Source organism: Uranotaenia lowii, chromosome 3 (assembly GCF_029784155.1).
Source record: "Uranotaenia lowii strain MFRU-FL chromosome 3, ASM2978415v1, whole genome shotgun sequence".
NCBI classification, from domain to species: domain Eukaryota; kingdom Metazoa; phylum Arthropoda; class Insecta; order Diptera; family Culicidae; genus Uranotaenia; species Uranotaenia lowii.
This window is the reverse complement of record NC_073693.1, coordinates 357,841,615-357,901,724: the sequence shown is the minus strand read 5'-3', so window position 1 is coordinate 357,901,724 and position 60,110 is coordinate 357,841,615. Positions and strand designations below refer to the sequence as shown.

At 31.7% G+C, this 60,110-nt stretch overlaps 1 protein-coding gene across 1 annotated transcript; it reads left to right on the top strand.

Annotated features, from left to right (window-relative positions):
- The first annotated feature begins 28,809 nt into the window (after positions 1–28,809).
- LOC129753999 (collagen alpha-1(I) chain-like) lies at positions 28,810–57,520 on the top strand. The gene is made up of 11 exons (XM_055749854.1): positions 28,810–28,815; positions 29,185–29,301; positions 29,451–29,551; positions 29,615–29,715; positions 29,787–29,885; positions 29,957–32,926; positions 32,996–33,235; positions 33,278–33,691; positions 33,743–33,991; positions 34,136–34,332; positions 56,828–57,520. Exons 1-11 carry the CDS (start codon positions 28,810–28,812, stop codon positions 57,518–57,520), a joined length of 5,187 nt encoding a protein of 1,728 aa, XP_055605829.1.
- Positions 57,521–60,110: the final 2,590 nt, after the last annotated feature.

The following is a 60,110-nucleotide window of genomic DNA, read 5'->3' as shown; positions in this document are numbered from 1 at the left end:
ATGACAAAAATGACAAAAATGACAAAAATGACAAAAATGACAAAAATGACAAAAAATGACAAAAATGACAAAAATGACAAAAATGACAAAAATGACAAAAATGACAAAAATGACAAAAAATGACAAAAATGACAAAAATGACAAAAATGACAAAAATGACAAAAAATGACAAAAAAAAATGACAAAAATGACAAAAATGACAAAAATGACAAAAATGACAAAAATGACAAAAATGACAAAAAATGACAAAAATGACAAAAATGACAAAAATGACAAAAATGACAAAAATGACAAAAATGACAAAAATGACAAAAATGACAAAAATGACAAAAATGACAATAATGACAAAAATGACAAAAATGACAAAAATGACAAAAATGACAAAAATGACAATAATGACAAAAATGACAAAAATGACAAAAATGACAAAAATGACAAAAATGACAAAAATGACAAAATGACAAAAATGACAAAAATGACAAAAATGACAAAAATGACAAAAATGACAAAAATGACAAAAATGACAAAAATGACAAAAATGACAAAAATGACAAAAATGACAAAAATGACAAAAATGACAAAAATGACAAAAATGACAAAAATGACAAAAATGACAAAAATGACAAAAATGACAAAAATGACAAAAAATGACAAAAATGACAAAAATGACAAAAATGACAAAAATGACAAAATGACAAAAATGACAAAAATGACAAAAATGACAAAAATGACAAAAATGACAAAAATGACAAAAATGACAAAATGACAAAAATGACAAAAATGACAAAAATGACAAAAATGACAAAAATGACAAAAATGACAAAAATGACAAAAATGACAAAAATGACAAATGACAAAAATGACAAAAATGACAAAAATGACAAAAATGACAAAAATGACAAAAATGACAAAAATGACAAAAATGACAAAAATGACAAAAATGACAAAAATGACAAAAATGACAAAAATGACAAAAATGACAAAAATGACAAAAATGACAAAAAATGACAAAAATGACAAAAATGACAAAAATGACAAAATGACAAAAATGACAAAATGACAAAAATGACAAAAATGACAAAAATGACAAAAATGACAAAAATGACAAAAATGACAAAAATGACAAAAATGACAAAAATGACAAAAATGACAAAAATGACAAAAATGACAAAAATGACAAAAATGACAAAAATGACAAAATGACAAAAATGACAAAAATGACAAAAATGACAAAAATGACAAAAATGACAAAAATGACAAAAATGACAAAAATGACAAAAATGACAAAATGACAAAAATGACAAAAATGACAAAAATGACAAAAATGACAAAAATGACAAAAATGACAAAAATGACAAAAATGACAAAAATGACAAAAATGACAAAAATGACAAAAATGACAAAAATGACAAAAATGACAAAAATGACAAAAATGACAAAAATGACAAAAATGACAAAAATGACAAAAATGACAAAAATGACAAAAATGACAAAAATGACAAAAATGACAAAAATGACAAAAATGACAAAAATGACAAAAATGACAAAAATGACAAAAATGACAAAAATGACAAAAATGACAAAAATGACAAAAATGACAAAATGACAAAAATGACAAAAATGACAAAAATGACAAAAATGACAAAAATGACAAAAATGACAAAAATGACAAAAATGACAAAAATGACAAAAATGACAAAAATGACAAAAATGACAAAAATGACAAAAAATGACAAAAATGACAAAAAATGACAAAAATGACAAAAATGACAAAAATGACAAAAATGACAAAAATGACAAAAATGACAAAAATGACAAAAATGACAAAATGACAAAAATGACAAAAATGACAAAAATGACAAAAATGACAAAAATGACAAAAATGACAAAAATGACAAAAATGACAAAAATGACAAAAATGACAAAAATGACAAAAATGACAAAAATGACAAAAATGACAAAAATGACAAAAATGACAAAAATGACAAAAATGACAAAAATGACAAAAATGACAAAAATGACAAAAATGACAAAAATGACAAAAATGACAAAAATGACAAAAATGACAAAAATGACAAAAATGACAAAAATGACAAAAATGACAAAAATGACAAAAATGACAAAAATGACAAAAATGACAAAAATGACAAAAAATGACAAAAATGACAAAAATGACAAAAATGACAAAAATGACAAAATGACAAAAATGACAAAAATGACAAAAATGACAAAAATGACAAAAATGACAAAAATGACAAAAATGACAAAAATGACAAAAATGACAAAAATGACAAAAATGACAAAAATGACAAAAATGACAAAAATGACAAAAATGACAAAATGACAAAAATGGCAAAAATGACAAAAATGACAAAAATGACAAAAATGACAAAAATGACAAAAATGACAAAAATGACAAAAATGACAAAAATGACAAAAATGACAAAAATGACAAAAATTACAAAAATTACAAAAATTACAAAAATTACAAAAATTACAAAAATTACAAAAATTACAAAAATTACAAAAATTACAAAAATGACAAAAATGACAAAAATGACAAAAAATGACAAAAATGACAAAAATGACAAAAATGACAAAATTGACAAAAATGACAAAATGACAAAAATGACAAAAATGACAAAAATGACAAAAATGACAAAAATGACAAAAATGACAAAAATGACAAAAATGACAAAAATGACAAAAATGACAAAAATGACAAAAATGACAAAAATGACAAAAATGACAAAAATGACAAAAATGACAAAAATGACAAAAATGACAAAATGACAAAAATGACAAAAATGACAAAAATGACAAAAATGACAAAAATGACAAAAATGACAAAAATGACAAAAATGACAAAAATGACAAAAATGACAAAAATGACAAAAATGACAAAAATGACAAAAATGACAAAAATGACAAAAATGACAAAAATGACAAAAATGACAAAAATGACAAAAATGACAAAAATGACAAAAATGACAAAAATGACAAAAATGACAAAAATGACAAAAATGACAAAAATGACAAAAATGACAAAAATGACAAAATGACAAAAATGACAAAAATGACAAAAATGACAAAAATGACAAAAATGACAAAAATGACAAAAATGACAAAAATGACAAAAATGACAAAATGACAAAAATGACAAAAATGACAAAAATGACAAAAATGACAAAAATGACAAAAATGACAAAAATGACAAAAATGACAAAAATGACAAAAATGACAAAAATGACAAAAATGACAAAAATGACAAAAATGACAAAAATGACAAAAATGACAAAAATGACAAAAATGACAATAATGACAAAAATGACAAAAATGACAAAAATGACAATAATGACAAAAATGACAATAATGACAAAAATGACAAAAATGACAAAAATGACAAAAATGACAAAAATGACAAAAATGACAAAAATTACAAAAATTACAAAAATTACAAAAATTACAAAATTACAAAAATTACAAAAATTACAAAAATTACAAAAATTACAAAAATTACAAAAATTACAAAAATGACAAAAATGACAAAAATGACAAAAATGACAAAAATGACAAAAATGACAAAATTGACAAAAAATGACAAAAATGACAAAAATGACAAAAATGACAAAAATGACAAAAATGACAAAAATGACAAAAATGACAAAAATGACAAAAATGACAAAAATGACAAAAATGACAAAAATGACAAAAATGACAAAAATGACAAAAATGACAAAAATGACAAAAATGACAAAAATGACAAAAATGACAAAAATGACAAAAATGACAAAAATGACAAAAATGACAAAAATGACAAAAATGACAAAAATGACAAAAATGACAAAAATGACAAAAATGACAAAAATGACAAAAATGACAAAAATGGCAAAAATGACAAAAATGACAAAAATGACAAAAATGACAAAAATGACAAAAATGACAAAAATGACAAAAATGACAAAAATGACAAAAATGACAAAAATGACAAAAATGACAAAAATGACAAAAATGACAAAAATGACAAAAATGACAAAAATGACAAAAATGACAAAAATGACAAAAATGACAAAAATGACAAAAATGACAAAAATGACAAAAATGACAAAAATGACAAAATGACAAAAATGACAAAAATGACAAAAATGACAAAAATGACAAAAATGACAAAAATGACAAAAATGACAAAAATGACAAAAATGACAAAAATGACAAAAATGACAAAAATGACAAAAATGACAAAAATGACAAAAATGACAAAAATGACAAAAATGACAAAAATGACAAAAATGACAAAAATGACAAAAATGACAAAAATGACAAAAATGACAAAAATGACAAAAATGACAAAAATGACAAAAATGACAAAAATGACAAAAATGACAAAAATGACAAAAATGACCAAAAATGACAAAAATGACAAAAATGACAAAAATGACAAAAATGACAAAAATGACAAAAATGACAAAAATGACAAAAATGACAAAAATGACAAAAATGACAAAAATGACAAAAATGACAAAAATGACAAAAATGACAAAAATGACAAAAATGACAAAAATGACAAAAATGACAAAAATGACAAAAATGACAAAAATGACAAAAATGACAAAAATGACAAAAATGACAAAAATGACAAAAATGACAAAAATGACAAAAATGACAAAAATGACAAAAATGACAAAAATGACAAAAATGACAAAAATGACAAAAATGACAAAAATGACAAAAATGACAAAAATGACAAAAATGACAAAAATGACAAAAATGACAAAAATGACAAAAATGACAAAAATGACAAAAATGACAAAAATGACAAAAATGACAAAAATGACAAAAATGACAAAAATGACAAAAATGACAAAAATGACAAAAATGACAAAAATGACAAAAATGACAAAAATGACAAAAATGACAAAAATGACAAAAATGACAAAAATGACAAAAATGACAAAAATGACAAAAATGACAAAAATGACAAAAATGACAAAAATGACAAAAATGACAAAAATGACAAAAAATGACAAAAATGACAAAAATGACAAAAATGACAAAAATGACAAAAATGACAAAAATGACAAAAATGACAAAAATGACAAAAATGACAAAATGACAAAAATGACAAAAATGACAAAAATGACAAAATGACAAAAATGACAAAAATGACAAAAATGACAAAAATGACAAAAATGACAAAAATGACAAAAATGACAAAAATGACAAAAATGACAAAAATGACAAAAATGACAAAAATGACCAAAAATGACAAAAATGACAAAAATGACAAAAATGACAAAAATGACAAAAATGACAAAAATGACAAAAATGACAAAAATGACAAAAATGACAAAAATGACAAAAATGACAAAAATGACAAAAATGACAAAAATGACAAAAATGACAAAAATGACAAAAATGACAAAAATGACAAAAATGACAAAAATGACAAAAATGACAAAATGACAAAAATGACAAAAATGACAAAAATGACAAAAATGACAAAAATGACAAAAATGACAAAAATGACAAAAATGACAAAAATGACAAAAATGACAAAAATGACAAAAATGACAAAAATGACAAAATGACAAAAATGACAAAAATGACAAAAATGACAAAAATGACAAAAATGACAAAAATGACAAAAATGACAAAAATGACAAAAATGACAAAAATGACAAAAATGACAATAATGACAAAAATGACAAAAATGACAAAAATGACAATAATGACAAAAATGACAATAATGACAAAAATGACAAAAATGACAAAAATGACAAAAATGACAAAAACGACAAAAATGACAAAAATGACAAAAATGACAAAAATGACAAAAATGACAAAAATGACAAAAATGACAAAAATGACAAAAATGACAAAAATGACAAAAATGACAAAAATGACAAAAATGACAAAAATGACAAAAATGACAAAAATGACAAAAATGACAAAAATGACAAAAATGACAAAAATGACAAAAATGACAAAAATGACAAAAATGACAAAAATGACAAAAATGACAAAAATGACAAAAATGACAAAAATGACAAAAATGACAAAAATGACAAAAATGACAAAAATGACAAAAATGACAAAAATGACAAAAATGACAAAAATGACAAAAATGACAAAAATGACAAAAATGACAAAAATGACAAAAATGACAAAAATGACAAAAATGACAAAAATGACAAAAATGACAAAAATGACAAAAATGACAAAAATGACAAAAATGACAAAAATGACAAAAATGACAAAAATGACAAAAATGACAAAAATGACAAAAATGACAAAAATGACAAAAATGACAAAAATGACAAAAATGACAAAAATGACAAAAATGACAAAAATGACAAAAATGACAAAAATGACAAAAATGACAAAAATGACAAAAATGACAAAAATGACAAAAATGACAAAAATGACAAAAATGACAAAAATGACAAAAATGACAAAAATGACAAAAATGACAAAAATGACAAAAATGACAAAAATGACAAAAATGACAAAAATGACAAAAATGACAAAAATGACAAAAATGACAAAAATGACAAAAATGACAAAAATGACAAAAATGACAAAAATGACAAAAATGACAAAAATGACAAAAATGACAAAAATGACAAAAATGACAAAAATGACAAAAATGACAAAAATGACAAAAATGACAAAAATGACAAAAATGACAAAAATGACAAAAATGACAAAAATGACAAAAATGACAAAAATGACAAAAATGACAAAAATGACAAAAATGACAAAAATGACAAAAATGACAAAAATGACAAAAATGACAAAAATGACAAAAATGACAAAAATGACAAAAATGACAAAAATGACAAAAATGACAAAAATGACAAAAATGACAAAAATGACAAAAATGACAAAAATGACAAAAATGACAAAAATGACAAAAATGACAAAAATGACAAAAATGACAAAAATGACAAAAATGACAAAAATGACAAAAATGACAAAAATGACAAAAATGAAAAAAATGACAAAAATGACAAAAATGACAAAAATGACAAAAATGACAAAAATGACAAAAATGACAAAAATGACAAAAATGACAAAAATGACAAAAATGACAAAAATGACAAAAATGACAAAAATGACAAAAATGACAAAAATGACAAAAATGACAAAAATGACAAAAATGACAAAAATGACAAAAATGACAAAAATGGCAAAAATGACAAAAATGACAAAAATGACAAAAATGACAAAAATGACAAAAATGACAAAAATGACAAAAATGACAAAAATGACAAAAATGACAAAAATGACAAAAATTACAAAAATTACAAAAATTACAAAAATTACAAAAATTACAAAAATTACAAAAATTACAAAAATTACAAAAATGACAAAAATGCCAAATATTACAAAATATGACAAAAAATGACAAAAATTGGAACAATTATAAGAATAAAAAAATAATGGAATGAATAAATAAACCAAATTTAAAAAATTATGTCCCTTTTTTTGTCTGATTTACATTTTTTTTAGCAAGCTGCCTGTAATTTACCAATATTTTTGCTTATTCGTCTATTTTTTTACTTTTCGTTTAATTTTAATTTTTTGACCCTATTGATCACGTTCAGCACAAATGATATTTTTATATGAACTACCGATTAAGATGTTTTCGATTTAAAGTTGTACCGCCTCTAGGCTGTCTCCCAGAATTCGGAAACTCCTCTAGTTCCGAATTGTGCGTAGATTACATTCAGTAGTTGCTCTCTTGAGCGTTGCCTCCATTTTCGCCTGAATCCAACCGAAAACAATTCGCAAACACCCGCAATGGACCGCTTTACGTCAATTGACCCACTGCGAATTGTGTGCCGCCTGTCTACTTGAATAAAACTTTCCCCTTTTTCCATGGCTCTTCGCCCATTTTGGCGTCGCGACGCCACCCGCCATAATCCTTTGGAGAATTGCCCCCACCAATGATGATCATCAGTTGTTTCTATTGTTTCTCCGCCACGCGATGTCCTACCATTTGTGTTTGTTTGTGTTTCGCAACTTCTTGTTGTTGTGGTTCGGGAAAAACAAAATGGTGGTGGATAGGGGAGGGGTGTGATGGAACAAAGCAGATACATCGCTCTGGCCGGGAGGATGTATGAATCGCGCGATGTTTGCTCAAGTCCAGCCAGCCAGCCGTCGTCGACATCCTCTGTTGGTGGTAGACCTGACCCGGCACAAACCATTTGCTGCGCCCCCCGAAAACTGTCAGTTGGAGATATAAATTTTCATTATATATTACCGCATTAGATACATGTCACCGGGGGCTTTTCGCACGGTTTCTGGTGGCTTGCTCAATTCGTTGTTGTTTCCCACCCTAACACAGGACCAACCAACTGACAAACGGTTCTGGTGGCCATCCGGAGTTTTCCCGGGCTGGGGTGGTTCAAGGTTTGTCCAAGCAGTTTTTCAACTGTATCTCTCTAGGCTTTGGGAAATTGGTTCAGGAGCCTACGCTCTGTGTTCGGTAGGGTAACCGAAGGGTTGTTCCCACTTGACTGTTTATAACTTGACAATTACAAACCGCTCGGTAAAAATCTTCTTACAAACATTTGCTATTGGTTTGAAGAACAGCGTGCTAAGATATCTCCCTTGAAACATTCTAGGAATAGGTATTTATTCAGAATGCGTCAAGTGAAATGTGATGTTAAAGAAAAGTTATGTTGCCTCATTGTAAAAGTTGGATAATATTCGCGATTACCTAGTAAGTGTTCCATGCTGCGGTAATATTTGTCGAAATTCTCAGAATTTTTTACAAAAACACAATACCGTCAAATGGAGTGGATCGGGACAGTTTTCGGTGTATTTTCTAAGTATTTTTGTATAATTTTGCCCTCTTAGCCATCGATTTGCTAAGATGTTGTATTCTAAAGGATCTTAACAAAACTGAATCAGAAAAATACAACATAAATCAGTGCGTTATTTTGCTACTTGCAGATATTTTTTTCAATTTTTCTCGTCACCTTTTCATTACTCGCATAAAAAAATTAGTTTGGTGCCGAAATTTAGAGTCAAAAATAGTCCAAGAAATTCAAAATTAATTATAAAAACAGTATCGAAAAGTGCTGTTTATCGACACTGGTTTTGTTGCTTCCAAAGTACAGTTCACGATCTACTTTATCAAATGGTCGGGATTCTACCAGACCAAACTGAGCACCAGGGCACCAAATATTTTCAAAAAAAGATGAAATCAATAAAGATTTTGGTCTAGAATCGGTAGTTTAAAATCCAAGGATTTTTCTTCAGCCAGTCAAATTTGCTATTGCGATCTAGAATATGTGTTCCACGAGATTCAATTTCTGTTGTTTCAAAAAATTCTCATGATGCTCAATTCGGAAGCCCAGCCCAATTATTCCAGAACGTCGGTATGGTCTTCCACATGCGGTTTTCTGGTAGGTTAATTTTCGCAGCAACCGACGTAATGCTTAATTGCTTCTTGCTTACACTAGAAGACCCATATTAATTTTCAACTCATTTTGGTTATTTTGGTTTGGTTTCAACTCATTTGGTTAACTGAAAGATTTGTCGAAATTTATTGAAACATATTTGTAGAATTGTTTAGGGGGAAGGGCTCCTAAATGCGCCTAGACAGATTGACGATATGGCTGGAGATTCAACATATCTAAGCAGTGCATAGAGAATTGGATTCAAATGTTCAAATGTTATATCAAGAAAAAATAGATAAATCTTATACATTTTTGGCTTTCTTACAGAAAGGCATAGCGAACGGTCAGTTGAAGCTATCATTAATTAAGGGTCTAAGACCTCACTTTATGTATACCATTCGCCTCAACTCGACGAGTTACGAAGATGTCCGCGAATTTGTATGTTCCAATTGAAATGGTCTTACCACCATTTCTCCTATTCTGAGCTTTACAATTTTTGATGTATTTAGTTAAAAAAAATAGCATTTTTTTTACTTCAAGAACGAAAAAAAACAAAATTGTTTAAAATTGTACTATTCCATAGTACATATCAAGCTTATATTAGCTCCAAAAAAGGTAGCCATTTGCTCAGTAGCAGTAGCCAGCAGTCGCTAAATTCATTACGAAAGAGATCCTAAATTTGACAAAAAGTTCATCAAACATTAATTAACTTTCAGAATAAAAATCGCAATACATATTAAAATTTTGCCTTTGCATTCAGAATTAAGATTCAGACATCAAATTAAAAATATAGATAAGATGACATCTAGATGTGGTTTGGCAAATCTTAGTGAAGATTTTGAATTTCTGTTTGTTACTTAATAGAAAATTCCAAAAAACAGGCTAAGAATCATTTTGATTGTTTGAAATTTTTTTTTAAAATTCGGTTGTTTTGAAGTATAATTTATGAAAATTAATTCAAATCAGCATTCTTGAACAATCTTTAAAGATTCAGAATTCAGACTCATAACTCAGTTTCAGAATTCATACCTGACATCCAGAGTTTTGAAATTTTTATTGGTTTGTTTGTTCCTTCTTCTGTTCAACGAGTTAAACTTCTGCATTAACGAGAATAAGCTGTGTGTAAAGTATGGAATTCACCATTGATTTTTTTAATGAATGACTTCTTCGGTTGAATTTCTATTTGGAATTACTATTCAATACTAAAAAACTGACTTTATAAAATTGCATACTTTTGGAAGCCTTCGAATTGGCGCCGGACCCTTAGTTATGTTCAAATACAGAGTTCTGTACAGCTTAAGCATTTAGAATTAATATTAAGATTCAAAGAAAATAACTTTAATTCAGAATTTAGATAATGAGTTTAGATTCAGATTTCAGATCCAGGATTCAGATTCAGATGAATGTATCTTTGTAAATTGCAAATGTACAAGAGTACAAATTTAGGATTCACATAAAAAATTCAAATCGAAATCGGAATTTGAATTCTGCATTCGCATTCAGAATTCCGATTCAGCCATCAAATTCAAAATAAAATCTAGATATGACACTCAGAATCGGTTTGGCTAGGCTCGATGAGTTCGAATTTTGAATTACTGTTGTTTTTAAGGTGATTTTTTCGTCTTTCAGTCAGTTCAAATAGCAAAAACGACTATTTATTTAACGTTCCAGAACATTAAATAAATAGTCGTTTTTGCTATTTGAACTGACTGAAAGCCGAAAAAATCACCTTAAATTCAAGTAACAGTCGTTAAAAAACATCGTGAATTACTGTTGGGAATTTATATCAAGTTTTCAAAATCAGATTAAGAATCCAGCTACAGATTGAAAAGTCGTGCTAAGAACAAAGATTCTGATTTAAATCAGAACTGTGTAGTAATATTAACCCTTTAAAGCCAACTTCACCTTTAGACCCTTCTCAAAATCGGCATAAAACAAAACGACAACAAATCGACAAATGTGTCCATAGTTAACTTTTCGCGTGAGTTGAAATATCTCAGTTATTAACATAACAATTCTAACACAATTATATAAAAGTAAACCCATTAAGCAGTTTTAGTATGTGTAATCTAAAAACTGTCAATAAAAAGGGTGCAACCCCTGTGGTTATACAATTTTTGAAAAAAAAAAAATTTCTAAATTAAGCAATAAAGTTTTTTGTAAGACAAAGGTTGGTTGTAATCATAAAATTTGACTTATGTGATTTTTTCAGCATAGAAAAAAATTTGTTCGAGAAATTCAGAACAAGAAATTAATATTCAAATTCAGAACTCAGATTCAGATTTGAGATTTAGAATTCAGTTATCAGGTTCGGAATTCAAGTTCATACGTCAAATTCAGAACGGTGGAAGCAAATCCGAAGCGTCAATAAAGAACCCGATCAGGAGAGCATATTAAAATAATAACTCAAACGTATCTTTTCAAGATATTTACATCTGACTCAGTTATAATTAAGTACTCAAAATTTTCGATTTTTTTCCAACCTGAATTATAACTTATTCTGATTGACAGACTTGTTTTGGGTTGAGCTCATTTTCTATGATAAAGATTTTTTTCGGATTGTCCTAAAATAAAATGATTATATCTTATTTTGATATACGTACAACTTTTTATGAAACACGGACATCGAAGTCAACGGCCAAAACAAACCCAAATTAATGAGTTTTGCTCAAAAAATCCATAAAATTGGATCAATAAAATTGAATCCAATTTTTGGAAACCAAAAATGAAGCATGGTTTTAGCAAATAATGTAGTTTATTGACATTCCACTTTTGATAGGTTTTGTTCCGCCCAATATCAAACTATGCTATTTGAACGAGATATAATCTTGAATGGAGTAAATCTAAAATTGATATAATTTAGCTACGAACGCATAGATTTTTTGATATCTTTTGAGATATTTTAACATCCTACGAGTATTCATTTAGATATGAAAAAAATAATAATGATGATGAAAAAAATCTTGATTTAATTTAGTTTTTCCCTCCTTATCGGGAAAACAAATTCAAATTCTTGAGTAACTTTAATTTTAAGCTTCGAAAATCAGGTTTAGATTCAGATTTTTTTTTCAGAAAATTATTTTTAAATGAGTTCTTCAGCTGAGCTTTCATTTGGACTGAGGATTCAAATTTAATCGATTTTATAAAATTGCAAAATTGTTGGAAGGTTTCGAGCTCAGAGTTAAGTTCAGATATTTTTTTAACTTTATAAAGTAATCATCCTAGGCTGTACCCCATCGCCAGCTATCAATATTGTAGTCGGTTTCTTTTTCTAGCTGTAAAAAACAAGAAAAAATCAAGATTTGGTTCTTTGACCATTAGTGCGAGAGTTCCAAAGTCTACCACAACACCACTTTGATATCTTATCAAAATTTAACTGTTTCAATACCAAACATTCCATACATGAAGAGCACTCTTTATATACCGGTTCGCCTTTCCCCCGAAAAACGTATTGGACATCGTAATTGAATTTAAATTTTTCATTCATCAAATTCAGATATAAGAAATCTATCATTGTGTCATTATGTATCAAAAGATAATTTACATTCTGTAAGAAAGGCTCCAATCCACTGTAAGTGTATTAAATATGGTTTTTACTTTTTATCATTGAAACATTAAATCTACGCTCAAATCAAAATCTTAAAGTGAAAATAGAAGAGGCTTTCCAAAGTTCGACATATTTTGTGTGTGTGACGCTTGGCGATGAACGTATTGAGTAGATATATCATTTTTAGTTGCTTGGGAATTCACCACAAAACATCGGTTTTAATATTCATACAACTTACCTAGAGGAATTTCGGAGCCCACACTTAATCTTAGCAAAAATTTTCATACAGTACCCCCACAATCATTAATCAAACACAATTATTAGTCACCGAGCATTTAAACAGCTGATAGCTGCTGAACTGAATGAAATTAATTCATATAATATTTTTTTAGTTTATCGATAATATCATCAAAATACATTAAAAATATTATGTGTTCGCTTAATAACAGTAAAATTGCTGTTTGAATAGTTTTTGTCATAGGTTAACTGTCATCTGTTGAACTACCGAACAATTTCCAATGTTATAAGGTTGACGTCTTAAACCGTTAAGCCTCTCATGCGGGTATTTCAAATATTCCATCAAAATAAATAGGTCTCATATAAGCACTAGGGACGAGTTTACATTTTCCAAACGAAACTGGGTGAATAAAACGTGAAATTTCAATAATATTAGGAAAATAAAATTGATCCATAATTGTTACAACATCTACCTACTTTCACACAATCATGGGTCATTTTTTTTGTAGCAAAGCAAAACATTTCTTGGTTGCAATAGTTTTTCGATTTTATCATGGTCAAAAAAAAATCACCGTGAAAATGGCGAAACCGTGAATTTGGCGAAACTGGAAATTGAAGTGTAAAAAGTGTTTTTATTGTCTTGAATCAACAATTTATAACATCTACACCCAAAATTCAGCCTCTGTGCCAATGGCGTGTAGTCAATTACATAGCATCATTGGTACAAGAAGATAACGCGAACGGTGCTGATTCGATTTGCTCCCACTGGCATTAATCTCCCAAGTTAACCGAATTGCGTATGTCTGAAAGAAACAAAATAAAAACGTTTGTACGTTCCTCCCTATCGCATCACAAGACGAAGAAGGATGGAAATAAATACCGGCCAACACCAGGCAGCCAGCGAACCGAGCACTGTGCGTGTGAATGTAGCAAAAGCAACAACAAAAATATCCTTCTAATTCAATCCACCGGCACCGGCAAACCACGGCCAAGCTGTGCGTGTGTATGCAGTAAAAGCAACAAAAAAACATTGCTTCAATTCAATCCACCGGCAAACAACCACGGCTAAGCTGTGCGTGTGTATGTAGCAAAAGCAACAACAAAACCATTCCTTCCATTCACCGGCAAACAACCACCGGCCAAGCTGCCCGGCTTTAGCAACTGTGTATATGTAGCGTGTGTATGTAATAGCAGGCAGTAAGCAAACACAGTTCTCATTCAATGGGTTTCCCGTTTCCTTCACTCCCGTTCCCTTTCCCGTTTCCATCACAAAACAAAGGAATACCTTGAAAGAAGGCCAAACGCCGGGAAGCCTCCGACGTGCGTTTTTTTGTGATTGATCGGTGGCAGAAAGCCTATGACAAACAGCCCTCATCCTGCATGAAGCTCAAATAGTTCACTGGTTAAGATGTCGGACTGGCAAGACGATTTGAATGGTGATTTGAGTTCGAATCACCCCACGGCGCGCTGTGGTTATTTTTTTTTCTTGTTTCTGGAATGGATTATCCAATAGGAACGAAATCCCATAAAATGTTTTTCTTGTTTCGCTTGAATGTAGTGGTCATGCATAATTTTGGTTGGAAGCCGAGTCCTTATGCCAGTTACGGTTTTTCAAACATACCGTATTCGGCACAGTGCACATTTCAGAGCATTATCGGCACAGAGATTTGCTAAAAAGGCATTGGATTTCTGTTACCTCTTCTATGGGTGTACATCTAATTAAAATGAATTATTTCGTTTTTATGGAAATTTAACAGTCGTTATCTCTTATGTCGATTTCGAAAAAGAGTTTAAAGAAAAATGCTTCAAAAAATATTTTCTGCAAATTTCAAATTTCAATACTTTTATCTCCACACCGATTAACTAAAAAGCTTGCCTTTTAGAACCATATTTTGAATAAGCTAAACTTAGACTTTTAAAGTGTGTTTCTCGAAATTTGCTTAATAGGCAGATAATTATTGGTTTTGCCTATGTAGAAAAACAGAAATCTTAGTCCTTTTTACATATTTTAAGGCAAGACTAGCAGAATTTCATTTTGATCTTCTAAAACTATCCATTCAGACAATACTAAAGGCTGTCCAATCAGAATTGCGAACACCACCCTTTCAAATAAACAAATTAAACAAAGAAATCAGAGACACTTATCGTTTTTCAAAAACGCTTAAATTCACCCACATCTTTATAGGATTTGCATATCCAAAAAAGTTTACTTTTTTAGAGCGGCTCACCAAGGCTAACATTAGCGTGATGTTAAAATACTTATGTCTATTGTTACAAGTGTTTTTAAAATTCAAATGACGATTTTAAACACTATACAGCAAAAAAAAGCAGTTGAATGTCATTTTCATATTATTTAATACCTATATACCATAACAGTAACCATAAAAAATATCATGAACATAGACACTCTACGCTTTTAAACAAAAATTAAGGTCCTGAAAATGGTTTCGGAATAATTTCTAAAAAAGCGTGCTAAAATCGAAACAATAACTGTGATAAAATCTTGCGTGAATTTGGCGTGTATTGATAAAACCGAACAGTGATAAAATCGACAAACTACTGTACTATCAAAGAATGCCCCTGAATGTTTGTCAGACACATGATGATTTCGATGTTGATATGATATTCGGGTGTTGCCATGGACTTCTATGTAACTAATAATTGTGAGCAATTTGACTTATAATTGTTACAAGCTACAATTTTTACCCATATTTGTTGTTTTGAAATACGTTGATTGTTTCGTTAAATTATTTTATTTTTTAACAAAATTGAATTTAAAGACATATTCAAATTCAAAGAGGAAGCATTCAATGACTGAAACTCTTGCAAAGCTTAATGTTTGGTCTACTAACACTCGAATAAACGAACATTTTGTGGTTTAAGGATACGTTCGGTGACTTATGATTGTGGGGGTACTGTATTTAATTGAAAAATATTCAATTTTACGGTTTCGCATACAATCTTCAACAAAAAAGGTTTTCATTAACTTTTACCTACATTTGGTTTTATTTTTAAACACTGTTTAGCAGTCCAAAAATGCTTCGCAAGATTTGATTACCTTATTTTGTTTATTTTTACTGGTGGACAGCTTTTCTGCCTTCAAGAAATGAAGTCAGGCCTGTTTAGTCAGCTAGATAAACCAGAAAAAAAAAATCAATCATTTTCACTTTAATTCGAATTTCACCTCACTGTTATTTAGATCCTCTAAGACTACTTCAACGATTAACAATTTGAATTTTTTTATCGAATATTTTTTATATAGCTATTTTTGAGCCTTACACAGGGGCTTTCCTGATTTTTTCTCGATCCAGCCCAATTATATCAATAAGTTTCTGTATTGAACGCTATCTCGAAACCCACTTGACAAATAGTCACTAAACTTTCAAATCGTACTAATTACATTACTAGGAAGCATCACTGAAAAAAATCATCAATTTCCATCCATGCATTCAAAAGTTACTTACATAACAAAGTGTTCAAATACACTGATTAAGTGACTGCGGGAGTTTTCTGTTTTTCAAAAAATATATTTATATCTCATGATCTTATCTGCACTTTCAAAACAGAATTTTAAACATATGTTTGACCATTATTGAAAGTTTTACCAATATAAAGATGATCAAAATTTCGAACTTTCGTACTAAATTGATACCTTTTATTAGACATAGATCAAAAATACCAATAAAATATTTTCTGAAAAAAATCCTAAAAGTTTTTGAAAAATTCATATTAAATTTAAGATTGTAAGAATAAGGAGTCTACAGCTTTGTAGCCAATCAAAAAATACTTTTTTTTTTAAATTTTCGTGCAATAGAGATTGTACCTATTGAAGATTGTGGCACCAAAGCTTTTGTCTAATTTGTTCCAATTCATGTAAAGTTTTGATAATTTTTTATTATATCCCCCTCCCCCCCTTCGTGATGTCACAACTTCAAATGACAAAAGAGGGATTTGATATTTGCTCGGGCCTTATTCCATAATTCAAATTTTGTCATCTTAAGGGGGGGGGGGGGGGGGGGGGGGTGTGGTAGGGTCTAACGGGTAAAAAAAAACACCATTTTCACGATTTTTTTTTCGAGAGCTATCGGTCAAACAAATGTACTCAATTTTTTTGCATTATACAAAGCATTATTAAAAGAACATTTAGTATTTTTTTCGTAGAAAAATATTGAAAAATGAGCCGGTGAAGGAGCATGTTCGAGGATGCCTTTTAGAAAACAGGATTCGTGGTGGACACTGTATCTCAGCACAGAATCATCTGAAGTCAAAAAATCAGAGCAAAATATTTTTAATAGATGTTTTTCTGGACCCCAACGTTTTTATTTAACTTAAAAATATTTTTATGAAATTTTTGTGGCTGTTTGAAGTAAAAACTACGATTTTTCTCGAAAAAATCCGCCATTTTTCACCTCTAAAATCTCCCCATATAATTTCTACAGTTTTGCTTCAAGTGACTTGAAAATTTGACACAACATTCTTGAAATGTTTTGCAATAAGAAAACAAAAAAATAAAAAATCGATTTTTTGAAAGTGTTAGACCCTACACCACCACCACCCCCCCCCCCCCCCCCCCCTTAATTGATTGTCTTGATAGTATTGAAACAAAGTTTCTATATGTCGGGTCTAAAATCGGAACATTATGGATGAAACTGTCCTTTTTTAGGACCCTACTCAAGTTTTCTGTGTTTTACAAAGATTTTCTTTAATTTTGAATAAAAAAAACAGGTAGTACAGTTCTTATTTATCACAATGACAACACAAGAGAATCTTGAAAAAAAAAAAATTTTTTTTTTCGCTATTCACGCTTGAAAAATATTTTTGCGCAGTTTTTAATTTTATTTTATTTTTACCTTTAAAATAAATATATCATTAAATTTGTCCTATTCTAAATATTCAACGATTGGATTGATTTGGATTGGCTTATAAAGATATAGAAACGATTGCTTTTTTTTGGAAGTTTTTATATGACTTCTTTATTTTTTGGACTTATGTATTAGTGTGAAAATGGGATTTTGATTATTATTGAATTTTCCCAAAAATATTCATTAGTTTCAAAAGCGAATAGAAGTTAGCATTGCTTGAAAATGAAAAAAGATCAAGTAGGGTTAGTTGCCCTACTTTGGACCTTTTAAGCGGTGGTTTTTGAATAATCATGTTTTTCTCATAAATGGGCAGGGAACTTATATCTTTCAGGAAATTCCTTTATAAGTCATGATCTTATCTGCAAGTTTCAATGAAAATTTTCAACATATGTTTCGCCGCTATTGAGAGATTTGCAAAGATATGGATGATCAAAATATCCAACTTTGAACGTACTGTTCCTATTTTGGTACTGGACCGGTTCCTTTTATTGGACCTAGAACTAAAATTCTCATAAAAAGTATGATTTTTCGAAAATAAATAAACAAATTCATTGAACATGTAATTTTCAATAAATTTTCACCATAAAAAAGTATTACAGCTTTTTAACATAAAAAAAATAAAATTTCTGTCATGAATATCACAAAAAAAAATTACTCCCCGACAGCTCTATCAGCAGAATAGCTGAAACTTTTTTGTGTTTACTTACTTGCAGTTTATTTGCGTAAAGCTGGCAAAAAATGTTAGAAATATTCAATATTGGTTCTGAATTATGTCCCAATTATAAATTCGCAGCTCTGTTGATTTCTTGGTATTGATACAAAGTATTGGTGATGTCAGGTCTAAACATGAAACATCAAAGTCGAAAGTTTCCAATATTTAGACCCTTAGCAATTTTTCCGAGTTTTCCATTGATTTTCATAAATTTTAAGAAAAATAGGTAGTACGGTTCATATTCTTCATAGTGAAGGTAATTTTCCTTTAAACTTTGGCTTGGACAGTAAAAAATCGTGATTTTTCCTTAAACACTCTAATTTCTTAAAATGCGTCCCACTTATTGAGCTGTCTGATTTACCACTGATGAGGAGGTACATTTTTAAAAACGCTGAAAATTTTATCAGAGAGACTTTTAATGGCAAAAAATAGTATTGTAGGATTCAGGAAGAATAAGAGTTCATTGTGTGCATACGAATATCTTTATTCTATGTCAGCAAAATGACTTATTTACAATTTTCGGCACTTTAGGACTAAAGTAGGCTCTAGGTCCAAAGTAGGAGCACTCATCCTAATTGAAATGTATTTTATTTTGTCATAACTCATATCACGGTAGTATGTTTTCACTTAGAACTCCGTGTTTTTTTTTAGATAAGCATATTGATGGTAAATAATTTTTTGGATGAATAAAATATTCTGGTTACCCTGTCACTTTCTGTGAGAAACGGCGAACCCCAACCTGAATCTCTAAATCTTACAACCGATCACCTACAACTGGTACCTATCTGTTGTTCTACCTCGAACGGCAGCACGTTGCGAATAGTCCAGCATCCAGCTTCCAGCTTGCTTCCGGGATCAAACAAACAAACGATTCCCTCTCTCTGGAGCCACCACCACAAATCGACTTTCTACAATGCAAAGGCACGGTTTGTTGGTCTTGATACGGCCCAGGGTGTTGTTTACAAACGAAAGACTCTGGCTTTGGCTTGATGTCATGTTAGTTCACACACCGATCACCCACAACCCACAACACGAGACCTCGAAGAACGGCTTCCGGTAATCCAATTGGGGCCTGAGAGCTGAGCAATGAATTTTATCCAGCCTACGACTCGGCCAACGATTTACTATCACTAGCATTTTCCTTAATTTGAACTGATATCGGGAGTCGCTGTATCTGAAAACGAAAAAGTTTCTACGTTGATGTAATTGTATTTAGTTTTTATGAGTTGGCTGATAGGTCTCTAGGATTAAGTTTAAACGTATGTTGATTGAATCAAATCACTGATATAAAATGAAAATGAATTACTCCCACACCCCACTCAATGAAAAAGCCCCCAAAGGGGGCTGTTTCACTTTATCGAATCAACTCTCACCCCCAAAAATGAAACCCCCAGCATCCCAAAACAAACGCTTCGAAACGGTTCTTGTTTTATTTATCTCAATCTCAATAATCCACAACTCCGAAATTAAATTTCATGAGTTGTCATAATTTTTGAGTTATGTGATACGGGCCTATCCAAAAATGGTCCAACTGTTGTTGCTGATACGTCAAGATTTTCCCTGGAGATTCGATTATGGAGGAGAGGATGGGAGATTTCCACAAACAATCCCCCAATATGAGTGACAAAAAAGGGTTTCCTCCATCATGTGGGTAGGTGGAAAACATGCCGGCCGGCAATTGTGTTTTAATGTGTTGGCTATGACCCATCCCGCTTTTACCGATTTCGATCCAACTTTCGATCCGTCCGTCATGGGTCGAGAACTCCGGGGACATGTCACATTTCGTTCCGCTTACTTTTTTTCGGATTTGGTTTATCCTTCAAGCTACGGGTACGATTGATTTGATCCGGAATGACGTGAAGTGTTGTAAAAATACCAATCGTTAATGGATAAGTTATGAATCGGAAATCTGGAATCGGTATCAATTTCGGGAAGAACAAATTTCCACAAATTGATAAGAGGTGTATCGGTTCAATTTCAAGTTCTACGAATTGTTAACGAACGAATTTTCAAAAGTCTTTAAACGTATCAAGAGAACACATTTTAAATTTCAATCTCTCATTTTTAAACTTGTTCAGTGCATTGTGTACCCAAATGAATGCTTAAATATCATTCCCGAAAAATGTTTGCAATGATAAACAGATAAAAAATCACACATAAAATGTATGCAAATTTGGATTTCCACAATTTCCGCAAATGGAGCATTGCGTTGTTGAATTTTAGTTTTCGTCGTGCGTTGCAAGCAGCATAATTATTGCAGCTGCCGAAGAAGGAGCAAAAAATGCTTCGGATTATCTGAAAACATACTGCACCTGTTAATGAATACTTAATGAGATTGTAGCCGATGATAATCATGCGAAAATTTGGGCTGTCGAAAAGATTGAGTTGTACAAAAAAAACAACCGAGGCATATAAAATATACCAAATATAGCAAAAACTGAACCAAAATAGATCTTTGAAATTAAATTAAATTTTTACAGTCTTCATGTACTATTTGCTTCACTGGCAGTTTTTACTTAGCTTAACTTAAAACTAAAGTGTGTGGGGTGTGTGAGTCTTCAATAGCTCTCAGTCAGGACTTGACAGTTGAGCTGGTTTTAGTGGTTTTAGTGGATATTTAGGCTACAAATTAATCATATGATTTTGAAACATTTTAATACGGAAAGTGAACTTTTTTTACCCTTATCCGTCCCTGATTTTTACCCGTTACAGTCCCTGGAGTGTCAATTTGAAACTTCTGACTAAAACCAATATATCTCTCTTGTTTCTCAACCAATTTTGATAAAATTTATAGTTTTGGAAACCTTGAAACAAAACTCAAATATGTTTATTAAACATTATGCACATACAACACATCAGTTCTCTGTGATTCAAAGTCTAAGAAATCTACGGAATGCTAAAAAAATTTCTTTGTGTCCAAGAAAGCTTAAGTTAGAAACCATACGTTGGACATAAGTTTATATTTTTAGGGAATTTTTATAGACCATGGCCACAAAAAATGTAAAAAAAATGGTTTAAAATACTTTTCATCAATGAACCGTGGAAACTGTTCAAGCCACAGCAGATAAAAATTGAAGATAGGATTGAAAAGGAGACGTATTTTGGCACATTTTTTTTACATTTTAAAATTGTCAACATACGAAACACAGGATTTTTGACGAAATTTCAAAGGTTGATGTATTTTGGTATAACCCCTTGTTACTAATTTGACTTTGATAAAAATGACAAAAATGGCAAAATTTATAACTATTCATAACTTAAATGTCAAAACTGACAAATTTAAACAAAAGAAAAATTGACGAAAATGCTACAAACTACAAAATATACAAAATAAGCGTTAATAACAAAACTGACTAAATTCTATTTTGCTAATTTAAATAATTTTGTCAAATTAATTAATATGGTCAATTCTGTCAGTTTTGTTATTTTTGTCAATTTTCTTTTTTTTCGATTAAAGTCGTTTTAATAAACATCTTTATGTCATTCACGATTTATATTAACGATGCAGTTGGCGGACAGTCATTGAAAAACTTATCCGGTACATATGTGATCGATATTTATTCTTGGGCTCAAACTCACGGACATCGGCTCAGAAAGCAACTGACTTGCCAACCGATCTATATCACAAGCCTTCAAACTTAGAGCACAATAAACAGAATAATAATGATTTTAAACAACGTTGGAGAAATTTGGAAAACTAGGAAGAATTAAAATAATTCAAAACAAAATCGAGAAATAAATTGGAGGCTGATAAAGACTATGTATATAAAAACTTTCATTTTACGCTTCCGAACCAAAAATATTTTTATGAAAAGATAAACCACCGTAATGTTTGTATGTAACTTTAATTTGTCAGCCTTAGCGGTGAAAAGTGATGTCCTTTTTTTAGTAGGGACATCTAAAGATTATGAAATTTTTATTAAGATGAATAGAAGGTTAGATGAAATGAAAGATGGTGAAAATGAGTGGGTAGAATTTATTTAGAAGAATTATCATCACATATAAATTTTTTTTTCACCATCTTTCATTTCATCTAACCTTTTATCCACCTTCAAAATGTCATAATCTTTAGATGTCCCTATTAAGAAAAGGACATCCCTTTCACCGCTAAGGCCGACAAATTAAAGTAACATAGAACCAAAAATTGGAAATGCAAAAGAAAAACTAATGGAAATACTGTAGGTCGTTAAGTTGTTCTTGAAAAGAAGCTTACTTGATGTATATACATTCTGGAAAAAAACCAAATTAAATTTTAAAACTAATAAAACAAATACGAAAATTAAACAGAAATAATACAACATAATCGGAAACAAAATTGAAATAATATCACAACAATATTAAACCAAATTAAAAACTTAATAAAGACCAATAAAGACTTGAAAATTAATGACAAAAAAAGAAAAATCGAGAAATAACTTAAACGAAATTGAGGAAAAATAGAAAAATTTGTTGATATAGTTTTGACAAACTTGTTTAAAACAAGGGCTAAATAAAGAAAAATCAGAAAAAAATGGAAAATTTCGAAAAGGATAGCAAAAACCATAAGACATATTTGAAATAGTATTGAAAAAAAAATACTACTTAAAACCTTTTGAAGTACAGTCCCCCCACAATCATTAGTCACTTAACGTATCATTAAACCACAAAATGTTCGTTCATTCGGGTGTTAGTGGACCAAACATCAAGCTTTGCTTGAATTTCAGTCATTAAACATTCCCTCTTTGATTTCAAACATGATTTTGTTTCCAATTTTGTTGAAAAATAATATTATTTACCGAAACAATCAACGTTTTTCAAAACCACAATTATGGGTCAAAGTTGAATCTTGTAACAATTATTAGTCATACTGCCCACAATTATTAGTCACATAGAAGCCCATGGCAACACCCGAATATCAACATGAAAATCAAAAAGTTTCTGGCAAACATTCAGGGGCATTATTTGCTAGTATACGTTCAAGGGGCAATCGGGTTGAGCTAGCAACCAAGAAATGTTTTGTTTTGCTTGCGAAAAAGCGACCCATGATTGTGTGGAACTTGGTGGATTCTGTAACAATTATGGGTCACTTTTATTTTGCTAAATATTATTGAATTTTCGCATATCATTCGCTCAGTTTTATTTGAAAAATGTAAACTCTTCTTTTGTACTTATATGGGACAAATTCATGTGGTTGGAATCTTTGAAATACCCGCATAAGGGGCTTAACGGTTTAAGATGTCAACCTTATAACATTGGAATTTTACGCGATAGTTCCACAGCTTATAGTTCACCTTTGATAAAAAGTATTCAAACAGCAATTTTACTGTTATAAAACGCACAAATAATATTTTTAATGCATTTTGATGATATTAGCTTAGCTTAGCTTAGCTTGTTTGACTACTCATATCCACCTTAAACCATTAAATCCGAAATGCTTCATTTATCAATAACAGTTTTCAGAAATACGATAATTTTTCATTATTTCTATAAAAATTAAACGTTGTATTATGTCCATTCATTCAAACGCATTTCGAATTTCATGATCGCTGGCGTGGCTAAGCAGAACAAGTTCCACATCGCCAATGGTTGCTACTCCGTGATTGATCGAGGCCATCAATTTTATGCAAAGTCCAACAGAATGGTGTTTGGGATTAACAGTACATTCTCAGTGCATAAAACTCATGCTCTCCCTTAAAAAAAAAAAAAATAATAATAAGATCAATAACGGCGCCGGCCACGTCCTAGTAGTCAATGAGGGACAAAGGAAGGAATGTTAGTAAGATACTCTTTTGGTTCAACTTGCAACCCCTTAACTTCGTGTATCTTAAAAATTCATTTTCAAGAAATCAAAAACAGAGGTACGCAAGTATCACCAGCTATGGAAACCGTCTGTACGTCTGCGAATCTATATTCAAGTATCAAAGGAAAGGTTTATGTTAGTAAAGGGAAGGTATTATAGATCAGGATCCATTTTGGTAATGGTACGACCTTGGGGTTTCCCTACTCCTTCTGTGCTCCTAGTCGTTTCCTATTGAAACTCCTGTTTCTGTCTATGAGGCCTGTTGATAAAAAAAAATTGTGATGATAGTGCCTTTTCAACAGCCCTTGTTCTTGCCGTACAGTGCACAAGTTCAAAGCGATAATTAAACCTGATAAAACTAGCTCATTTTCCTCAAACTAGATCCTACAGCATCAACGAACTTGCAGAACGACTAAATTATTCTTATTAAATTTTTTTTAGTCCTTACATATCAAAATTAAATACAATTACACATCAAAATTAAATACAATAATACAATAATATGACTTTCATTTTTCCATCTCTTGCTTGATAATTCAAAACAGCCGTTCTGTAGATTCCTTAATGCTTTTCTAAACTCGGGCCTCATTACTTAGATATACTTGTTTCAATAAGCAAGTATAGCGTTATTTAAATATGTAAAAGGAATGTATCATTTGTTTAAAATTTACACATTCTCGAGTTAAAAAAAAATCTGTAGTTTGTTTATGCTTAAATCAAAATTTCTTTTTGATAACATCTTTAAGACATACTTGAACTTGAAAAAACTTTTTTTTTTCTTCTGACGGTCAAAATTTAATACAAAATTTGGTATTTTGCATTTATTTTCTTATTGACAAGTGAGTTATTTGCTCTTAAAATACCTCTTAGGATAATATTTCTCAACTTGAATTTGATCAAAAGAAGAATTGCAATCTTCGGAACATATAGTATTTTGTTTTTTACAAATGATTGAATTGCTGAACTTAGACCTGCTGTAACCTTTTCTTTCTGAATTCATATTTTGAGAGGCGCTTAATTTTTTTATTGATTTGGTTTTCAATTATTGTATTCATTTTTTAAATTCCACGAATTGACAATAATATATCATTTTTCAATATGCATTTAAACCTTAAACATGAGCTTACTATCAACTTAAGCCCACCTATGGCCAAAGCTTTAACCACTTATTTTATAATTGTCCACAAGCCTGTCACAAAGGATCTTCAAACTTTGACATCAAAATAATAAGTGTGTCATTATTTAACCCAACACACATTTTTACATATATACTTTTATTGGCTAATCAATTATTTTAATTTTCTTTATTTAAAATATTTTTGGTGAATTTTTTTTTTCTTGGCAGCTGAAGACATTTTTTATAATTTGCATCTTCGATATCATGGTATTTCATTACTGCTTTAATTATATATGATTGGTGCATTGCGAAGCTTGGTAGAATACTTCCAAGAAAAGTTGTCATACTATTTCTTGTTAAAGATCTGCATATCATGTGCGTTTAGTGTTTTTGAAAAATGCTGTGCCCTAAATAAACATACCTAATAACTTATCTTAACGCATTACTTTCGGAAAAAAATCTGTACTATAGATGCCAAAATATAACATATTTTAAAGTTCCTGTCTGTATGTATGATCTTGTTTGAAAAATCCCTATTTAGTTTCTAACTTAGACATTGACTGTTTGCTTTTTAATGTCTGGAAAACATTTCATAATTTAACTACAAAATACGGCGGACCATGAGCGCCATTTAACATACAGTTCCACACCCATTTAAATAATTTCTTAAAATCCTCCCATCTACTAAAAGCTTCTAGAACTGGTGATAGAAAAAGAAAACTTCTGAATTATTGATAATATGCTCTTACATTTGATTTGGTATCTTAACACGAATATTTTCCACTAATCATACAGCGTAAAATAAAATCTGTCTTGAATTCTCAAAAGTTTTAAAAGATATTTGTACATGAAACATTCTGGAAAACCGAAATAATTGATGACAAGAAATAAAAACGCGTATAATAATAAATAATCCAGAATTTACACCACATTGAGACCCCATATTTAAATAAAACATTTTCCTTTCTGATACATTGTATAAATATTCATAAAATCTAATTTAATTACGGACAGCTTTGTGAAAATAAATTATTTGTAAGTAAATGAATAATATTTTAGGGACAAACTTTTAGCGTTTATTGAAATACTAACGAAATAAAAAGGGTTTTTCAAATGTTCTGAAGAAATCATCAGAGAATTATTATTTTGAAGATGGAATATATTTTTGAAAATGAACAATATCCTTTCTTTGAGTATAGATTAACTAGTTTCTGAAGACTACTATTTTTCCGTAACCAATTTGCAGTGATAATATTTATGAGAAGGCTTTTTAAATGGTCCATTATTAGGTGCCTATAATACAGGGTAAACCAAAATAAACCATCCTTTACCACACAATTTTATAATTCCTTCAACACAACGCCAAAAAATATTATAGACCTCAAATTTATTCTCCCGTGATTTGAAGTAAAGTCGCCTTGTGTTCAGTAGTGAATAAACTCACCCAGTAATGAATAAACTCAATATGAATTGACTCTTAACTAGACTACTGCTCCGAACTATATATTTTAGTGTTCTTATAAAACAAAAAATCTTGCCATTTTGCGATTGGAGTTGATTTTCCAAGTGATCATAATTAGAAACGGTAAAATATTGAGGGATGAAGACTAAAGCTCAATGTCAGCGGGGCATTGGAGATCATGTAGATTCTGCTATCACCTTATCGTAATGTCTGACTTTTCCAGACTGTCTGCAATAATTGGCAGTACCGTGAGTTGCGTGTGGTGTGGATCCACCTGGGTACAAGCACACACATTCCATACCGACAATACCAGAACACAGCACCATCATATTTATTATATACCCGTAGTCCTAAAATAAGTAGTCGTTTCACAAATCGAACAATATTCTAATCATTGCCCTGTTAATTTTTGTCACTTCCTTTTGTTTTGTTTTGCTTGAAAATCAGATATTCGTCTGAAGACTGTGGATTAGTCAAAGATAAGAACTGTTGATGTACTTTGGAAATATTTTATCTGTCCGTACTAGTGCTATTAAAATAAAAAGTAGTTGAAATACTGTAGAGTAAAATATACGTTATTTTCATGTTAAGCACTTGAAAAATGAAGTTAAAAAGTATTCTCAAATTAACAAACACAAAAAACATAGATTCAGCCAATCTTTGCAGCTACACAATCTTCAAACGTTTATCCGCGTTTCACCCGAATCCCTTGCAGCAAAATTAGGACAATTTCATTTTTATTCACGGTGAGTTGAGATTGCTTACCTAGTAACAAATATTAATCCGGTCGTCAGCAAACCTTTTGCTTCAAGGGAGTTAGTTGGAAAATTCCAACTACATATTTTCCCGTTGTCGAAAAAAATTGAAATTGATATTTCTTACCTGAATTCCTTCAAATTTCATGAACAACACCTCAAATATACAACACAGATTTCTCCCTACGAATACCAAATATTTCCCACTCTCTGCAGTCCAGTTTAACTAATAAAATTCTTAAAATTCAATAGCACTATAAAAATCTTCGACCACATGGATTACACGCTTAAACCGAACTCTCGGTTATTGATACGCTTTATCACATCTTATTGGAAAAATTAAATAAATATGGAATAAGGGGCATAGCAAATGATATAGATTGCTGATATATTTCGAATTGAAGTTTGTGGCAAGCTTTCCGAGTCGTTCGTGACTACTGACACAACTAATACAGCTGTTTAGGTCCGAGATTTTCTGAACCATTGCGTCGCTTGCTGCCCATGATCCGCAAGCATGATCAACCAATAGTGTTATGGCCGGATTTGGCATCAGTTCTCTACTCAAAGGACACGATGGCTTGGTACAAATCCAACGAAGTCGCGAGCGCCCTTTGGGCCCTAACCAATTTGTATTTGAGAAAACATGTGAAGCCTGCAGATTCTATCCAAAATTTCGCAAAAGACTGGAATAAAGTGATCAAAATCATCCCAAATCAGTCAGTGCTGAGGCTAAGAAGCAGTCTTCGATCGAAAATTCGAAAACTGGCCTATGATTGACTGAAATCTAATTTTGCCTTTGATCACTGTAAAAGAAGTCTATGGAGAATTGAAAAGTGAAATAAAAATTTAATTTTCTCATAAATTATGTTTATACTGTTCATTTTAAACACAATGGGACACCCTATAACAGTGATAGGAATAACGGAAAATGCAGGTGAGCTCCCACTTGCTGGACTTACATTTCTTGTGGGGGATTTTCGCTGGTGTTTCTCGTACATACGTCAATCAAATTATTTCATACATTCTCATTATTTTAACTTGATTTGGAATTTAAAAAATGCGACAATAAATTGTTATTAAATAATTTGCTCAACAACATTTCCTTGCTCGCGCAACTGGAACACAATGTAATCCTTTTAGGACGAATGAAATGGCAAAATTTTGCAATGTTTGTGTGATTAGTTAACGTGGATTATTAGCATATAACTGATAACATTCCCTTCCCATGTATTAGAACATAAGCCAGCCGCCAGACGCGAGATAAGGTTAGACGCGATTACGCACCGTTTCCGTTTCACCGTAGAACATCGACACGAACGATGATTTAGAAAAAATAGGTCAACAGCGCAGGTTCACCCATCTGGGTGAGAACCGCTGGTTGAAGGTCACTGTTATGCCTGCTATCCGATTGAAATACAAAGTAGTAGTAGTAGTTGATACGTTTCTCGGAATAAATTTTGATAAGTTAAAACGATAACACAGCGCAAACTAACAAAACATGTAACAGTACAAATTAACAAAATTAAGCACGAATTAAAATATAAAAAATTCTCTTTTTTCTATTTCCAGAACATTAATTTAGCTGATAGTGTAGCATTAAACGAACCAGTAGCGGATATCGATGCAAGTCCCCTGAGCAGGTTCAAACGAAACAATGGAGTCCGCGGATCGTAAGTTCGAACTGAAGTTTGTTTTTGCAACATATTGATTTATGCAATTTTCTTCTCTATAAGTTTTCGCGGTCAAACGCAGTCACAGTACTTACACTTCGGAGACAATCAGGACGGAAAGGCGGAGGCGGAAGCAACACAGCACAGTTCTAGAGCGGTAGTTGGTATGTACGATATCCCTTACTAAAGAAATTATCGTTACGAAGCTTATCACAATTCACACGGTTCATTTCAGTGGGTTCCAATGGCATGGGCCAGGCACAAAGCCAATCGATGGGGGCCGACTGCAGCTCTTGTTTCGATGTTGGACAAGATGGCAGGAGTTACGTGTATGGTATGATCAACTACACAATATAATGCAATAGCAATGTCATGTTGTTTACCGAACTTTGATCAACATTTTAGATGCACGACCTGATCCGCTAAGAGCACCCAGCGGTTACGATTACCGATCTCCAGGTGCCGGGGATGATAGGTTCCGTCCAGGAAGTGACACTTTTGATCGGTTTTCCGTACCTGGTGGAAGACCAGGCGCAGGGACTGGAGTTGGTGGACCTGGTAGTACAGCTGGAGGTACAGGGACCGGTCAACTTCCTTCTGGAACAGGAACTGGTGGAACAGGTACGGGACAATACTTTGGTGGTACTGGACAATATCCAGGTGCTACTGGAACTGGTCACGGAGGAACGGGTGCAGGAGGTGATGGAAGCGCACGACCAGGAACTGTTGGGACCCCTGGATTTGATGCGTATGGAAGACCAATTCCAGGAACATCTGGAAGACCCATCGGAGGAACGGACTCCTATGGAAGACCCCTTGGGCCAGACGGAAGACCTCTTGGACCGGACGGACGGCCTCTTGGACCGGATGGAAGGCCTGTCGGACCAGATGGAAGGCCTGTCGGACCAGATGGAAGACCCCTTGGGCCAGACGGAAGACCTCTTGGACCGGACGGACGGCCTGTCGGACCAGATGGCCGGCCACTTGGACCAGATGGAAGGCCATTTGGACCAGATGGAAGGCCTCTCGGGCCAGACGGAAGACCTCTTGGGCCAGACGGAAGACCTCTTGGGCCAGACGGAAGACCTCTTGGACCGGACGGACGACCTTTAGGACCAGATGGAAGGCCTCTCGGACCAGACGGAAGACCTCTTGGGCCAGACGGAAGACCTCTTGGACCTGATGGAAGGCCTCTTGGACCAGATGGAAGACCTCTAGGACCAGGTGGAAGACCTACTGGGCCAGATGGAAGGCCACTTGGGCCGGATGGAAGACCTCTTGGACCAGATGGCAGGCCCCTCGGACCAGATGGAAGACCTCTTGGACCAGACGGAAGGCCTCTTGGACCGGATGGACGACCCCTTGGACCAGATGGCAGGCCCCTCGGACCAGATGGAAGACCTCTTGGACCTGACGGCAGACCCCTTGGACCAGATGGAAGGCCTCTAGGACTGGATGGCCGGCCCCTCGGACCAGATGGAAGACCCCTTGGACCAGATGGCAGGCCCCTCGGACCAGATGGAAGGCCTCTTGGACCGGACGGCAGACCCCTTGGACCAGATGGAAGGCCTCTTGGACCAGATGGACGACCCCTTGGACCCGATGGAAGACCCCTTGGACCAGATGGCAGGCCACTAGGACCAGATGGACGACCTCTTGGACCGGACGGAAGGCCTCTTGGATCAGACGGTAGGCCTCTAGGACCAGGCGGAAGACCTACTGGACCAGATGGTCGGCCCCTCGGACCAGATGGAAGACCTCTTGGACCAGATGGAAGACCTGTTGGACCAGACGGAAGACCTATCGGACCAGATGGAAGGCCTATTGGTCCAGACGGAAGGCCTCTTGGACCGGATGGTAGACCTCTAGGACCTGATGGCAGGCCTCTTGGACCGGATGGAAGGCCTATCGGAGGCCCTGGATCAACAGGGATCCATGGTGGACCATCTCCAATTGGTACACCTGGCGTACCAGGTTTTTACACTCCCGGAGGTCCGAAACCCCAGGTAATGGGACCGTCATTGGCTGATATCTCACAAGGTCCTTCAAGCATCTACGGAGTTCCAGGAACTCATACAGTGACACTTCCGGGTCACGACCATACCGTTGTTAATCCAACCGGAGGGCTAACAGTATTAGTAGGCACTGGCAGTCCCAAGCAAACGGTTATCGGTTCCGACAGCCGACTGGACGGTCATGGACCGGTCAAAATTATTCCTGGTCCTGCCGACAGTTCCGGTCCACCGAAGCAAACTGTTTTTGCACACCCCGGCGGTGTGACGGTGCTTGTTGGAACGGGTGGACCTCATCAAACCGTGCATCATCTACCGGTTTCCGGCAGTTACCCTATCGGACCACAAACCATTCAAACGGGAACAGGAATAGCGCATCCTGGTATTTATCATCCCGGGATGGTAGGTGGCACTGGAACCCAATATCCAGGAACGGCAGGCGCTGGACAATATCCAGGTCAATACCAGCCTGGAGGCACAGGACCTGGAGGTCCTGGAACAGGAATCTCAGGAGGAACGACTGGTACGGGCACAGGTACTGGAGCTGGACAACTTGCTGGAACTGGACAGTACCCAGGAGGTACTGGACACGCACAATATCCTGGAGGTCCGGGTGTTGGTACAGGGGCTGGACAGTATCCAGGTGGAACTGGTATTGGACAATATCCAGGTGGAACGGGAGCTGGGCAGTACCCAGGCGGAACAGGTGCTGGACAATATCCGGGTAGCGTAGGTGGAGGACAGTATCCTGGTGGTGTAAGTGGAGGACAGTTTCCGGGTGGAACGGGTGCTGGACAATATCCTGGTGGAACAGGTGCAGGGCAATACCCAGGTGGAACAGGAACGGGACAATATCCAGGCGGCACAGGGGCTGGACAGTATCCCGGTGGAACAGGAGCCGGACAGTATCTAGGAGGAACAGGCGCCGGACAACATCCAGGTGGAACGGGCGGAACAGGGGCTGGACAATATCCCGGTGGAACAGGATCCGGACAGTATCCAGGAGGAACAGGTGCTGGACAATATCCTGGAGGAACAGGCAGTGGACAATATCCTGGAGGAACAGGTGCCGGACAACATCCAGGTGGAACGGGTGCTGGAAGATATCCAGGTGGTACTGGACAACACCCTGGAGGAGTCGGACAACATCCAGGAGGAACAGGCGTAGGACAATATCCTGGTGGAACAGGTGCTGGGCAATACCCCGGTGGAACAGGAGCCGGACAGTATCTAGGAGGAACAGGCGCCGGACAACATCCAGGTGGAACGGGCGGAACAGGGGCTGGACAATATCCCGGTGGAACAGGATCCGGACAGTATCCAGGAGGAACAGGTGCTGGACAATATCCTGGAGGAACAGGCAGTGGACAATATCCTGGAGGAACAGGTGCCGGACAACATCCAGGTGGAACGGGTGCTGGAAGATATCCAGGTGGTACTGGACAACACCCTGGAGGAGTCGGACAACATCCAGGAGGAACAGGCGTAGGACAATATCCTGGTGGAACAGGTGCTGGGCAATACCCCGGTGGAACAGGAGCCGGCCAGTATCCAGGAGGAACAGGGGTTGGGCAATTACCTGGCGGAACAGGTGCTGGACAGTATCCTGGAGGAACAGGCGCCGGACAGTTTCCAGGCGGAAAAGGTACTGGACAATATCCAGGTGGTACAGGTACTGGACAACACCCTGGAGGAATCGGACAACTTCCAGGAGGAACAGGAGCAGGACAATATCCTGGTGGAACAGGTGCTGGTCAATATCCTGGTGGAACAGGTACTGGTCAATACCCGGGAACAACAGGAGCAGGACAATACCCTGGCGTACCAGGTGCTGGACAATATCCCGGTGGAATAGGCACGGGACAATATCCAGGTGGAACAGGTATGGGACAATATCCAGAAGGAACGGGGGCCGGACAGTATCCAGGCGGTACAGGTGCTGGACAATATCCTGGGGGAACTGGCTCTGGACAGTATCCAATTGGACCTGGAACAGGAGTAGGACAACCTGGAATTGGAGGTACAGGATCTGGACAGTATCCTGGAGGAGTCGGTGTTGGACAACTTCCAGGAGGTACCGGAACGGGACAATACCCAGGGGGAATGGGCACGGGACAGCTTCCAGGTGGTGTTGGCATTGGTCAACATCCTGGTAGTACAGGTGCTGGACAGCACACAGGCGGTGTAGGTGGTGGACAATATCCAGGAACCGGAACTGGATCAGGCACTGGACAATATCCGGGTGGAACAGGTACCGGACAATACCCTGGAGGAACAGGAATCGGACAATACCCAGGAGGTACGGTTGCCGGACAATATCCAGGAGGAGCAGGTAGTGGTGGCCGGTACCCGGGAGGTACGGGTACCGGTCAGTATCCTGGGGGTACGGGTACTGGTCAATATCCAGGCGGAACTGGAACTGGTATTGGTGGCACTGGAACCGGACATTATCCAGGAAGCGGTATATCAGGACAGTATCCCAGTGGACCGGGTACTGGTACTGGTCAATACCCAGGTGGAACAGGAACAGGAGTGGGTATAGGAACAGGCGGCATTGGTGGTCAATATCCAGGTCAAAAACCAACCAGTATAGATCAATATCCAAGTACGATAACTCAGGGAGGTTCCGTAGTAAGCGGAGGTCCTCAAACCATTCAGGCCGTATCGGACGATGACGATTCGTTTTCGCAAGCGGAATCATCGGTGAATAATGGACAGGCTATTGCCAGCGCACAGGGTCGTAAAAATGGTGGCACGGCACAAACGCAGGTATCCGATTTAATGCATTTTGATGATATTGTCGATTAACTAAAAATAATAATATGATATAATTTCTTTTGGTTTAGTAGATATCATCAGTTCTAATGATCGGTGACTAATAATTGTGTGTGACCCATGATTGTGGGGGGGGCTGTATAAATAAGAATCTTTTTCTGATGATGACAAAATTTGAACAAATTGGACTAGAGTAAAACTTTTAATAGTCGGAAGTAATTGAGACATTATTGAGATATAACAATAAAAACACGTGGGATCAAATTGATATACACTGGATTCTTTTTTTAAAAGATCTTATTTTACGCGGTTTTATTTTAAACGATTTTTTTTTAAATGATTTTCTCGAAATAAGACGATTTTCGAACATGTCAAAAATAGATTTTAAACATTCCCGCTTTTTGCCAAACCACTCTTGAATGGTAAATTGGTTCGGACGTTGCTTTCGACAGAAACATGGGCCGGAATGGCCACTTAGAGACTTTGCGGAAGTTCCGGAACAACCGTGGCTTAAAACCCAAAACAGATCAATCTAAAACAAATCTTTGAGCTTCCCAATTTCACTCAAATCTCCCCAGAATGATCTACCTGGTTGGAAATGATCGATTTGCAATCCAAGTTGGCCATTTTACTCGAAATGAGCGATGAATTTTGCCCGATTGTTTTGAACTTGTTTTAAACGATTTCTTTTTTTGCACGAACACAACAATCGTTTAAAAAAAGAATCCAGTGTAAATTGAAGCAAAACTGATACAAATAAATAAGAAAGACAAATTGCAATTATTTTGAAAAATAAAGCCAAACGAAATCGAAAAAAGAAAAATTGGAAAAGAGACGAACAAAAATAAAGAAAATGAAAATACAAAAATCCATATATAAAAATTGAATGCAAAATATCAAAAAAATTCAAAACTGGATTTAACAAGAAATATCGGAAAAAAAATTAAAAAAAAACTGAAAAACAAATTGACAGAAGAAAAAGAAAATGAATGGTTAACAACATAGTTTAGAAACAATTTTGAAAATGTTGGGAGGAATAGTAGACACACACGAATAAGAAGAAGAAGCAAGTTGTAGACAAAACATCGTCGAAATAATTTGAGAAGCGATTTAACTGCAATGATAGTTCATTAAATGTGAAACAAAATTATTTCACAATCCAGTGCAACAAATGAAAAAAAAAAACTAAAAAAAAAACGAATTTGATTTGAAATTCAAAGAAAAAACATGAAATTTGAAGATTGATTCGAAGGAATCATGCAATAAATGATCAGAAATTGCAAAAAACTTCGAACAAAACAAATTGTAAATTGAAGAACAATAAACAGAATATTGACAGAACTAAGAAAAATTTAAAATCAAATAATTTCAAGTATTAAAATTTGTCATTTTTGTCATTTTTGTCATTTTTGTCATTTTTGTCATTTTTGTCATTTTTGTCATTTTTGTCATTTTTGTCATTTTTGTCATTTTTGTCATTTTTGTCATTTTTGTCATTTTTGTCATTTTTGTAATTTTTGTAATTTTTGTAATTTTTGTAATTTTTGTAATTTTTTAATTTTTTGTAATTTTTGTCATTTTTGTCATTTTTGTCATTTTTGTCATTTTTGTCATTTTTGTCATTTTTGTCATTTTTGTCATTTTTGTCATTTTTGTCATTTTTGTCATTTTTGTCATTTTTGTCATTTTTGTCATTTTTGTCATTTTTGTCATTTTTGTCATTTTTGTCATTTTTGTCATTTTTGTCATTTTTGTCATTTTTGTCATTTTTGTCATTTTTGTCATTTTTGTCATTTTTGTCATTTTTGTCATTTTTGTCATTTTGTCATTTTTGTCATTTTTGTCATTTTTGTCATTTTTGTCATTTTTGTCATTTTTGTCATTTTTGTCATTTTTGTCATTTTTGTCATTTTTGTCATTTTTGTCATTTTTGTCATTTTTGTCATTTTTGTCATTTTTGTCATTTTTGTCATTTTTGTCATTTTTGTCATTTTTGTCATTTTTGTCATTTTTGTCATTTTTGTCATTTTTGTCATTTTTGTCATTTTTGTCATTTTTGTCATTTTTGTCATTTTTGTCATTTTTGTCATTTTTGTCATTTTTGTCATTTTTGTCATTTTTGTCATTTTTGTCATTTTTGTCATTTTTGTCATTTTTGTCATTTTTGTCATTTTTGTCATTTTTGTCATTTTTGTCATTTTTGTCATTTTTGTCATTTTTGTCATTTTTGTCATTTTTGTCATTTTTGTCATTTTTGTCATTTTTGTCATTTTTGTCATTTTTGTCATTTTTGTCATTTTTGTCATTTTTGTCATTTTTGTCATTTTTGTCATTTTTGTCATTTTTGTCATTTTTGTCATTTTTGTCATTTTTGTCATTTTTGTCATTTTTGTCATTTTTGTCATTTTTGTCATTTTTGTCATTTTTGTCATTTTTGTCATTTTTGTCATTTTTGTCATTTTTGTCATTTTTGTCATTTTTGTCATTTTTGTCATTTTTGTCATTTTTGTCATTTTTGTCATTTTTGTCATTTTTGTCATTTTTGTCATTTTTGTCATTTTTGTCATTTTTGTCATTTTTGTCATTTTTGTCATTTTTGTCATTTTTGTCATTTTTGTCATTTTTGTCATTTTTGTCATTTTTGTCATTTTTGTCATTTTTGTCATTTTTGTCATTTTTGTCATTTTTGTCATTTTTGTCATTTTTGTCATTTTTGTCATTTTTGTCATTTTTGTCATTTTTGTCATTTTTGTCATTTTTGTCATTTTTGTCATTTTTGTCATTTTTGTCATTTTTGTCATTTTTGTCATTTTTGTCATTTTTGTCATTTTTGTCATTTTTGTCATTTTTGTCATTTTTGTCATTTTTGTCATTTTTGTCATTTTTGTCATTTTTGTCATTTTTGTCATTTTTGTCATTTTTGTCATTTTTGTCATTTTTGTCATTTTTGTCATTTTTGTCATTTTTGTCATTTTTGTCATTTTTGTCATTTTTGTCATTTTTGTCATTTTTGTCATTTTTGTCATTTTTGTCATTTTTGTCATTTTTGTCATTTTTGTCATTTTTGTCATTTTTGTCATTTTTGTCATTTTTGTCATTTTTGTCATTTTTGTCATTTTTGTCATTTTTGTCATTTTTGTCATTTTTGTCATTTTTGTCATTTTTGTCATTTTTGTCATTTTTGTCATTTTTGTCATTTTTGTCATTTTTGTCATTTTTGTCATTTTTGTCATTTTTGTCATTTTTGTCATTTTTGTCATTTTTGTCATTTTTGTCATTTTTGTCATTTTTGTCATTTTTGTCATTTTTGTCATTTTTGTCATTTTTGTCATTTTTGTCATTTTTGTCATTTTTGTCATTTTTGTCATTTTTGTCATTTTTGTCATTTTTGTCATTTTTGTCATTTTTGTCATTTTTGTCATTTTTGTCATTTTTGTCATTTTTGTCATTTTTGTCATTTTTGTCATTTTTGTCATTTTTGTCATTTTTGTCATTTTTGTCATTTTTGTCATTTTTGTCATTTTTGTCATTTTTGTCATTTTTGTCATTTTTGTCATTTTTGTCATTTTTGTCATTTTTGTCATTTTTGTCATTTTTGTCATTTTTGTCATTTTTGTCATTTTTGTCATTTTTGTCATTTTTGTCATTTTTGTCATTTTTGTCATTTTTGTCATTTTTGTCATTTTTGTCATTTTTGTCATTTTTGTCATTTTTGTCATTTTTGTCATTTTTGTCATTTTTGTCATTTTTGTCATTTTTGTCATTTTTGTCATTTTTGTCATTTTTGTCATTTTTGTCATTTTTGTCATTTTTGTCATTTTTGTCATTTTTGTCATTTTTGTCATTTTTGTCATTTTTGTCATTTTTGTCATTTTTGTCATTTTTGTCATTTTTGTCATTTTTGTCATTTTTGTCATTTTTGTCATTTTTGTCATTTTTGTCATTTTTGTCATTTTTGTCATTTTTGTCATTTTTGTCATTTTTGTCATTTTTGTCATTTTTGTCATTTTTGTCATTTTTGTCATTTTTGTCATTTTTGTCATTTTTGTCATTTTTGTCATTTTTGTCATTTTTGTCATTTTTGTCATTTTTGTCATTTTTGTCATTTTTGTCATTTTTGTCATTTTTGTCATTTTTGTCATTTTTGTCATTTTTGTCATTTTTGTCATTTTTGTCATTTTTGTCATTTTTGTCATTTTTGTCATTTTTGTCATTTTTGTCATTTTTGTCATTTTTGTCATTTTTGTCATTTTTGTCATTTTTGTCATTTTTGTCATTTTTGTCATTTTTGTCATTTTTGTCATTTTTGTCATTTTTGTCATTTTTGTCATTTTTGTCATTTTTGTCATTTTTGTCATTTTTGTCATTTTTGTCATTTTTGTCATTTTTGTCATTTTTGTCATTTTTGTCATTTTTGTCATTTTTGTCATTTTTGTCATTTTTGTCATTTTTGTCATTTTTGTCATTTTTGTCATTTTTGTCATTTTTGTCATTTTTGTCATTTTTGTCATTTTTGTCATTTTTGTCATTTTTGTCATTTTTGTCATTTTTGTCATTTTTGTCATTTTTGTCATTTTTGTCATTTTTGTCATTTTTGTCATTTTTGTCATTTTTGTCATTTTTGTCATTTTTGTCATTTTTGTCATTTTTGTCATTTTTGTCATTTTTGTCATTTTTGTCATTTTTGTCATTTTTGTCATTTTTGTCATTTTTGTCATTTTTGTCATTTTTGTCATTTTTGTCATTTTTGTCATTTTTGTCATTTTTGTCATTTTTGTCATTTTTGTCATTTTTGTCATTTTTGTCATTTTTGTCATTTTTGTCATTTTTGTCATTTTTGTCATTTTTGTCATTTTTGTCATTTTTGTCATTTTTGTCATTTTTGTCATTTTTGTCATTTTTGTCATTTTTGTCATTTTTGTCATTTTTGTCATTTTTGTCATTTTTGTCATTTTTGTCATTTTTGTCATTTTTGTCATTTTTGTCATTTTTGTCATTTTTGTCATTTTTGTCATTTTTGTCATTTTTGTCATTTTTGTCATTTTTGTCATTTTTGTCATTTTTGTCATTTTTGTCATTTTTGTCATTTTTGTCATTTTTGTCATTTTTGTCATTTTTGTCATTTTTGTCATTTTTGTCATTTTTGTCATTTTTGTCATTTTTGTCATTTTTGTCATTTTTGTCATTTTTGTCATTTTTGTCATTTTTGTCATTTTTGTCATTTTTGTCATTTTTGTCATTTTTGTCATTTTTGTCATTTTTGTCATTTTTGTCATTTTTGTCATTTTTGTCATTTTTGTCATTTTTGTCATTTTTGTCATTTTTGTCATTTTTGTCATTTTTGTCATTTTTGTCATTTTTGTCATTTTTGTCATTTTTGTCATTTTTGTCATTTTTGTCATTTTTGTCATTTTTGTCATTTTTGTCATTTTTGTCATTTTTGTCATTTTTGTCATTTTTGTCATTTTTGTCATTTTTGTCATTTTTGTCATTTTTGTCATTTTTGTCATTTTTGTCATTTTTGTCATTTTTGTCATTTTTGTCATTTTTGTCATTTTTGTCATTTTTGTCATTTTTGTCATTTTTGTCATTTTTGTCATTTTTGTCATTTTTGTCATTTTTGTCATTTTTGTCATTTTTGTCATTTTTGTCATTTTTGTCATTTTTGTCATTTTTGTCATTTTTGTCATTTTTGTCATTTTTGTCATTTTTGTCATTTTTGTCATTTTTGTCATTTTTGTCATTTTTGTCATTTTTGTCATTTTTGTCATTTTTGTCATTTTTGTCATTTTTGTCATTTTTGTCATTTTTGTCATTTTTGTCATTTTTGTCATTTTTGTCATTTTTGTCATTTTTGTCATTTTTGTCATTTTTGTCATTTTTGTCATTTTTGTCATTTTTGTCATTTTTGTCATTTTTGTCATTTTTGTCATTTTTGTCATTTTTGTCATTTTTGTCATTTTTGTCATTTTTGTCATTTTTGTCATTTTTGTCATTTTTGTCATTTTTGTCATTTTTGTCATTTTTGTCATTTTTGTCATTTTTGTCATTTTTGTCATTTTTGTCATTTTTGTCATTTTTGTCATTTTTGTCATTTTTGTCATTTTTGTCATTTTTGTCATTTTTGTCATTTTTGTCATTTTTGTCATTTTTGTCATTTTTGTCATTTTTGTCATTTTTGTCATTTTTGTCATTTTTGTCATTTTTGTCATTTTTGTCATTTTTGTCATTTTTGTCATTTTTGTCATTTTTGTCATTTTTGTCATTTTTGTCATTTTTGTCATTTTTGTCATTTTTGTCATTTTTGTCATTTTTGTCATTTTTGTCATTTTTGTCATTTTTGTCATTTTTGTCATTTTTGTCATTTTTGTCATTTTTGTCATTTTTGTCATTTTTGTCATTTTTGTCATTTTTGTCATTTTTGTCATTTTTGTCATTTTTGTCATTTTTGTCATTTTTGTCATTTTTGTCATTTTTGTCATTTTTGTCATTTTTGTCATTTTTGTCATTTTTGTCATTTTTGTCATTTTTGTCATTTTTGTCATTTTTGTCATTTTTGTCATTTTTGTCATTTTTGTCATTTTTGTCATTTTTGTCATTTTTGTCATTTTTGTCATTTTTGTCATTTTTGTCATTTTTGTCATTTTTGTCATTTTTGTCATTTTTGTCATTTTTGTCATTTTTGTCATTTTTGTCATTTTTGTCATTTTTGTCATTTTTGTCATTTTTGTCATTTTTGTCATTTTTGTCATTTTTGTCATTTTTGTCATTTTTGTCATTTTTGTCATTTTTGTCATTTTTGTCATTTTTGTCATTTTTGTCATTTTTGTCATTTTTGTCATTTTTGTCATTTTTGTCATTTTTGTCATTTTTGTCATTTTTGTCATTTTTGTCATTTTTGTCATTTTTGTCATTTTTGTCATTTTTGTCATTTTTGTCATTTTTGTCATTTTTGTCATTTTTGTCATTTTTGTCATTTTTGTCATTTTTGTCATTTTTGTCATTTTTGTCATTTTTGTCATTTTTGTCATTTTTGTCATTTTTGTCATTTTTGTCATTTTTGTCATTTTTGTCATTTTTGTCATTTTTGTCATTTTTGTCATTTTTGTCATTTTTGTCATTTTTGTCATTTTTGTCATTTTTGTCATTTTTGTCATTTTTGTCATTTTTGTCATTTTTGTCATTTTTGTCATTTTTGTCATTTTTGTCATTTTTGTCATTTTTGTCATTTTTGTCATTTTTGTCATTTTTGTCATTTTTGTCATTTTTGTCATTTTTGTCATTTTTGTCATTTTTGTCATTTTTGTCATTTTTGTCATTTTTGTCATTTTTGTCATTTTTGTCATTTTTGTCATTTTTGTCATTTTTGTCATTTTTGTCATTTTTGTCATTTTTGTCATTTTTGTCATTTTTGTCATTTTTGTCATTTTTGTCATTTTTGTCATTTTTGTCATTTTTGTCATTTTTGTCATTTTTGTCATTTTTGTCATTTTTGTCATTTTTGTCATTTTTGTCATTTTTGTCATTTTTGTCATTTTTGTCATTTTTGTCATTTTTGTCATTTTTGTCATTTTTGTCATTTTTGTCATTTTTGTCATTTTTGTCATTTTTGTCATTTTTGTCATTTTTGTCATTTTTGTCATTTTTGTCATTTTTGTCATTTTTGTCATTTTTGTCATTTTTGTCATTTTTGTCATTTTTGTCATTTTTGTCATTTTTGTCATTTTTGTCATTTTTGTCATTTTTGTCATTTTTGTCATTTTTGTCATTTTTGTCATTTTTGTCATTTTTGTCATTTTTGTCATTTTTGTCATTTTTGTCATTTTTGTCATTTTTGTCATTTTTGTCATTTTTGTCATTTTTGTCATTTTTGTCATTTTTGTCATTTTTGTCATTTTTGTCATTTTTGTCATTTTTGTCATTTTTGTCATTTTTGTCATTTTTGTCATTTTTGTCATTTTTGTCATTTTTGTCATTTTTGTCATTTTTGTCATTTTTGTCATTTTTGTCATTTTTGTCATTTTTGTCATTTTTGTCATTTTTGTCATTTTTGTCATTTTTGTCATTTTTGTCATTTTTGTCATTTTTGTCATTTTTGTCATTTTTGTCATTTTTGTCATTTTTGTCATTTTTGTCATTTTTGTCATTTTTGTCATTTTTGTCATTTTTGTCATTTTTGTCATTTTTGTCATTTTTGTCATTTTTGTCATTTTTGTCATTTTTGTCATTTTTGTCATTTTTGTCATTTTTGTCATTTTTGTCATTTTTGTCATTTTTGTCATTTTTGTCATTTTTGTCATTTTTGTCATTTTTGTCATTTTTGTCATTTTTGTCATTTTTGTCATTTTTGTCATTTTTGTCATTTTTGTCATTTTTGTCATTTTTGTCATTTTTGTCATTTTTGTCATTTTTGTCATTTTTGTCATTTTTGTCATTTTTGTCATTTTTGTCATTTTTGTCATTTTTGTCATTTTTGTCATTTTTGTCATTTTTGTCATTTTTGTCATTTTTGTCATTTTTGTCATTTTTGTCATTTTTGTCATTTTTGTCATTTTTGTCATTTTTGTCATTTTTGTCATTTTTGTCATTTTTGTCATTTTTGTCATTTTTGTCATTTTTGTCATTTTTGTCATTTTTGTCATTTTTGTCATTTTTGTCATTTTTGTCATTTTTGTCATTTTTGTCATTTTTGTCATTTTTGTCATTTTTGTCATTTTTGTCATTTTTGTCATTTTTGTCATTTTTGTCATTTTTGTCATTTTTGTCATTTTTGTCATTTTTGTCATTTTTGTCATTTTTGTCATTTTTGTCATTTTTGTCATTTTTGTCATTTTTGTCATTTTTGTCATTTTTGTCATTTTTGTCATTTTTGTCATTTTTGTCATTTTTGTCATTTTTGTCATTTTTGTCATTTTTGTCATTTTTGTCATTTTTGTCATTTTTGTCATTTTTGTCATTTTTGTCATTTTTGTCATTTTTGTCATTTTTGTCATTTTTGTCATTTTTGTCATTTTTGTCATTTTTGTCATTTTTGTCATTTTTGTCATTTTTGTCATTTTTGTCATTTTTGTCATTTTTGTCATTTTTGTCATTTTTGTCATTTTTGTCATTTTTGTCATTTTTGTCATTTTTGTCATTTTTGTCATTTTTGTCATTTTTGTCATTTTTGTCATTTTTGTCATTTTTGTCATTTTTGTCATTTTTGTCATTTTTGTCATTTTTGTCATTTTTGTCATTTTTGTCATTTTTGTCATTTTTGTCATTTTTGTCATTTTTGTCATTTTTGTCATTTTTGTCATTTTTGTCATTTTTGTCATTTTTGTCATTTTTGTCATTTTTGTCATTTTTGTCATTTTTGTCATTTTTGTCATTTTTGTCATTTTTGTCATTTTTGTCATTTTTGTCATTTTTGTCATTTTTGTCATTTTTGTCATTTTTGTCATTTTTGTCATTTTTGTCATTTTTGTCATTTTTGTCATTTTTGTCATTTTTGTCATTTTTGTCATTTTTGTCATTTTTGTCATTTTTGTCATTTTTGTCATTTTTGTCATTTTTGTCATTTTTGTCATTTTTGTCATTTTTGTCATTTTTGTCATTTTTGTCATTTTTGTCATTTTTGTCATTTTTGTCATTTTTGTCATTTTTGTCATTTTTGTCATTTTTGTCATTTTTGTCATTTTTGTCATTTTTGTCATTTTTGTCATTTTTGTCATTTTTGTCATTTTTGTCATTTTTGTCATTTTTGTCATTTTTGTCATTTTTGTCATTTTTGTCATTTTTGTCATTTTTGTCATTTTTGTCATTTTTGTCATTTTTGTCATTTTTGTCATTTTTGTCATTTTTGTCATTTTTGTCATTTTTGTCATTTTTGTCATTTTTGTCATTTTTGTCATTTTTGTCATTTTGTCATTTTTGTCATTTTTGTCATTTTTGTCATTTTTGTCATTTTTGTCATTTTTGTCATTTTTGTCATTTTTGTCATTTTTGTCATTTTTGTCATTTTTGTCATTTTTGTCATTTTTGTCATTTTTGTCATTTTTGTCATTTTTGTCATTTTTGTCATTTTTGTCATTTTTGTCATTTTTGTCATTTTTGTCATTTTTGTCATTTTTGTCATTTTTGTCATTTTTGTCATTTTTGTCATTTTTGTCATTTTTGTCATTTTTGTCATTTTTGTCATTTTTGTCATTTTTGTCATTTTTGTCATTTTTGTCATTTTTGTCATTTTTGTCATTTTTGTCATTTTTGTCATTTTTGTCATTTTTGTCATTTTTGTCATTTTTGTCATTTTTGTCATTTTTGTCATTTTTGTCATTTTTGTCATTTTTGTCATTTTTGTCATTTTTGTCATTTTTGTCATTTTTGTCATTTTTGTCATTTTTGTCATTTTTGTCATTTTTGTCATTTTTGTCATTTTTGTCATTTTTGTCATTTTTGTCATTTTTGTCATTTTTGTCATTTTTGTCATTTTTGTCATTTTTGTCATTTTTGTCATTTTTGTCATTTTTGTCATTTTTGTCATTTTTGTCATTTTTGTCATTTTTGTCATTTTTGTCATTTTTGTCATTTTTGTCATTTTTGTCATTTTTGTCATTTTTGTCATTTTTGTCATTTTTGTCATTTTTGTCATTTTTGTCATTTTTGTCATTTTTGTCATTTTTGTCATTTTTGTCATTTTTGTCATTTTTGTCATTTTTGTCATTTTTGTCATTTTTGTCATTTTTGTCATTTTTGTCATTTTTGTCATTTTTGTCATTTTTGTCATTTTTGTCATTTTTGTCATTTTTGTCATTTTTGTCATTTTTGTCATTTTTGTCATTTTTGTCATTTTTGTCATTTTTGTCATTTTTGTCATTTTTGTCATTTTTGTCATTTTTTGTCATTTTTGTCATTTTTGTCATTTTTGTCATTTTTGTCATTTTTGTCATTTTTGTCATTTTTGTCATTTTGTCATTTTTGTCATTTTTGTCATTTTTGTCATTTTTGTCATTTTTGTCATTTTTGTCATTTTTGTCATTTTTGTCATTTTTGTCATTTTTGTCATTTTTGTCATTTTTGTCATTTTTGTCATTTTTGTCATTTTTGTCATTTTTGTCATTTTTGTCATTTTTGTCATTTTTGTCATTTTTGTCATTTTTGTCATTTTTGTCATTTTTGTCATTTTTGTCATTTTTGTCATTTTTGTCATTTTTGTCATTTTTGTCATTTTTGTCATTTTTGTCATTTTTGTCATTTTTGTCATTTTTGTCATTTTTGTCATTTTTGTCATTTTTGTCATTTTTGTCATTTTTGTCATTTTTGTCATTTTTGTCATTTTTGTCATTTTTGTCATTTTTGTCATTTTTGTCATTTTTGTCATTTTTGTCATTTTTGTCATTTTTGTCATTTTTGTCATTTTTGTCATTTTTGTCATTTTTGTCATTTTTGTCATTTTTGTCATTTTTGTCATTTTTGTCATTTTTGTCATTTTTGTCATTTTTGTCATTTTTGTCATTTTTGTCATTTTTGTCATTTTTGTCATTTTTGTCATTTTTGTCATTTTTGTCATTTTTGTCATTTTTGTCATTTTTGTCATTTTTGTCATTTTTGTCATTTTTGTCATTTTTGTCATTTTTGTCATTTTTGTCATTTTTGTCATTTTTGTCATTTTTGTCATTTTTGTCATTTTTGTCATTTTTGTCATTTTTGTCATTTTTGTCATTTTTGTCATTTTTGTCATTTTGTCATTTTTGTCATTTTGTCATTTTTGTCATTTTTGTCATTTTTGTCATTTTTGTCATTTTTGTCATTTTTGTCATTTTTGTCATTTTTGTCATTTTTGTCATTTTTGTCATTTTTGTCATTTTTGTCATTTTTGTCATTTTTGTCATTTTTGTCATTTTTGTCATTTTTGTCATTTTTGTCATTTTTGTCATTTATTTTTGTCATTTTTGTCATTTTTGTCATTTTTGTCATTTTTGTCATTTTTGTCATTTTTGTCATTTTTGTCATTTTTGTCATTTTTGTCATTTTTGTCATTTTTGTCATTTTTGTCATTTTTGTCATTTTTGTCATTTTTGTCATTTTTGTCATTTTTGTCATTTTTGTCATTTTTGTCATTTTTGTCATTTTTGTCATTTTTGTCATTTTTGTCATTTTTGTCATTTTTGTCATTTTTGTCATTTTTGTCATTTTTGTCATTTTTGTCATTTTTGTCATTTTTGTCATTTTTGTCATTTTTGTCATTTTTGTCATTTTTGTCATTTTTGTCATTTTTGTCATTTTTGTCATTTTTGTCATTTTTGTCATTTTTGTCATTTTTGTCATTTTTGTCATTTTTGTCATTTTTGTCATTTTTGTCATTTTTGTCATTTTTGTCATTTTTGTCATTTTTGTCATTTTTGTCATTTTTGTCATTTTTGTCATTTTTGTCATTTTTGTCATTTTTGTCATTTTTGTCATTTTTGTCATTTTTGTCATTTTTGTCATTTTTGTCATTTTTGTCATTTTTGTCATTTTTGTCATTTTTGTCATTTTTGTCATTTTTGTCATTTTTGTCATTTTTGTCATTTTTGTCATTTTTGTCATTTTTGTCATTTTTGTCATTTTTGTCATTTTTGTCATTTTTGTCATTTTTGTCATTTTTGTCATTTTTGTCATTTTTGTCATTTTTGTCATTTTTGTCATTTTTGTCATTTTTGTCATTTTTGTCATTTTTGTCATTTTTGTCATTTTTGTCATTTTTGTCATTTTTGTCATTTTTGTCATTTTTGTCATTTTTGTCATTTTTGTCATTTTTGTCATTTTTGTCATTTTTGTCATTTTTGTCATTTTTGTCATTTTTGTCATTTTTGTCATTTTTGTCATTTTTGTCATTTTTGTCATTTTTGTCATTTTTGTCATTTTTGTCATTTTTGTCATTTTTGTCATTTTTGTCATTTTTGTCATTTTTGTCATTTTTGTCATTTTTGTCATTTTTGTCATTTTTGTCATTTTTGTCATTTTTGTCATTTTTGTCATTTTTGTCATTTTTGTCATTTTTGTCATTTTTGTCATTTTTGTCATTTTTGTCATTTTTGTCATTTTTGTCATTTTTGTCATTTTTGTCATTTTTGTCATTTTTGTCATTTTTGTCATTTTTGTCATTTTTGTCATTTTTGTCATTTTTGTCATTTTTGTCATTTTTGTCATTTTTGTCATTTTTGTCATTTTTGTCATTTTTGTCATTTTTGTCATTTTTGTCATTTTTGTCATTTTTGTCATTTTTGTCATTTTTGTCATTTTTGTCATTTTTGTCATTTTTGTCATTTTTGTCATTTTTGTCATTTTTGTCATTTTTGTCATTTTTGTCATTTTTGTCATTTTTGTCATTTTTGTCATTTTTGTCATTTTTGTCATTTTTGTCATTTTTGTCATTTTTGTCATTTTTGTCATTTTTGTCATTTTTGTCATTTTTGTCATTTTTGTCATTTTTGTCATTTTTGTCATTTTTGTCATTTTTGTCATTTTTGTCATTTTTGTCATTTTTGTCATTTTTGTCATTTTTGTCATTTTTGTCATTTTTGTCATTTTTGTCATTTTTGTCATTTTTGTCATTTTTGTCATTTTTGTCATTTTTGTCATTTTTGTCATTTTTGTCATTTTTGTCATTTTTGTCATTTTTGTCATTTTTGTCATTTTTGTCATTTTTGTCATTTTTGTCATTTTTGTCATTTTTGTCATTTTTGTCATTTTTGTCATTTTTGTCATTTTTGTCATTTTTGTCATTTTTGTCATTTTTGTCATTTTTGTCATTTTTGTCATTTTTGTCATTTTTGTCATTTTTGTCATTTTTGTCATTTTTGTCATTTTTGTCATTTTTGTCATTTTTGTCATTTTTGTCATTTTTGTCATTTTTGTCATTTTTGTCATTTTTGTCATTTTTGTCATTTTTGTCATTTTTGTCATTTTTGTCATTTTTGTCATTTTTGTCATTTTTGTCATTTTTGTCATTTTTGTCATTTTTGTCATTTTTGTCATTTTTGTCATTTTTGTCATTTTTGTCATTTTTGTCATTTTTGTCATTTTTGTCATTTTTGTCATTTTTGTCATTTTTGTCATTTTTGTCATTTTTGTCATTTTTGTCATTTTTGTCATTTTTGTCATTTTTGTCATTTTTGTCATTTTTGTCATTTTTGTCATTTTTGTCATTTTTGTCATTTTTGTCATTTTTGTCATTTTTGTCATTTTTGTCATTTTTGTCATTTTTGTCATTTTTGTCATTTTTGTCATTTTTGTCATTTTTGTCATTTTTGTCATTTTTGTCATTTTTGTCATTTTTGTCATTTTTGTCATTTTTGTCATTTTTGTCATTTTTGTCATTTTTGTCATTTTTGTCATTTTTGTCATTTTTGTCATTTTTGTCATTTTTGTCATTTTTGTCATTTTTGTCATTTTTGTCATTTTTGTCATTTTTGTCATTTTTGTCATTTTTGTCATTTTTGTCATTTTTGTCATTTTTGTCATTTTTGTCATTTTTGTCATTTTTGTCATTTTTGTCATTTTTGTCATTTTTGTCATTTTTGTCATTTTTGTCATTTTTGTCATTTTTGTCATTTTTGTCATTTTTGTCATTTTTGTCATTTTTGTCATTTTTGTCATTTTTGTCATTTTTGTCATTTTTGTCATTTTTGTCATTTTTGTCATTTTTGTCATTTTTGTCATTTTTGTCATTTTTGTCATTTTTGTCATTTTTGTCATTTTTGTCATTTTTGTCATTTTTGTCATTTTTGTCATTTTTGTCATTTTTGTCATTTTTGTCATTTTTGTCATTTTTGTCATTTTTGTCATTTTTGTCATTTTTGTCATTTTTGTCATTTTTGTCATTTTTGTCATTTTTGTCATTTTTGTCATTTTTGTCATTTTTGTCATTTTTGTCATTTTTGTCATTTTTGTCATTTTTGTCATTTTTGTCATTTTTGTCATTTTTGTCATTTTTGTCATTTTTGTCATTTTTGTCATTTTTGTCATTTTTGTCATTTTTGTCATTTTTGTCATTTTTGTCATTTTTGTCATTTTTGTCATTTTTGTCATTTTTGTCATTTTTGTCATTTTTGTCATTTTTGTCATTTTTGTCATTTTTGTCATTTTTGTCATTTTTGTCATTTTTGTCATTTTTGTCATTTTTGTCATTTTTGTCATTTTTGTCATTTTTGTCATTTTTGTCATTTTTGTCATTTTTGTCATTTTTGTCATTTTTGTCATTTTTGTCATTTTTGTCATTTTTGTCATTTTTGTCATTTTTGTCATTTTTGTCATTTTTGTCATTTTTGTCATTTTTGTCATTTTTGTCATTTTTGTCATTTTTGTCATTTTTGTCATTTTTGTCATTTTTGTCATTTTTGTCATTTTTGTCATTTTTGTCATTTTTGTCATTTTTGTCATTTTTGTCATTTTTGTCATTTTTGTCATTTTTGTCATTTTTGTCATTTTTGTCATTTTTGTCATTTTTGTCATTTTTGTCATTTTTGTCATTTTTGTCATTTTTGTCATTTTTGTCATTTTTGTCATTTTTGTCATTTTTGTCATTTTTGTCATTTTTGTCATTTTTGTCATTTTTGTCATTTTTGTCATTTTTGTCATTTTTGTCATTTTTGTCATTTTTGTCATTTTTGTCATTTTTGTCATTTTTGTCATTTTTGTCATTTTCGTCATTTTTGTCATTTTTGTCATTTTTGTCATTTTTGTCATTTTTGTCATTTTTGTCATTTTTGTCATTTTTGTCATTTTTGTCATTTTTGTCATTTTTGTCATTTTTGTCATTTTTGTCATTTTTGTCATTTTTGTCATTTTTGTCATTTTTGTCATTTTTGTCCTTTTTGTCATTTTTGTCATTTTTTTCATTTTTCTCATTTTTCTCATTTTTGTCATTTTTGTCATTTTTTCTAATTTCTGACTTTTTTGTCATTTTTATCATTTTTGTCATTTTTGTCATTTTTGTCATTTTTGTCATTTTTGTCATTTTTGTCATTTTTGTAAATTTTTGTCATTTTTGTCATTTTTGTCATTTTTGTCATTTTTGTCATTTTTGTCATTTTTGTCATTTTTGTTATTTTTTTTTTGACTTGATGAAAATTTCATTTAAAAGTATTCCATGTTTTGAGGATAAAATAAAATATTACCCCGAAAAATTTTTTTGAACGTGTTTCTATAAATAATTTCTTTACTTCACTGTGAAAATTAAAACTTTAATCCATTCTCGTTTCATCGAACTATCAACGATAGTCGCCACCAGTAAACAGCAAACAATTGCGCTCGGGAATTTGTGCAAATATTACCGACGATTTACGGCCTCCTAAAGTGTGGCATTGGTCAGTGACGACAGTTGAAAAACAAAAAAAAACTTTCCCGATATTCCGTCTGCAACATTGAGGGGTCAATCATAACTGATGATCCCCAAAAACTTTAATTTCATTCATCGATTGTTTTCTATAAATTTTTTTTACATTAAATAAACCATTAGTCATCATTTTTGATAAACTAGTTCACTTTCTTTGGCTGATCCCCAAATGGAATAAGCTTTCAGATCAGGCATAAAATTTGCGAAAAGTGAGTAAACAAATGGCAAACTGACAAACAATCAATGACGGAAAAAAGCACAAGTGATGGCCATTGATGCAGGCAGACCTGTGCAAGTTTATTTACTCGACCAGATTGTAGCCTTCAATGAACCGTAGTGCTCAATGTGGTCTCTCATCCGTTTGGCTGTGTTCGTCTATATTTGAGGTCCAAAATTTGTTGTCATCAATGAATTTTGTTTAATATGCTCTTTCATGGACAAAATTGACAGAATTGACAAAATTGACAAAATTGACAAAATTGACAAAATTTAGAATAAAAATAAAATTTCCTGCTTTTTAATTTTGAATGGAAAACTTACATCTTTAAGATTTCAATCAACCACTTTGTGTCGGTCAACTTTATTCACCGACAAGTCGAGTAAACAAAATTTAATTACTTAAATCGAATCGGAAAGGAAAAAATATGCCATCTTCTTCCGGGAAGTGTTTGTCGGAATTCGATTTTCTTAAACTGCCAAAAGCTTTCAACGTTCCAAGACATACATTCCAGTGCTGAAGAATAAAGTAGAACCGACAGCTTAAAGCTTTCTCCATTCAACATTCGACGAGGACCTTGAACTGTCTCCTGCCATCGTCGTCGGTCTTCGATTGGTTGCGATCCTTCTGGAATTAATTCGCTTTTATTGGCTCCGGTGTGGCTTCGGGAATGTTTTACTGGAGAATGTTTCGTTCCACTTGGTTTAGCAAAATCCGGAGCCTCCCCCAATTCAGTAGGGATCGAGATGGCCTCAAGATATAAAGACGGAATATTTTTTACTTTCACTCTCTCAATCTTTCTGTCTCTCGACAGATCAACAAACTTTTCCCTCACGGATCAACGATGATTTATTGGATTGATTTATTACCCCCAATTGATGGGCGTCGGATGGTTTTGCTAAATTCCTCCCCCAACCCCCTCTTTCTGACTTTTTTCATCGAGCCATGTCACCAATACGAGCCCCCACTTGAGGGCTTTCCACTCGAAGGCACCGAAAATCTTATAATGGGAAAAAGATGACAGCTTTTCTCAACTGTCCCCCGTCAATCACACCGATGTTTGAGGTTGAATTTATTACCTACTTCAACTTTATGGGCACAAGCGAGCTTGAAGTTTTCAACTCAAACAAAAGTTTTTGATTGTTTCGTTTGGAAACAAAAAAATGTTATTTCCATTTTATGATATGATAATAAACGTTTCTCTTAAGTGTGATGAAGAAAACATACCGAAAACGATTGGTTACTCGTCCTATTTTTAAAATCAATCAAACCTACAGAACCATGCGAGTGTGTTTGAATTGGACAAGAAAAGTAAAAGAAAAAAGACAAAGGCATCAAAAGATAGTCGGCAGAACCCGTAGCTTTTAAATTAATCAATCAAACTGTGATTGACACGTGTCCTTGCGCGTCTCAATCGATACTAGTCAGCCCTTTCATTCGCATTCTCCGACCATTGAAGGGAAGAGAATTGATTGTCGGAGAATTTTGTTCAGGGAAATTTGTTTATCAGTTGAAAGGTTTTTCTTTGTAGTTCAAAATTGTTTCAAAAAATTGATCTTTGAAGTCTAAGTGAATGATTGATAAAAATTGACACGAAATATCTGCTACTGATTTCAATACTTCTGACACGTAGGAGTTTTTCCAAAATATCTTAAGCAGTTTGATTTTACCCTTTGTTCTGTGAGCAATCTATTGTGTCTTCGATCTTATGTTTTCTTTGTGGTAATCCTATGAGTTCCCCAACTGACTAGGATAAAACTAATAAAATAGAGCTGAGCTCAGAATTCCTTGTAGCGTGCTTAACAACACAAGTGATACTTGGTCCGGGCCGGACAAATTTTAAATAAAATCCTGACAAAATCCTGACATTTGATTTGAAAATTGACGACCAAAAATCACGGCAATATCCTGGTAAATTCTATCAAAACCCAGAAATAACGTAATAAAAGTCAAGAAAAAAATTGAATGAAATTCCTCTTTTATGATTCTAAATAATCTCTCACCGATTATTTTTATAAAACTTGCTCAAAAAATTTCGTTTTGGAGGCATAAACTAAAAAAAATTACAACATATTTTGTTTTTTTTTTATATGATGAGCCAGATAAAGTGAATAAATCCGGGCAAATCCGGGAATTGTTCAATGAAAACCGGGCAATTATTTTATAATGTTAAGGCCCAAGCAATATTCACTCAATTCCAAAATGTTCGATTGATTCTCAGATGTTTTTATTGTAATTGATGGATTTTACAAAATTAAAAATAACGACACAATTGTCAAAAATACACAAATTTACTTAAATTTTAAAATTGAAAAATTTTACTAAATTAACAAAAATCTCAAAAATTACAAAATCGATAAAAATAACAAACTTGATGAAATCGACAAATTGTCAGAAGTAAAAATTGAAAAAATTGACCAAACCGTCAAAAATTACCAAATTTACATAGCTTAGCTTAACTTAGTTGACTGCTCATATCCACCTTAAATCATTGAACTTGAAGTGCCTGACTGTTTTCATAGCAATCTGAAATTTGCTTTAAAATAATTCCTTTTAAAAATGATCGGGAAAAACGGACACTGCATAAAAAGGATACATTTTGCCTGGAAAAATGCTATAAAAGTAGGGGAGAGTGGGGTAACGTAGGCCATGGGCCCTTTCAAATATCTCAGCTGTGTGTTGAGACAAAAATCCCAATCCAACGGTCATCGTCGTCGCTTTGCGTAAGCATGTTTTCCTATAAGTTATTGACTTATGTACGTATCATACGCTTCTTTTATGAAACTAGCCTAGAAAAATGTACTCACATAATTAAACAAGCACCCGCAAATTGCATCCGTGCGAGACCTCAAGTACATTACAAAAATATGCTCATACGCTTATGATGTTGGTTTTGTCGTGTTCTTTCACGTGGAAAAGGAATTTTTGATAAAACATAAATAGGTTACACATACGCAACCAATTTCCAAATCATTGCATGTGGGGAATCGTGGGCCACATTTTGTGGGGTATCTTGGGCCACCTTTATTTTGGTGTTTTTATACACGTTCAGAACTTAACATACGTTATTACTATTTGTAAAGTTTTCTTATGCCATATGAAGAATTATGAAAAATGTTTTATCCATCTTTTCTAATGCGAGAGAGACGAACATAAATCCTCTAAATAGAATTTTTCCGAAATGTTCGCGAGCCAGGTTTTAGGATCTATTCGATCATATACAACTCTCTTTTTAGTTTCCGCATCTGAAATAGCTTTAAAATAACTAAATGAATTATGAAATTTCAGTTTTGGGTCAGCTCATAAACTTTGCACGTTATCTAGTCAATTTGGAATTGGTGGCCCACGTTTCCCCACAGTTTTTCAAAATCCAAAAAAAATTACTTTATTGTAAAACAGTCAAAACTCGGGAAATCAATATATTTAAAAAGTAACAAAAAATGTCTAATGATACTCTAATGTAGAAAACCTTTCCATTTATTTTTTTCATTTAATCTTTTCTAATAAAGAAGTTATGAAACAAAGAAAAAAAAGTGGCCCATGATACCCCACTCTACCCTACATACTTTTGTGAGTTGAGTGTATTTAATAGAACGTTTTCAAATTAAAATGGAACCAACTGGTCCGAGTCCAGAAGCGAAACAGTGTGGTTTTCGGAATTCCGTATTTTAAAGGCGCTGTTTTCACCGTGGATTTGTGGTAGTTAATTTTTTAGAGAAAATTAGAAGGTTTAAGTTCAAACGAGAGAAAGCAGAGCTTAGAGAGAGTGAACATGTGCTAATTGTTGCATATTGTTGCAATTTGTGAAGCAGTTGTGCAATTTCGATCATTACCACTCCAAATGCAAAGAATTCTCTTTTGATTTCAATCCCTTGGTATCAACACTTTCGAGACTTACTTACTCAATGATCCCGCGCCGATCCTCCGGTGCATAGGTCCGTGGTAAAAGACCTCCACTGTTGACGATCCGGAGCCAGCGTCTTCACCTGGTCCCAGTCAAGATTCTCGTCGACAGTTCGGATTTCAGCGGCTAGGCTTCGCCGCCACGAGTTTCTGGGCCTGCCTCTTCTTCGATAACCTTCTGGATTCCAATCTAGCGCCTCTTTGCAAATCTCGTTTTCATCTTTTCGCTGCGTGTGCCCAATCCATCTCCACTTACCTTCCCGAATCTCGATTTCTAGCGCCCTTTGATGACACCGGCGATGTAATTCCTCATTCGAGATCCAGTTGCCAGGCCACCAAGCGCGGATGATATTCCGCAGGCAGCGGTTTACAAATACTTGCAGTTTTCGCGTCGTTACCGCATATGTGCACAAAGTTTCACACCCGTACAGCAATACGGATTTGACGTTTGAGTTGAAGATTCGGATTTTCGTTCGTAGAGAGATCTGGCGTGACCGCCAGATGTTTCGGAGACTCGCAAATGCGAAACGGGCCTTTCTGATCCGGGTTTCGATGTCTTTCCTGGTACCACCATCAGGCGTTATCTGGCTACCAAGATACTGGAAGCACTCCACTTTCTCAACTTGTTGCCCAGCTACCATGAAACTGGAGGGATTTCCTGTGTTGATCTCCATCGACATTGACTTTGAGACCTGCTGCCTTGGAACTTTCGGTGAGGTCGTCGAGTTTCCTCTGCATGTCCGGTTGTGTTTTGGCGAGGAAATCAATATCGTCAGCCAGGTCAAGGTCGTTCAGTTGCTCCATTGTTGAAGGATTCTACGGCAATCCTCGGTTCGGTGCACAGTCGATCGATCCAGTCAGAATCTCATCCATTACGATTAGAAAAAGCAGCGGTGATAGAATACATCCTTGTCTCACTCCAGCAGTTACTGGGATTGGTTCGGACAAGACACCATCGTGCGTGACCTTACACGAAAATGCCTCGTATTGTGCTTCGATGTGATGTACTAGTTTCTCTGGGACCCCTCGTCGCCTTAGAGCTGCCCAGATGTTTTCATGTTTAAGTCGGTCAAATGCTTTTTCGTTATGCTCGTTATGCTTTTTTGGTCCTTCGAGCCGGATGTGTGGCCAGTACGGCCTACGGACAGTGCGGACGGAATCGGATGCGAAACCCACCACCCACTTACCCACTTTCGGTAGCATCAAGCCACCGCAGCCATTGCTGCTTCGCCATCGCGCTGATCAGCGCTAATTGAAGCACCGTGGGATCACCGGAACACCATTTTGCTACAACACGGAGGGCGAACAAGAGCTCGGAACATCGGTCGGAAGATTCCCTGAGGCCTACGGAATCGGTTCACGGAAACCAGGGAAGTAAAAGTGTGCATGATCTGTGGTGTCCTCTTTTGTGGTAGTTGTGGGAAAATTTATCGTTGAATAAAATTTTTGAACTCGGTACTTAACGATTTGGTTTTTTTTTTTGGAAATTGTGTGTAATCCTTGACCGGTTTTTTTTAACATCTTCTCTGCTGCTCACTGGTTTCTAATTGGCAATTTATTTATATTGGATTTCCCAGTCAACCGGGTGCGTTTGGTCATTCATTTTATGTCAAAAATTAGAACGTTAAGTTGATTTGAGTCAAATAACGATTAGTCGGACTGTAGGTATTTATAGGTGAGAGCATTCAAGTGCATTTTGAGAGCGAATGGTCAATAAGTGATCATTGAATGGGTAAGTTTCTCGGTTTCAGTCAGCATAATTGATTAATGATCGAGGGCGATCATTAGGACGTGTCGGTGCGCAGCAAATATTTCATCTATAATTTATTGATTTAAAAAAGTGTGTGATTTGGCAAGTTTAGTGCAACATAAACAAGCGGACGTGTCGATGTGCAAAAAAAATTGGGTTCGGATTTTTGAAACGGATTTCTAAGTTCTTTATTGAACTTCGTCGGATTGTGTCAGAATATTTGTCGGTTTTTTGTCAGATTTACAGTCAGTGAACGTTTTAGCCCAAACTTTATCATGGAGGACGTCGACTTCAACGAAACTGCAAGGAGCAACAGCGGCAATTAAAGCGGACCATCAACGGTGTAGCGAAGTTCGTTGAAGGCTTCACAATGGAACGGCACGAAAACCAGATCGATGTCCGGTTGGACATGTTGGAAGATGCGATGCGGAGATTCTACAAAGTACAGCGGAAGATGAAGGTGATCCTCGACGAAGAAGACCTCGAAACCAAACTAGAATCAAAAGAATCCGAAAGTCAGCGGGAAAAACGTATTCAATCCAAGATCGCTAAGCGTGAGGCTGATTTTGATGAGGCTGCATCCCAGGTCGAAGAGGTTTACTGCACAGCGAAATCTTCCCTGGTGGCCTTCAAGAGAAAAAAGCAAGTGTCAGTCGAATTGTCAGAATCTTCTACAAGTTCGGTTATGTCTAGCGTGAAACTTCCTGAAATCCAGCTGCCCCATTTCAGTGGAAGAATCCGAGAATGGATCACCTTTCGCGACATGTTCCAGAGTCTCATGCACAACAACGGTCTACTTTCCCCAATCGACAAATTCACCTACTTGAGGTCATCGGTGACGGACGAAGCACTCCAGGAAATCGGCTCTATTGAAATTACGGCGGCAAACTACCAAGTGGCATGGAGTATATTGGAAACAGGCCTCGGCATCGTCGAAATAAAAAATCGAAAGTGAAATTTCCTGTCATTCGCCTAATCTCACCGTTAGTCGATTTCGAGCACATCATTCTCATCTGTCAGATCGAAGCAAACACTTTTCTGCTCACTACTAATGTGAAACAAATGTTCTTCGATTTCATTCCGTCATATTCTCATCTCATTGCAATATTCACAGTCGAAAATTTCAACGACGAGAGAAACTACTCGAAAGCAGTGCCTTCAGTTTCAACGTCAGGAGGCTTTCATTTTCGTTTCGAATATTCAGCTTCCAGCTCAGTGAGCAGTTTCAATTCTGCATCCGCCCGCTTACTGCAGGTCACATGCAATGCACATCAATGGAGGTTGGTAGTTTTCATTTTTTCCCCACAAATTGAGTTTTAAGTTTATTTATCTGAGCAGGTAAATCCACAACGACGGAAGGTAAAACCCACCCGCTTGGAGAGGTCCATCACGGCAACGATCACAGATCTCCTGAGCCAAAACTGGAAACATAACGGTGAAAATGGTTTGGGCTTTCTGGCTGGACCCTCCGGGTTATATCGATTTCAAGATGGAACAGTCGCTAGCAGCCGTATCGAGGCGCAAAAGGTAACCGTTATGGGGCAACCGATGCCGCCCAGGCTAGTCCGTAAGAAGCTGAGAGTTGACCCCGGTGCTACATAAACTACTCCTAATGCTACTCCAAGTTAATCGACAAGGTTCCGAAGCGATTTTTTGAACTTTTAATATAAGCAAAAAATGAATTAAATTATAACTATAAATAAACTGAAATTAATTATATTACATTTTTATAGATTTCTATTACATTTTGAAAGATTTTCATCAAATTTATATAGATTTTTGAAACATTTGAACATACTGATGTCTTAGAAACTTTTTGTTTACATTTCTCGGTTTGGCGGAGGTTTTTGACCGACGCACAGTCACAAATGTATGTTTGCTTGACATTTAGCGCCATATTCGACGTGCATATTTACACCAGTTATAATAAGCCAGTAGGGACAATTATTTCGGATTGGGAACAATTATTTCGGATTCTGTTTTCCACGGGGGGTCATACTAATTTCTCTCTGCTGCTTATCATCCTGCTTTCCTCTTCATCCAGCCGGTGATGGAGGTGATAGTTGATAAAATGGCCAATTGGACCTGAATCCAAAAACATAAATTACTATCAAAATCACATTCTCACACATATGTATGAGGTTGGTTTACTTTTTTTTGCAGGTCTCCGAAAAATATTATAAAATTTTAAATAATATTATAAAATATGCAATTGATTAAATAATTATCAATAATGATTTGATGATAATGTTTACAAATGATAATGATCTTTTAACCTGTGGAGGTCATTCGGGTCAGAACAAAATGATGTGATGTGTGAGCGAAATAAGAATTATAGTGTGCTAACAAAACAAGCCCCAAACATAGAGCTTTACTTAGATTCCTTTCATGAAATGTTTCAGGAAGATTTTAAAACATTGTAAACTTACTTTTGCAGACAATTTATTAATCGTGCTTCAGTGATAACGCCAACCAAACAAACTCCACATTCACAAATTGCCCTAAACATTCGGATTTTTCGTTGAGTAACGCCATGATCCTAATCGACATATGACTTAAATATACCGCGATGTTTACAATCTTTTCGGGTAAAGTTTAGACAAACAGGTGCACTCCACAGTTCAGCATTTTCGTACCATGATTTTTAATCTATCTTCAATCCGACGTTATCTTTTTTGCAGCATGCCATTTTCATTTGCTATCCTGTAATTTGAGGATTATAGAAAAGCTCTATGAGTTAACGCCACTTTTCGGATGAGGCCAAACTTGAGATTCACGCTCGGTTTGCTTACCTGAAGTCCAGAGCTGGTTGGATCAGACTGTCTAAGTTTGGATGGCGAACTAAGCTCTTTAATCTTTTGCCTGTACTCTTGGTGGCTCTGAAAGAAAATGAAGTTCTTATCAATAAATAAAGGCTTTGCTAAGGTTAATTTAAAAACACACTTAGAATGATTAATTCCAGAGGACTGTTTTCCAGACGACAGGTTCTCGAAAATCTTTTGCGTCGATGAAGGAGTCCTCATTTTAATAGATTCTGTAGCTTTCTGTTGCTTCCGGAAGATTTCATCGACGATCAATAAGTTCATCCTACGTTTTTTAATAGAAAGTGACAAATTTCCGGAGGTTCTTCATTACTCTGGCACTGTGGCAAAGGTTGTTCTATCGAATATTTGATGCCTGTTGGACGGTCTCACGATGATGGATTACCTTTTGAGTGCGCTGGAGGATCTGATCGGATCGACTGTTGAAAGCTTGATGGCTGGTATTCCTTAGCTGAGGCAAGAAGTTTTGAAGAGGGACCCTTTCTTGATTCCCGTTTGGATTAGCGAACAATGCGAACTGCCACTGGTGAAAATTTGGTCGCGAACACTAAACGAAACAAAACCAAATTAAAGAACGACCGAGCAAATCAAAACAAATGTTTTTTGATTTTTCTTTAGTTGTAAGTTACCTCACTCCTTATTTTGTTTTGCTCACTGAAAGGACTGACGAAAGCGCCGATGAAATTTCCGATTGAAGAAAAACTGCTCGAATGAGAAGAAACA

Coding starts and splice junctions, on each gene's coding strand:
- LOC129753999 (XM_055749854.1), top strand. Junction 29,886..29,956: donor TGGCAGGAGTTACGTGTATG/GTATGATCAACT, acceptor TCAACATTTTAG/ATGCACGACCTGATCCGCTA. Junction 34,333..56,827: donor GTGGCACGGCACAAACGCAG/GTATCCGATTTA, acceptor TGAACGTTTTAG/CCCAAACTTTATCATGGAGG.